General features: G+C 48.1%; 2 protein-coding genes across 2 annotated transcripts; one reads left to right on the top strand and one right to left on the bottom strand.

Annotated features, from left to right (window-relative positions):
- The first annotated feature begins 15,940 nt into the window (after positions 1-15,940).
- LOC123093638 (probable serine acetyltransferase 2) lies at positions 15,941-21,394 on the top strand. The gene is made up of 10 exons (XM_044515644.1): positions 15,941-16,555; positions 17,561-17,758; positions 17,864-17,923; positions 18,003-18,098; positions 18,178-18,202; positions 18,776-18,870; positions 19,717-19,883; positions 20,600-20,673; positions 20,868-20,927; positions 21,014-21,394. Exons 1-10 carry the CDS (start codon positions 16,331-16,333, stop codon positions 21,028-21,030), a joined length of 1,017 nt encoding a protein of 338 aa, XP_044371579.1. The 5' UTR covers positions 15,941-16,330; the 3' UTR covers positions 21,031-21,394.
- A 45,655-nt stretch (positions 21,395-67,049) lies between these two features.
- On the bottom strand, positions 67,050-68,864 carry LOC123089432 (butanoate--CoA ligase AAE1-like). The gene is made up of 2 exons (XM_044511115.1): positions 68,658-68,864; positions 67,050-68,519 (listed from the first exon to the last, which is right to left on the bottom strand). The coding sequence occupies exons 1-2, from the start codon at positions 68,862-68,864 to the stop codon at positions 67,050-67,052; spliced, it is 1,677 nt and encodes a 558-aa protein (XP_044367050.1).
- Positions 68,865-72,089: the final 3,225 nt, after the last annotated feature.

The following is a 72,089-nucleotide window of genomic DNA, read 5'->3' as shown; positions in this document are numbered from 1 at the left end:
AGACCCGGAAGCAAAAGTGATTGTTTCTAGAAATGGGTCCTTTCTCGAGGAAAAGTTTCTCTTGAAAGAATTGAGTGGGAGGATGGTGGAGACTTGATGAGGTTATTGAACCGTCACTTCAACTAGTGTGTAGCAGGGCACATGAAGTTGTTCCTGTGGCGCCTACGCCAATTGGAGTGGAAGCTGATGATATTGATCATGAAACTTCGGATCAAGTCACTATCAAAACTCGTAGGTTGACAAGGATACGTACTACTTCAGAGTGGTACGTAATCCTATCTTGGAGGTCATGTTGCTAAACAACAATGAACCTACGAGCTATGGAGAAGCGATGGTGGGCCCGGATTCCGATGAATGGCTCGAGGCCATAAAATCCGAGAGAGGATCCATGTATGAAAACAAAGTATGGACTTTGGAAGAACCACTTGATGGTCGTAAGGCTATTGGGTGCAGATGGATTTTAAAAGGAAGACGGACAATGATGGTAAGTATCACCATTAAGAAAGCTCGACTTGTCGTTAAAATATTTTCCGACAAGTTCAAGGAGTTGACTACGATGAGACTTTCTCACTCGTAGCGATGCTAAGAGCCTGTTGGAATTATATTAGCAATTACTGCATTATTTATGAAATCTTGCATATAGGATGTCAAAACATTGTTTCCTCGATGATTTTCTTGAGGAAAGGTTGTATGTGATACAACCAGAAGGTTTTGACAATCCTGAAAGATGCTAACAAGTATGCAAAGCTCCAGCAATCCTTCAAAGGACTGGAGTAAGCATCTCAGAGTTGGAATATACGCTTTGATGAGATGATCAAAGATTTTGGGTTTATAAAAGTTTATGAGAAACTTGTATTTCCAAAGAAGTGAGTGGGAGCACTATAGAATTTTTCATGAGTATATGTTGTTGACATATTGTTGATCAGAAATGATGTAGAATTTCTGGAAAGCATATAGGGTTATTTGAAAAGTGTTTTCCAATGGAAAACCTAGATTAAGCTGCTTGAACATTAAGCATCAAGATCTATAAGGATAGATCAAGATCGCTTGATAGTACTTTCAAACAAATACACACCGTGACAAGATTTTGATGGAGTTCAAAATAGATCGGCAAAGAAGGAGTTCTTGGCTGTGTTATGAGGTGTGAGTATTGAGTAAGACTCAAGACCTGACCACGGCAGAAGAGAGAGAAATGATGAAGGTCGTCCCCTATGCTTTGGACGTAGGCTCTACAGTATACTATGTTGTGTACCGCACCTGAAGTGTGCCTTGCCATGAGTCAATCAAGGGGTACAAGAGTGATCCGGGAATGGATCACATGACAGCGGTCAAACTTATCCTTAGTAATTAATTGACTAAGGAATTTTCTCGATTATGGAGGTGGTAAAAGAGTTTGTCGTAAAGGGTTACGCCGATGCAAACTTTGATACTAATCTGGATGACTCTGCGTAGTAAACCGGATTCGTATAGTAGAGCACTTATTTGGAATAGGTCCAAATAGCGCGTGGTAACTGCATCTAGAAGATGACATAGAGATTTGTAAAGCACACACGGATCTGAAAGGTTCAGACCCATTGACTAATAACCTCTCTCACAAGCGAGATATGATCAAACCCCATGGGTGTTGGATTCATTATAATCACATAGTGATGTGAACTAGATTATTGACTCTAGTGAAAGTGGGAGACTGTTGGAAATATGCCCTAGAGGCAATAATAAAATGGTTATTATTATATTTCCTTGTTCATGATAATTGTATATTGTTCATGCTATAATTGTATTAATTGGAAGCTGTAATACATGTGTGAATACATAGACCACAACATGTCCCTAGTGAGCCTCTAGTTGACTAGCTCGTTGATCAATAGATGGTTATGGTTTCCTGACCATGGACATTGGATGTCATTGATAACGGGATCACATCATTAGGAGAATGATGTGATGGACAAGACCCAATCCTGAGCATAGCACAAGATCGTGTAGTTCGTTTGCTAAAGCTTTTCTAATGTCAAGTATCATTTCTTTAGACCACGAGATTGTGCAACTCCCGGATATCGTAGGAATGCTTTGGGTGTACCAAACATCACAACGTAACTGGGTGGCTATAAAGGTGCACTACAGGTATCTCCGAAAGTGTCTGTTGGGTTGGCATGAATCAAGACTGGGATTTGTCACTCCGTATGACGGAGAGGTATCTCTGGGCCCACTCGGTAATGCATCATCATAATGAGCTCAATGTGACTAAGTAGTTAGTCACGGGATCATGCATTATGGAACGAGTAAAGAGACTTGCCGGTAACGAGATTGAACAAGGTATAGGGATACCGCCGATCGAATCTCGGGCAAGTAACATACCAATGGACAAAGGGAATTGTATACGGGATTGATTGAATCCTTGACATCGTGGTTCATCCGATGAGATCATCGTGGAACATGTGGGAGCCAACATGGGTATCCAGATCCCGCTGTTGGTTATTGGCCAGAGAACGTCTCGGTCATGTCTGCATGGTTCCCGAACCCGTAGGGTCTACACACTTAAGGTTCGGTGATGCTAGAGTTGTTATGGGAAATAGTATGTGGTTACCGAAGGTAGTTCGGAGTCCTGGATCTGATCTCGGACATCACGAGGAGTTCCGAAATGGTCCGACGGTGAAGATCGATATATTGGACGAAGGGTATTGGAGTCCAGAAGTGTTCCGGGGGTACCAGGCTATGGCCAGCATGACCGAAAGGTGTTTCGGGAGCCCCAACAAGTGTTGGAGGGCCTCATGGCCAAAGGGGGAGGGGCAAACCAGCCCACTAAGGGGTGGTGCGCCCCCACACCCTTTCACACGTTATTTGGGGAGGTGGGGCGCCTCCACCTGGCTTGGGAGGCAATCCCCCACTTGCTTGGCTTGGGGGGCAAGTCTCCCTAGGATTTTCCCTAGGGAGATCCAATCTGCTTGGCCGCCGCCCCCTAGGAGAAACCCTAGGGCGCCTCCCCCTCTCCCCTTTCCCCTATATATAGTGGAGGGGTGGGAGGGCAGCCGCACCTCTTCCCTAGCGCAGCCCTCTCCCTCCTCCAACACCTCCTCCTCCATAGAGTTTAGCGAAGCTCTGCCGAAGAACCACGAGCTCCATCGCCACCACGCCGTCGTGCTGATGGAGTTCTCCCTCAACTTCTCCTCTCCCCTTGCTGGATCAAGAAGGAGGAGACGTCCCCGGGCTGTACGTGTGTTGAACGCAGAGGCGCCGTCCATTCGGCGTTTAGATCGGAATCGACCGCGATCTGAATCGCTGCGTATACGACTCCACCAACCGCGTTCTTGTAATACTTCCGCATCGCGATCTTCAAGGGTATGAAGATACACTCATCCTCTCCCTCTCTTGTTGCTAGAATCTCCATAGATTAATCTTGGTGATGCGTAGAAAATTTTGAATTATTGCTACGTTCCCCAACAAATTCGGCCCTAGATACTGCATCTAGAAGAGCTTATCCATAGTATTCCCCCATTCGGCTCAGTAAAATTGGGCGGCATCAGATATGCTACGCGGCAGCTCCGCAAATACCCCTGTATACATCAAAACTCAAGTTATCAGTTTTGATTTTCTCATCTCCGATACTCGCTTTGTACAGAAAAGCCTCACCAGCCGCAATCTTCCTTACCTCCTAGATTTCCTTCAGGGAACCTTGTGTTTCCCCCTGGGCATCACTTGCGGCTCGGCGAGCCTGGGAGAGTTCGGATTCTTTCCCTGCTAAACTCTGCTCCAAGGTCTCGCATTTCCGCACGACCTCTTGAAGCTCTCGCTCAGCCTCAATAACTCTAGCCTCGTGTTTCTCACGAAGAGCCTGCTCTGCGGCTACTTTCTTCTCGGCTTTAGCCACAGCCCTCCTGAGAGCCTCAATTTCAGCCATCGCTCCTAGAGCACATTATAAAAATATTTCCATCATGTACACTTATTCATTTGTGCTACATAAACAAGGTTTCTACATACCTTGATTATTCTCCAGCTGTCTCTTCACTTGGCCAAGTTCTCCTTCGGCCCGCTCCAGACTATACCTCAGTCCGGATACTTCCGCAGCTTGAGAGGTGGCAGTCGCTACAAATGCCTGCTAGTTAAAAAGAGTGATAAATGTCATCAAATGAGTCTCCTGCGAAACATGAATTTGATCCTCTGTCCGGTTCTTTCTTTCTCCGAACAGTGTCTCAGGGGCTACTATCTATACCATGACACTCTCCCAAAAACTCATAAAACATACCTCAAAGCCTCTTATGAGGCTGATACAGGATTCATTTAGCCCACCCTCAGTGGATTGAATCTTCTCAATCACCGCACCCATGAGGGCACGGTGTTCATCAACGATGGAGGCACCCTTCAGCGCCGCTAATAAAGTATCCGGCACCTCTGGTTGGACGGAGGTAGCCGGTGGAGCAGGCATACCTCCTCCAGTTTACGGAGGTTGTTTTTCTGACTCGAGGACCGTATGGGTCTCTAGAATCATGTCCGGCTTGGGTCCGGATTCAAGATGACCCCTGCCGTCGACACCAACGGGAGCTTTCTCTCCCATGTGACCGGGCCCCAAAGTATGGCCTCCTGGTGCCGCCTTTGCGACCTTCTCCTCTCCTTCATGGCCTGGGTCCTTTTGGGACGAAACCTCGGTTTCAGTCCTACGTTTGGAGAAAGGAGGCCTCCGGGGGTGTCCCTCTCCCCATAGCGTCCGATCCCAGCAGATCTTCTGACGAGGATTGTTCGGCGCAGGGCTTCACCGGACTGAAAAATAAAAGCATGGATCAAATTAGAATGTGATGCCATGACAAAGTTCGGACGCATCAGTGTGTTCGGATTTTATACTTACGAGTTCACCAGGGGCTCGGCCCGGGGATCCCACTCCGGGCTGCTATCGGTGGCGCCGGTGGACTCCTCTTGAAGAGGAGTTTTTCCCCTCTTAGGCGAATTGGCCTCCAAGGAGTTGGAGGCCGTTCTTTTCTTCTTTCCCCTTCCGGGAGATTCGTCCTCCTCCTCCCCGTCCTCTTTAGAGGAAGAATGGGCATTGGAGTCTTCGGATTTTGTGTCCGGGGTACCACGGTGACGGAGGCTGCCCCTGGTCTTCTTGGCCTCCTTTTCGGTCTTCTTCTTCGGCGCCTTATATGGCGTCGGGACCAGCATCTTCATCAGAAGTGAGCCGGCCGGTTCTTCTGGCTGAGGGGCTGGACAGTAGATCCGCCCCGCCTTCTTCGCCCAGCCCTAGGAAAATGATAGGAAATACGTTAAGTATTTTCCTGAGGATGTACGGATAGAACACATGAGTTGTCAAACATTTAGTTGCTTACCAAACTTGCAGGGCGGGACAGTTGGTGCCCACGGTCCTCGGCGGAGTCCAGCCACGGTTTGCCGGACTTGAAAAGCACCTTCCAAATGTCCTTGTGCGTAGAGCCAAAAAGCTCTAGCAGGGTCTGGTGCTTGGCCGGGTCGAACTCCCATAGATTGCAAGCTCGATGTTGACATGGTAGAATCCGGCGAACCAACATCACCTGGACTACATTGACGAGCTTGATGCTCTTGTCTTCCATGTCTTGAATGCGCGTCTGGAGCTCTGATAGCTCGTCAGACGAAGCCCAGTTCAGGCCCTTCTTGTGCCAGGACGTAAGTCGCAGGGGGGCACTGGATATGAACTCCGGAACGGCGGTCCACTCCTTGCCATGCGGCTCGGTGATGTAGAACCACTGCTACTGCCACTCCTTGACGAAATCATTGAAAGTCCAGACCGGCCATGTGACGTTGGGCATCTTGCTCACCATGGCACCTCCGCATTCGGCATGCTCGCTGGTCACTACCTTGGGCTTTACATTAAAAACCTTTAGCCATAAGCCGAAGTGCGGCGGGACGCGGAGAAAGGCCTCGCACACGACTATGAATGTAGAGATGTTGAGGAAGGAATTTGGGGATAGATCATGGAAATCAATCCCGTAGTATTACATGATGCCGCGAACAAATGGGTGAAGGGGAAACCCTAGCCCGCGGACAAAGTGAGGGAGAAATACCACCCTCTCTTGGGGTTCCAGGGTGGGGACGATTTGTCCCGTTGTCGAAAGACGGTGGCTAATTCTCTTGGCCAGATACCCGCCCCCCGAAGCTTTTTGATATCCTTCTCCCGGACGGTAGAGGCCATCCACTTGCCTCTAGCTCCAGATCCGGACATCTTCGGGAAAGCCTTTTTGGGCGGAGAAGAGGAGCGCTTGGGCACTAGGGCTCGAGCGGAAAGGAATGGATGAGTAGAGAAGAGCGTGGGTGAAAGGGACGATTCTTATCCCCTTATAAAGGCAGCAAACATCCTGCGCCTCCCCACTTGCCCGTTAAAATCGCTTATTCCCCAAATGCCACGTTTGATGGCATGGTCGGGTTACCCATGTCTGTATTGATGAGGATCCCGTGATAAAGGGACACAATCTCTGCTTCGATAAGACGTGCAGATAAAACCGCTTCACGATGTGTGCGATGGCTGGTTGTGAAAAACGGTTTTCATAATGACCGGACCGTGGCGTGATGTTGTAAAAAGCTGTCAGCAGATTAGATTTGTGGAATATTATACTCTCTACGATGGCATGTGGAATTTATTTTGCAGAGCTGGACATGATTCTTGTGTTCTAATTCTTCTATGGAGTATTCAGAGAAGGAACCCGCCTTGCAATGCCGAAGACAATTTGCATGTCAGACTCATCATCATTGAAGTCTGGTTCAGGGGCTACTGAGGGAGTCCTGGATTAAGGGGTCCTCGGACAACCAGACTATATACTTTGGCCGGACTGTTGGACTATGAAGATACAAGATTGAAGACTTCGTCCCGTCTCCGGATGGGACTCTCCTTTGCGTGGAAGGCAAGCTTGGATATTCGGATATGTATATCTCCTTCTCTGTAACTGACTCTGTGTAACCCTAGCCCCCTCCAGTGTCTATATAAACTGGAGGGGTTAGTCCGTAGGACAAAAAACAACAATCAGAATCATAGGCTAGCTTAGGGTTTAGCCTCTATGATCTCGTGGTAGATCAACTCTTGTAATACTCATATCATCAAGATCAATCAAGCAGGAAGTAGGGTATTACCTCCATCGAGAGGGCCCAAACCTGGGTAAAACATCGTGTCCCCTACCTCTTGTTACCATTAGCCGTAGACGCACAGTTCGGGACCCCCTACCCGAGAAATGCCGGTTTTGACACCATCCTTCTTATCCGCCAAACACTTGGGGCAGTTCCGCTTCCAGTGACCAGTCCCTTTGCAGTAGAAGCACTCAGTTTCAGGCTTAGGTCCAGACTTGGGCTTCTTCACTTGAGCATCAACTTGCTTGCCGTTCTTCTTGAAGTTACCCTTCTTCCCTTTGCCCTTTTTCTTGAAACTAGTGGTCTTTGTCAATCATCAACACTTGATGCTCTTTCTTGATTTCTACCTTCGTCGATTTCAGCATCACGAAGAGCTCGGGAATCATTTTCGTCATCCCTTGCATACTATAGTTCATCACGAAGTTCTACTAACTTGGTGATGGTGACTAGAGAACTCTGTCAATCACTATCTTATCTAGAAGATTAACTCCCACTTGATTCAAGCGATTGTAGTACCCAGACAATCTGAGCACATGCTCACTGCTTGAGCTATTCTTCTCCATCTTTTAGCTATAGAACTTGTTGGAGACTTCATATCTCTCAACTCGGGTATTTGCTTGAAATATTAACTTCAATTCCTGAAACATCTCATATGGTCCATGACGTTCGAAACGTCTTTGAAGTCTCGATTCTAAGCCGTAAAGCAGGGTGCACTAAACTATCAAGTAGTCATCATATTGAGCTAGCCAAACGTTCATAACGTCTGCGTTTGCTCCTGCAATAGGTCTGTCACCTAGAGGTGCATCAAGGACATAATTATTCTGTGTAGCAATGAGGATAAACCTCAGATCACGGACCCAGACCGCATCATTGCTACTATCATCTTTCAACTTAGTTTTCTCTAGGAACATATCAAAATAAAAATAGGGAAGCAACAACGCGAGCTATTGATCTACAACATAATTTGCAAAATACTATCAGGACTAAGTTCATGATAAATTAAAGTTCAATTAATCATATTACTTAAGAACTCCCACTTAGATAGACATCCCTCTAATCATCTAAGTGATCACGTGATCCAAATCAACTAAACCATAACCGATCATCACGTGAAATGGAGTAGTTTTCAATGGTGAACATCACTATGTTGATCATATCTACTATATGATTCACGCTCGACCTTTTGGTCTCAGTGTTCCGAGGCCATATCTGCATATGCTAGGCTCGTCAAGTTTAACCTGAGTATTCTGCGGGTGCAAAACTGGCTTGCACTCATTGTAGATGGACGTAGAGCTTATCACACCCGATCATCACGTGGTGTCTGGGCAGGACGAACTTTGGCAATGGTGCATACTCAGGGAGAACACTTTTATCTTGAAATTTAGTGAGATATCATCTTATAATGCTACCGTCAATCAAAGCAAGATAATATGCATAAAAGATAAACATCACATGCAATCAATATAAGTGATATGATATGGCCATCGTCATCTTGTGCTTGTGATCTCCATCTCCGAAGCACCGTCATGATCACCATTGTCACCGGCGCAACACCTTGATCTCCATCATAGCATCATTGTCGTCTCGCCGACTATTGCTTCTACGACTATCGCTACCGCTTAGTGATAAAGTAAAGCAATTATAGGGCGATTGCATTGCATACAATAAAGCGACAACCATATGGCTCCTGAGAGTTACCGATAACTCGGTTACAAAACATGATCATCTCATACAATAAAATATAGCATCATGCCTTGACCATATCACATCACAACATGCCCGACAAAAACAAGTTAGACGTCCTCTACTTTGTTGTTGCAAGTTTTACGTGGCTGCTACGGGCTGAGCAAGAACCGTTCTTACCTACGCATCAAAACCACAATGATAGTTCGTCAAGTTAGTGTTGTTTTAACCTTCTCAAGGACCAGGCGTAGTCACACTCGGTTCAACTAAAGTTGGAGAAACTGACACCCGCTAGTCACCTGTGTGCAAAGCACGGCGGTAAAACCAGTCTCGCGTAAGCGTACGCGTAATGTCGATTCGGGCCGCTTCATCCAACAATACCGCCGAACCAAAGTATGACATGCTGGTAAGCAGTATGACTTGTATCGCCCACAACTCACTTGTGTTCTACTCGTGCATATAACATCTACGCATAAAACCTGGCTCGGATGCCATTGTTGGGGAACGTAGTAATTTCAAAAAAATCCTACGCACATGCAAGATCACGGTGATGCATAGCAACGAGAGGGGAGAGTGTTGTCCATGTACCCTCGTAGACCGAAAGCGGAAGCGTTAGCACAACGCGGTTGATGTAGTCGTACGTCTTCACGATCCGACCGATCAAGTACCGAACGTGTGGCACCTCCGAGTTCAGCACACGTTCAGCTCGATGACGTCCCTCGAACTCTGATCCAGCCGAGCTTTGAGGGAGAGTTCCGTCAGCACGACGGCGTGGTGACGATGATGATGTTCTACCGACGCAGGGCTTCGCCTAAGCACCGCTATGATATTATCGAGGTAGATTATGGTGGAGGGGGCACCGCACACGGCTAAGAGATCCAAGGGATCAATTGTTGTGTCTATGGGGTCCCGCCCTCCTCCGTATATAAAGGGGGGAGGAGGAGAGGTCGAACCAAGGGGAGAGGTGCGCCCTAGGGTGGGCAATCCTAAGTAGGTTTGTCCCCCCCCTTTCCTATTCCAAGAAGGAGAAGGGGGAAGGAGGAGGTGGAGAGAAGGAAGAAGAGGGGGGGGGGGGGCGCCGCCCCCTTCCCTTGTCCAATTTGGACTGGGGCAAGGGGGGCCGCGCGCCACCTCCTGGCTGCCCTCTCTTGTCAGGACCCCGACTCAATGCCACACCGATCTATCATGTAACACCTCATATCACTTTGCAGCCTCACGCACGGTATTCCCACGGGTGTCGCCTTACCAGGCCCGGGACCGTTTGCGCCTTTTGGCACAAGTATATGATAGTGTTGCTAGAACCCATATGACAAGGAGCCCGGGCTAACATGGCTAGTCGTGAACCCAAAGTGGCACTAACTTACAGGGACAGGCATACATGACCCAGCAACGAACGTGTCGGTCATTAGCGAGTGAATCTGGGCTGTAGCAACTGGGCTAGCAGGACTCCGGTAAACCGGGCTATAGCAGGCTAACAGGACTCCGGTAGACACCGCATGACATTTCCCCGAAGGGACAGACACAGGAACGAAGAAGGACACATGCCGGCCAGCCTAAGTGTTCTGGAGCAGTAGCAAGCTACCAAGGCTCAGTGGAAGCACTAGGAGACATTTCCCCGTAAGAGAGGCTACCAAGGATAAACAACTAGATAGTCAGATCCCACACATACCAAGCATTTCAATAACATACACACAATATGCTCGATATGTGCAAATACAACATGGCATCACAGCATGATTCTACAACTCAAGTATTTATTCATTAGGCTCCAAGGAGCGAGATATTACAAACATGGGTCTCATGACCCAACATTCAGAGCATACAAGTCAAAGCACAAGCGGAAGCTTAACATGTCTGAGTACAGACATCTACAAATGAAAAGGGCTGAGAAGCCTAACTATCTACAAGATCCTGTCGAGGGCACAAGATCGTAGTTGAGGTAACAAGCTAAACGTCGAAGTCCACGCGGAACTACTAGTGAGACGGAAGTCTCTCTGCAAAAACATAAAATAGGCAAACATGAGTACAAATGTACCCAGCAAGACTTACATCAGAACTAACTACATATGCATCATTATCAACAAAGGGGGTGGTGGAGTTTATCTGCAGCAAGCCAGCTTTGACCCGTTGGCTATCCTGAACTACGACTGCAAGTAACTCTTTTGAGGTGGCGCACACGAGTCCGCATATTCACCATATCAATACACCACGATGGATCCGCTCCCGTCTCCCTACGAGAGCGACATCCATAACACTCACGCTTATCTTGCGTATTTTAGAGTATCCACTTTCACTTGTCTATGAACTGTATAGGCAACCCAGAGGTCCTTTACCGCGGACACGGCTATTCGAATAGATGATGCTAACCCTGCAGGGGTGTACTTCTTCACACACGCTCTCACCACTTATCGCCATTTACATGACATGTACTCGGCAACCTTCAAGTGGAAGCCCAACGAGGGTGTCGGCCACGGCCTACCTAAACACTCAAGTCTCTAGTCCAGGTTATCGCCTATTCAGGTTCCATCCGCAGGGAGTCCGACCGAGGTTTCCACATACGGCCCCGAACGATGTGTACAGGGTTCCGCAACACCAAACGGGCGCCCGGCATACCCGGCCACGTGCCTATCGCATCACAGCCCACCCCTCAGGCCAGCGTTGCGCACGGCCTCCAGCATACTACAAACACGAGAAACTACTTGCAACTCCTGGACAGAGGACAAGGGTGGTTAAGAAGCCGAGAGGGGCACTTAAGCATTCCAATGTGTGGTCGTAACTGTTCATGGATCACAAACACAGAACTCCGTTCCTGAGGACGGTTTCAATGAGACAACCCACCATGTACTCCTACATGGCCTCTCACCGCTACCTTTACCAAATCGTGTTCATACACTTAGCTCACACACAGTAGGACATGTTCATCACCGTTCCAATTCATCCCCGATGAATCAGACCTAACACAACTCTAAGCACAGCAGGCATGACAAACAAGCATGAATGAGTAGGCACAATAGGGCTCAAGCAACTCCTACTCATGCTAGTGGGTTTCATCTATTTACTGTGGCAATGACATGTCATGCAGAGGAAAAAGGGTTCAACTACCGCAACAAGTAACAGATGAATCGTTGTTGTCCTAATGCAATAAAAGAGAGCAGGAGCGAGAGAGTGGGATTGTAGCAGAATGAACAAGGGGTTTTTGCTTGCCTGGCACTTCTGAAGATATTATAGTTCTTCATCAGTGTCATTGATCACATCGACGAAACATACATCTACTGAGGGGGAACAACCACCGACAAACAAGAGAGAACACAATCAATGCAGTGCAACAATATGATGCATGAATGTGACATGGCAAGATGCTATGGATTGAGTTAATGCAGCTAAAACCAAAAGGGTTTGAGCTATTTTGAACCCAAGGGTCAAGTTCAAACTCAAACTATGAATTTATTAAGTGCATTATCATGTTTTGATATAAACAGCAGGTTTAAGTTGCTTAAACATGCATGAAACCAGTGCAGATGGATAGATTGGATTTTTCTGATCATTTTTCATATATAAATTATTTCATTTGGAGTTACAGATAATTTTCTATGAATTTTAGAAGTTTAGGGCATTTTCTGGAATTTTCTGAATTGAATTAAATCCAGAAAATACTTATTGCGTCAGCATGACATCACCCTGACGTCAGCAGGTCAACTGGGTGCCTCCAGGTCAAACCTGAACAGTAGGCCCACTGGTCAGTGACATCTCTCTTCTCCACCAAAGCCCATAAGGCCCAATAGCTTCCCGGGGGGGGGGTCCGGTAACCCCCAGTACTCTAGTATATGCCCGAAACCTCCCGGAACCATTCTGGTGTCCAAACATAGTCATCCAATATATTGATCTTTACGTCTCGACCATTTCGAGACTCCTCGTCATGTCTGTCATCACATCCGGGACTCCGAACTACCTTCGGTACATCAAAACACATAAACTCATAATATAACCGTCATCGAACTTTAAGCGTGCGGACCCTACGGGTTCGAGAACTATGTAGACATAACCGATACATGTCTCCGGTCAATAACCAATAGCGGAACCTGGATGCTCATATTGGCTCCCACATATTCTATGAAGATCTTTATCGGTCAAACAGCAGAACAACATACGTTGTTCCCTTTGTCATCGGTATGTTACTTGCCCGAGATTCGATCGTCGATATCTCAATACCTAGTTCAATCTCGTTACCGGCAAGTCTCTTTACTCGTTACGTAATACATCATCCCGCAACTAACTCATTAGTTACAATGCTTGCAAGGCTTATAGTGATGTGCATTACCGAGTGGGCCCAGAGATACCTCTCCGACAATCGGAGTGACAAATCCTAATCTCGAAATATGCCAACCCAACAAGTACCTTCGGAGACACCTGTAGAGCACCTTTATAATCACCCAGTTACGTCGTGACGTTTGGTAGCACACAAAGTGTTCCTCCGGTAAACGGGAGTTGCATAATCTCATAGTTATAGGAACATGTATAAGTCATGAAGAAAGCAATAGCAACATACTAAATGATCAAGTGCTAAGCTAACGGAATGGGTCAAGTCAATCACATCATTCTCCTAATGATGTGATCCCGTTAATCAAATGACAACTCTTTGTCTATGGCTAGGAAACATAACCATCCTTGATCAACAAGCTAGGCAAGTAGAGGCATACTAGTGATACTCTGTTTGTCTATGTATTCACACATGTATCACGTTTCCGGTTAATACAATTCTAGCATGAATAATAAACATTTATCATGATATAAGGAAATAAATAATAACTTTATTATTGCCTCTAGGGCATATTTCCTTCACTATGCTCTCCCAAATCACCCCTCGAAGGCTAGGGAAGTCGTGGGAACAAACGGGGATGAAATCCATAAAGAATCCCGTCATGAGAGGCAACTTTCGGTGCTGTCTGGACTCCATATGGGTGCCCAAACGACCAGCAGCAGTCGCATGAAACATCATCTTTTGGCCTGACCTCTTCTGGTAAAACAATCGTCATTTCTTCATACGAATTTGGAATCTGACGTTCTTGGGCTCGATTGATTTGTATGAACGACATTGATCCATTTCTAGTTTTAGATCTTGATTTGGAGAACTTTAAAAATTGACTTTTTCCACCTTCGAAATGGCTAAGTCTAGGGTCCTGGGTGTCCATCATTTGAAATCCTTTCATCGTGCAAAGTGCTGGGGAAGTACATATCACCTACATGACACACAACGACAAAGAAAACTAATAAACACTAACAAAGAATAAATATTATGCAATGCTCGCGGTGAAAAGAGTAAAAACTAGAAATCATGCATATGGACATATAATTGACCCAATGGGACATGATATAACTTGATACATAGCGATAATGTGCAACAAATGATCTCTAAAGATGCGTAAAATATGGAGCCATCACTAGGACACCCTTGATGTCCGGAATCCTCCCAGAAATCCGACTGTCTATGTCCAAAAACCATGTTGAAATGCTCGTTGTGCTCGTTGGATGTCCGATACTTTGCCGGATATCCGTGGGCCTAAGATTGGCCAGATGTCCGGGCCCTGCATTGACCATGTTTTTTTGTGTTTGTGTGCACACTTGACAGCCGTTGGATGTCCGGCCGCCGTCCAGAGGTCCAGCCCGTCACAACCACTTAGTAAAAACCGGCTAGTTTTCGAGGCTTGCTATATATACCCCTTTACTAATCCGATAGAGGGTTGACCACTTCGTCCAAAAGAACCCCATAACACCTAAGTGCCCCCTCTCACTTCTCCTACACTAAATCTTAGATCCCGGAGAGATTCGTAAGAGTTCTTGAGAGATTTTTCAATCAAGTGATAGATCCACTCCCTCTCCTCTTGTGACCAAAGGAGTTCATGATTTGAGCAAGTCTTGAGCATTTTCCCTTGATCTTGTTACTCTTGGAGGTTGGAGACTCCTAGGTAGTAGGAGTGCTCTGATGAGGAATCAACTTGTGATTTGCCCCTGGAAAGTTTGTGAAGGTTTGGAGGCCGCCTCAAGGTCTACCAATAGTGGTTCAGAAACGCCTTCGTGGTGTTGTATCAAAGGGAGAATAGGGTGAGCCTTCGTGTCATTGGTGTACCTTCGTGGTAACATCCACCTCTCTAACGGTGACTAGCTCCCCTCCAAGGAAGTGAACATCGGGATACATCCTTGTCTTCGTGTCGTCGGTTATCTCTGACCCTAGCCACTACTTGTGGTTTAATTTGGTCTCTTGATCTTGCATTCACTATATATTCTTGTCCTCATTATATTGGGTTGCCTAGTTCGCTCCAAGGAAAGTTTCGATTTAATTGAGTTTTTGTAAGATTTGATTTGATCTTATTGAGTTGACGCAAGATATTGTTTTGGTAAGATTTGATTGAGTTGGTGCAGTATATTATTTTGGTAAGATTTGATTGAGTTAATGCATTGCTTGGTTTTCATCAAGATAAGAAGAAAAGTATCGATTTAGTTTAGATTATTCCAAACCAAGAAGGCTGAAGAGGGAAAACCAACTTACAAGGGGCGGAGTGAAGACCCCTTCGCTCCCGCCTCCTGTGACCAAGGCTCTTAGCTAGGCCTACCTCTCGTCGGCACTTGCGCTGATCCGCCTCGTCTCGTATGATTCATTTTCTTAAGATGTAATAAGGTTCTCCTCGCCTATTACCTTTCCCGGCGGTGCTACTAGCGTCGTTGGAGGACGTGCGAAGGTGTGTCTCCGGCGGGTCTCGTGAGATCCGGTCGGAGTTTATCTTCAGTGGACTCGCTTGGATCCGGTCGTCATTCACCTACATAAGTGTGTCTGCAGGTTGGATCCTTCCGATCTACGATCCTCTTCATCATCGGCGGTTGTTGTTCTGTTGTGCTGGTCTCGTGATGCCTACTACAACAATGTTTGCCCGGCTCTGATGAGGGTGGGGTGATGACGACGGCGCGCCTTGCTGTACTCGTAGTCGCCGACCTGGATGTAATTTTTACTCCCGGTGTTATTTGTACTCATGAATAGATCGAAAGTTTGAAGATTTGAAAATAGAATGAAACGCCTCCGAGCTGCAATGCAACGGGCAGGCCCGAGCAGGAGAGAGGCGCCGCGGGCGTTGCACAAGGCCACCGTTGGTTGTGCGGCGCGTTGCGCATCCACGGTCCCACACAGCAGTCGTGGCCGCCGTTCCGGCACGGGTCCGGGCGGGCGGGCCCCGTGATCGTGATCCCATCCTCTCCTCCCCCACGCGCCGCAAAATTCCCAGGAGAGGACGGACCCCGACCAAAAGCGCAAGCCTCCAAACGCTCGCCCCGCCGCGCCGCGCCACACCACACCGCCCAGCCACCCACGCCCGGCCCCTCACCACCACCGTCCCTTGCTGCCGGTCCCGCCTCGCCGCTCCCCTCTGCTCCCAACCGCTCCTTTCCTTCCTTCCTTTTGCCGCTCGCCCCACACCCCCGCGCCTCCCCGCCCCGCTCCGGCGCCGGACCGCCGCGGCGCCGGCGGCCAAAACCTAGATACGTCTCCCGCCGGGAGCCCCGGCGCTCGCGTCCGTCCGTATCCATGTCGTCGTGCGAGTGCCTCGTGGTCGAGAAGGTGTCGGAGGACCACGCCGGCGGCGGCGGCGAGGCGGCGGGGGAGCGGCGGGGCGGCGGCCGGGCCCCGCGCTCCGAGGCCATGTTCCCCATCTACGTCATGGGGAGCTCGCGGGCGCGGGCCGTGCTCCTCGACCCCTCCGCCGCCGGGGACCCCATATGGGAGGCCGTCAAGGCCGAGGCCAGGTCCGAGGTGAGCGCCGTCCATGGCATCCCGCCGCTCCATCGCAGATTCGCTTATATACGTTTCGCCGTTTTTTTTATTCGATCGCTGTATTTTTGCTCCGGTTGCACCTTTGTGGTGAATTTGGGGCTGGAGTGAGGAGGAAAAGCTGCGTTTTTTGGGCGGTGGTTTCCTGATCTCGTGACCTTTCTCGTGTTTGCTGAGGTTCAGTTGACTGAATTTTGGTTTCAGACGGCAAAGAATCCAGCAGCTGGATTCTCTTCTTTCAAGTCACTTCTAGCTTTTTTTTCTAGCCTTCGAATTTAATGATCAAAATACTGCAACTGGACTTAAATTTTATCTCCTCTTCTGCGTCATTAGCTATTTCTAGAGTTCCAATTTAATGAACAACTGCAACTGGATTCTCTTTCTCTCTTGAGCTACCTTTCTCTAGCGTTCGAATTTGCTTGCACGTATATATGTCTGCTCTGTGTCTGAGTGACTGATTGAAGTTCAGTTCGATAGTGGTGTATTACACATATGGTCTTGATAATTTTATTGTTTAAATATAGTTAGTTGATGTGGTAAAAGTGCTTGGACTTATTGTTCTTCTGAACTAGATATTGTGTAATAGTAGTAGTAGTTGATAGTTCAGTTCACCTAAAGTAATTTATGGAGGCAAAAGTGCAATCAATTCAAACTATGCGGATTGCGGTGTGAGCTAGAAGCCTCAGTGCGTTTCTATGTTGTCACTGCTTCAGAGGTCAACTCTGGAAAAGGAAAACATTTCAGGCAACTCACATCTGATGATGCTGAAATCTGACTGTCTTGTAAAGGTGTGTGAAGTGCCAATGCCAATAAGATGCAGGAACCGAAAACGTTTTGACTCACGTCCGACATCCGAGCTTTATTGTCGCGAAGCTATGCTTTCGAGTGTCATTGACTCTTATACTCTTCTTGTCTTATTGCAAAACTTTGCATCATGTTTACTGTTAGTTTTACGTGATGACTGACGGCAGTATCCGCATTTCGCAGGCAGAGAAGGAGCCTATTTTAAGTAGCTTCTTATATGCGAGCGTATTATCTCACGACTGTCTGGAGCGGGCGTTGAGCTTTGTCCTTGCAAACAGGCTTGAAGATCCAACCTTGCTTGCGACTCAGCTAATCGACATTTTCAATGATGTCATGATGAATGACGTAGATATACGCCGTTCCATTCGCCTTGATGCTCAGGTGAGTGCATCATTGTCCTATTGAGGTGTCGTGTTCTGTGTGTGCATGTTAATTTGTTCCGTATCACACTATCGTTGCATTAATGGTCTCCTTGTCTAAATTTAGGCCTTCAAAGGAAGAGATCCTTCCTGTGCACAATATAGCTGGGCCCTATTATACCTAAAGGTGACTACAAATTCATGCTATCATATCGTTCATATCTGGAAAAGGTAACAAGACTCATGTTGCTTGCAAACTGCTACAGGGTTACCATTCCTTGCAGTCCTACAGGATAGCTCATGTATTATGGAATCAAGGGCGTAAGGTTCTGGCGTTGGCGCTGCAAAGCCGTATCAGTGAGGTGAACCTTGATTTCTTAAGAAGCAGTTTTTTAGCATACATTTATGTTGGAGTAACATGTGCTATCCTTCTCTTTTCAGGTTTTTGCAGTGGATATACACCCAGGTATATCATTGGTGTATCATATATCTGTACGAAATTGTCTTATGTTTCCTGCTGATGTGTTTAATAATGGGGTTGCTCTTTAGCTATATGATGTTTGGCTTTTCCACTCAAAAAATAGCTACTTCATGTTTACCTTCTTCTATTACCTTCGCGGAAATGCGTTTTGTTGCCTTTACTAGTGCATATGGTGTCTGTTGCTTGGGAATATGTATGTATGTTATGTTATCCTAGTAAATATCTTAACCTGAACCAAGGTTTGTCTTTGTAATTGTGTTCATTTTTTGGGAGCATAGAAGCATTGCTCATGTTTTAATCATTTTCTAAAGCTTGCTTATGTATGAGTCTGCAATTATTTATCAATTTATGAATTTATAAGCATCAAATCCTTAAATATATCCTCATGCTCGGATGATATTTGGGGGCTGGGGCCTGTCTCCCCTGAAAATTAATACAGGTTTTGCTTTTGAGTTTTGAAAAGTAAAACTGTCATCTTAAGTGGTGTCTTTGTTATATCGTGGTATGATATGGCATTTTAGTCTGTTCTCTTAACATTCTTTAATGCTAAATCTGCAGCTGCCAAAATTGGAGAAGGAATATTGTTGGATCATGGAACAGGTCTAGTCATTGGTGAAACTGCTGTTGTTGGCAACTGGGTTTCATTAATGCAGGTGACATGCATCACCCTGTTCTTGCTATTTCTGATTTTAACATGAATCATTACTTTTCAATATAATTTTGAATTCCATCCACAATTTAACTTCTTTTTCTTCTTGCCTGGCTGTTAGCTCTGTCACATATCTTGTTTGCTATAGTTTTAAATTGTCCTTGTGCAAATAATTGAATATTTCTTTCATTTGCTTTTATTATACTAAATAAATGGATAATATGATTCAGGTAACGAAATATCTACACGCACATCATTTTCAATTCTTTTGTTGAATATTTTGTTTTTGTACAACTATGAATCATTCAATTCACATCAGGTGAATATCTTACGATGTGTTTCGTTGGGCTGAAAAATCCCACTTCGATTGCAATGCTTCAGGAAACAGTAGCAGCCGTTTTGTTCAGCCATTCTGTTTTTGTTACGATGCTATCGTATACAACACTTCACATCCCCAAAAACGTCCGATCCCGACCACATACGGAACCCCCTCTGTTCCGTATTCGTTCGCGCCCCAGACCAAACAAACACATATTCAGGAGAATTGATACCCAAGCGGAACCAAACGCTAGACTTGACGAAATATTTCAATTTTTGCTGTATGAGATAATATAAGAGAAGGTAGCAAAACATAAGGGGTGCTTGTTTCACGCTTTCTTACCATTCATGCTTATTTTCAGTTTTGTAAAATCTATTATGACGAATGTAGTCCTCCCTTGGTTTGAACTAAATATATACCCTAAGTATGGCGTTCCTATGTGTGTTCCCGTGATGTTTCCTGTTTGGTCAAAATTTAATTATAGAAGGTTCCTAATTGTTCACCAGCTTACCAGGTAGGCCTTTGCTACAGGGTGTTACGCTTGGAGGTACTGGAAAGGAACACGGAGATAGACACCCCAAGATCGGTCAGGGTGCTCTTCTTGGAGCTGGTGCTACTATCCTTGGCAACATAACTGTTGGCGAAGGTGCCATGATTGCCGCTGGTTCCCTTGTTTTAAAGCATGTACCGCCTCACAGGTTAGAAAGAAGTTACTTAATTAAATTCTTAAATAATGATGCTGCAATGCCAAATTTTGTTAGTAATGAGCATCAGTAGATATGATATATATTTTCGTTCTTGCAATGCAATTTCTTTAGAAAGACAGCAAACAAGAAGAATACATGATCTGAATACTGTTGCTTAGTGTAGAATACTGCATTTGCTTTACTAATTGAGCTACTGAATGCTACACCTTGAATATTTCCAACAAATGCGGCATTATAAGTATTTGTAGTTTTTAAAGGAGCGCCCTTTAGGATACTGTTTTTTCATGGTCATCCGGTTTCCCTTCAAGTAGGATAACGAGGTCTAATTATGCTTATCATTAGTAAATAGTCGATTTTATTCCCTTTCCAACTTGAATATATTCACTTGTAGCCTGGTGGGCCTGACAAGGGTCTATAATATTCTCTGAGTTAAAGAAGTTCACTAGTGGTTTTAAAGTAGGAAGGAATATATGCATTATTTTTTTAATGCATAGGCTGAAGCTTAAAGCCTGCGACCCAGTACACGTCTAGATATACTAATGATGGCTCAGTCTGTTTTGTGAACATTTAGTTTCTTAACATTTGCCTCCATTGTTATTGTTTGTTAAGTTTTCCTTTCCCTATGTCTTTCATAAGTAGTCTTGCACCGTGATTATTATCTGCTTTATGTTGATCATTGTTTTGACACTTTGTTTTGTGTTTAAAAGTATGGCGGTAGGAAATCCTGCGAAGGTAGTTGGCTATACAGAGAAAGAAGATCCTTCGTTAACTATGAAGCATGGTAAGTGTGTGCATAGTTGTTGCTTGTATTTTCAAATGAGTTCAATGAATGGGTGGCCAGGAGTAACTAGCCAGCCAAATGATGTAGCAGTGTAAAGATTCAATCCCTGTCCGTGGTGCCAGCCGGTAGAACCATCGGCGCTCGTTCCTCGTGCATACATTTTTATTCCTTATTCTGTTCTTTTTTCAATGCAGATGCAAGGAGAGATTATTTCGAGCATGTTGCCAGCAGTTTTCCTGATGGTAGATCCAACGGTGAGTTTTACCGATATTATCTGTAACAAGTGTACACTTCAGTTATGCATTTCTTTTACAGCAACATACCCGTGTATTCTTCACAGGAAGTGTCGTGAAGTAAAAAAAGAAACTTGGATGTGAGTGGCAACACAAGAAGCAATGAATTTTGGGACATCTCTACATCTTGGAGCACGTGCGACGACGCACGAGTGGTGCTTCCCCCTGCCCAGCAACCCTCTTGTGAGACTATGCAGTTGGGCCTGCCAAGGGTCTCCGGAAGCTCCCCAGATGTATTTATCATGTGCCCTTAAACTGATGCAATAATGTGAAGATGTTTTCTGTAAAAACTGGAAGGGATGGTACAGATATAATTTGTAGAGATCTCCAGCGGCAAGCTGTAGATACCTCAGATCAGTGCGTGTGACCACAACTATGTGAGCCGGCTACACTTTTCTGGATGAGCATCAAAAGAAAGTAGTTATGCGTGGCCTGGTTGTCCCTGCATTTAAATTTCTATTTTGCGATATGTTGGCGTACTTAAATCAGATCCCCAGGTAAACAGGCCGAGTCAAGCCAATTTGTTTTCCTTCAATAGAGGCAAAATATTCGTCTCTGATTAAGCAAAAGATAGTTGCCCGGTTAATTAATGGAAAGCTGGATGAGAACTCTCACAAGTACTCCCTCCATCTCATAATGTAAGACGTTTCTTGACACGTTTTTTGACACTAGTATAGTCCCATAATATAAGACGTTTTTTGACACTAGTATAGTCTCAAAAAGCGTCTTATATTATGTGATGGAGGGAGTAGATTACACGCGGACTACTCATAAAGTATAAAGCCCCATGACTGAAAGGAAACATTCTCAACCCGCAACTATCGACCACAAGCCTCCACACTTGTACTCCTTCCGTTTTTAAATATATAAGCCTACAAAGATTCCAATACGTATTACATACAAAGCAAAATGAGTGAATCTACGTTTAAAATTTATCTATATACATTCGTATGCAGCCGGGCTTATATTTATAAACGGAGGGAGTACATCTTAAAGTAAACCCCAACAAGGGTACCTCGGTTGAAGAGAACGGACATTATTAAATTCACAATGACAAGCCAAACCATAGGGATGATCCAAGAAACCGAGGACTATCCATTAAGCAAAGAAGCTGAGGACTATCCATTAAACAACCACAAACGCCTACACAATGACGCCACACTTCTGGCTCCTGAAAGACCTCAACCTTCTTGATTTTGCCCCCTTTCTCGTCAGTAGGCAAGCAATCGACTTGACAAATACTCCTACAAGACCTGCCACCTTTAAAGCCGGATGAACAAGTCACAAAGCTCTTTCGTGAATAGATCCTCAGAATTTTGTGCCAACTCACCTACCTCGATAATCTTGTCACACACAAACACCGCCTGCCAAATGGTCATAGACGAGTGAGTGAGAACTACATCTAAACCACCATGGTCCACAAAGGTGAGTAACCGTCTGGGCTCCAACGGTGGTGGTGAGGGTGACGTGGGCACCGCAGAGGCCCCTAGCGAGCCCATCTCACTTGGAAGCACCATCGATAAAGGCAAATGGGCTCCCTATATAGCTTTTGCATCTCAGGTATAATCGGTAGTATTGGAGCCACAACATCAGCGATGACTTCACTCCTAGAAGTGGTTGGCAACACAGGCGGGTCTAGCACGAGGAAAGAAACCTTCATAGATGGTTGCCTCCACCCCTCTGTAAAACCAACTAGAAGCCCGGGCATTGTCGGAGTAAATGACCACGGGTAGCCTTATCTGCTCCCCATGGCGTTTCAACACATCGCGGCCGGTTGCGCCCCTCAAGCACTCAAGACAAAGGGCCGCCTTCTTGTGGCCGGCTGGTCCAAGCGGCCGGCTGCAGGAAGGCGGCAAGGCCCAAAGAGCGGCCCCAGTGTGGGCCGACTCCTAGTAGGCGGCCACCAGAGTGGTCGACTCCTAGCAGGCGGCCCACCCTTGCGCCCTCAAAGTTTGCACCCACATAATGGTGATGAGACGGGGCATGGCTACAGTGCAGCCTGCCACCCCTGAATCCCGAAATGGGCGCGGCCACAGTGCAACATACCGGGCGGCCATCCCTAGCCCGGCGCGGCACTGTTGCCACGCTGACCATGACATCATCCTAGGCAGAGCTGCCATACTCCCACGACGAGCTGTCGGTACGGTCCGTAGGCAGCGGGCCCTACTTATCAATGAGATACCAGAAGGCGGCATGCCCAGACCAGTCGACGCAGGGGGAGGGCCGGCTGCCGGAGCCGGCCCTCCCCTTCCCTACAAGTTTGTGCGCCATTAACCAGATAAGATGGGGTGTGGCAACAATGAACGCCCACAAGGCGGCAGCACTATAGCCACGCTCTCCCCGACCAAGCCATCGTCATCAGGGGCAAGGCTATAGTAATGAGCAGCCGACAGGGCCCACAAGCGGTGGGCCCAACCTGTCAGCCGAGAGCCTGGCAGCTGGCGGGACCCACCAGGTGGTGGGCCCCAGCGGCCGGCGGAGAAGCCGGCGGCCGCAGACACTGATGGCTTGGGCCTAGCCCAGCTAGATTACCATTATACCCCTGGGGGGTAGGCCTATATAAACCCTCCAGGGCACCCATGCAAAGGGTTTAGCCTCTTAGACCACCACACATCCACGTAGAGAGAGGGGTCGAGCTAGCCTTGCCCTTCTTCCTCCTCTAGCCGAATAGCTCAAGGAGCAAGCTTGTGGCCCTTGTTGATTGAGTGATCATGCGGAGACCCCGCAGAGCAGGACTAGGGGTGTTATCTCCTAGGAGAGCCCCGAACCTGGGTAAGATGCGTCAAGCGTGCATGTTTACGCCTTATCCCGTTTCCAGGCACCGGCGATGTCTTACTAGCTCCCCCAATGATTAGCCATCCTTTGGCATATGTCGCACCAACCACCCAACATTTGGTGCCCACCGTGGGGCTAGGTGCACCGTCATGCGAAGACCTGCTTTGGACAGGAACCCTGTTCCTTCCTGGCGAGCGCAGGCAGCCCGACACGCACATTGGCGTTTGTGCCGACACGCTGCATGGCGTGGAAGCCGTGCGCGGCGAGCTGCCTCGCTGATCTCATCGGTGAGATCTGCCTCTTCGACGAGCCCGCGCAAGGCGTGGATGCAGCCAGCTCCGAGAGCTGCCTCATCGACCTCCTTGGCAACCTTCACATCGCCAGCGAGCCCACCTCCGACTTGGAGTCGATCGGCTCCACCGACCCGATGCTTGTCGACTCCGACACGGCATCCCTCGACGCCTTCCCCACCAACGTGGTGGTCATCGATGACCCGCTCCCTCATGACGACAGCGGCGGCAGCACCGTCACTGAGGTGCTCGTCATCAGCCATGACGGAGCGTCCGGCGCGGACGCCCCGGACCCGTTGCAGGCGACGATGCGAGACCTGTCCACACCCATCGTAGGTGACGCCGACGCCGAGACGCTAGAAGCCCACCGCCTTGCGCTCATGAAGAGCGGCAAGAAGCTAGCCACCATGAGACGTCTCATAGAGGCCTACCAGCGCGAGGTCGATCGTGCCGTCTGTGGCACGCCGACTGCTGGCGGGCCTAGCCAAGTGGGTGTCTTCAAGCAATGCGGCGCGACCATCGCCAGCATGTTGGGGCCCGACCGCCCGATCTACGCCACTCCCATCGAGAACCTGCGTGCTGCCTAGGCGGTAGCAGACGAGCTAGAAGGCCTGGACGGTGACGAGCGTCGCTGCGTGACGAAGCACGTCCAGCAGCTCATCGACGCGGCTGCCGTGCAGCAAGAAGCCGGTGCACGTACCGAGAATCCTCCCTCCACAGAGAGCATGGTGCGACCACCCGGACACCGACTGCAGGCGACGCCCGCGGCCGATGAGACAGTGAGCCGGCGGCTAGCCGCAGTCGGACAGGCTTCTCCATTGAGCGCAACCAAGATGGCCGCCCACGAGCTGTGGAACGGAGGGACGACTGTCCGCCTCCCCCTCCACCGTGCAGGGAGAGGTATGCCTCCCCGCCGCCTGTTGAGCACCCGACGCTCAGTGGCCTGGTGGGCCACCGCGAAGGAGTCAGAGAAAACGATGCCCGCCATTGGATCGACCGCCTGGCATGATCCCTGGCACTAGAAGAAGAAGATGCGATTGATCAGCCTTGTTTTGGCCCCCGCATCCAGGACGAGCCCTTCCCCAAGGGGTTCTCGCTCCCAAGAGATACGCCCAAGTACAACGACTCCGTGAAGCCGGAAGACTGGTTGGTCGACTACACCACCGCGGTCAACATAGCAAACGACAACAAGCGTGTTGCCGTGAAGTACGTCCCCCTCATGCTCCAGGGCACAACGCGCACTTGGCTGAACAACCTCAAGCCCTATAGCGTCAATAGCTGGGTGGACTTCACTGAAGTCTTCGTTCGCAACTTCACCAACACTTATGATGACCCATAAGTGTAGGGGATCTATCGTAGTCCTTTCGATAAGTAAGAGTGTCGAACCCAACGAGGAGCAGAAGGAAATGATAAGCGGTTTTTGTAAGGTTTTCTCTACAAGCACTGAAATTGTAGGTAATAGATAGTTTTGTGATAAGATAAATTGTAACGAGTAATAAGCAATAAAAGTAAATAAGGTGCAGCAAGGTGGCCCAATCCTTTTTGTAGCAAAGGACAAGCCTGGATAATTTCTTATAATGAGAAAAACACTCCCGAGGACACATGGGAATTATCGTCAAGCTAGTTTCATCACGCTCATATGATTCGCGTTCGGTACTTTGATAATTTGATATGTGGGTGGACCGGTGCTTGGGTACTGCCCTTACTTGGACAAGCATCCCACTTATGATTAACCCCTATTGCAAGCATCCGCAACTACAAAAGAAGTATTAAGGTAAACCTAACCACATCATTAAAAATATGGATCCAAATCAGCCCCTTACGAAGCAGCGCATAAACTAGGGTTTAAGCTTCTGTCACTCTAGCAACCCATCATCTACTTATTACTTCCCAATGCCTTCCTCTAGGCCCAAATAATGGTGAAGTGTCATGTAGTCGACGTTCACATAACACCACTAGAGGAAAGACAACATACATCTCATCAAAATATCGAACGAATACCAAATTCACATGACTACTAATAGCAAGACTTCACCCATTTCCTCAGGAACAAACGTAACTACTCAGAAAGCATATTCATGTTCATAATCAGAGGTGTAATAATATGCATTAAGGATCTGAACATATGATCTTCCACCAAGTAAACCAATAAGCATCAACTACAAGGAGTAATCAACACTACTAGCAACCCACATGTACCAATTTGTGGTTTTGGATACAAGATTGGATACAAGATTGGATACAAGAGATGAACTAGGGTTTGAGAGGAGATGGTGCTGGTGAAGATGTTGATGGAGATTGACCCTCTCCCGATGGGAGGATCGTTGGTGATGACGATGGTGATGATTTCCCCCTCCTGGAGGGAAGTTTCCCCGGCAGAACAGCTCTGCCGGAGCTCTAGATTGGTTCCGCCAAGGTTCCGCCTCGTGGCGGCGGAGTTTCGTCCCGTAAGCTTGCCCATGATTTTTTCCAGGGTAAAAGCCTTCATATAGCAGAAGATGGACACCGGAGGGCCACCAGGGGCCCCAGGAGACAGGGGGCGCGCCCAGTAGGGGTGGGCGCGTCCCCCACCCTCCTGGCCAGGGTGTGGGCCCCCTGAGGTGTTTCTTTCGCTCAATAATTCTTATAAATTCCAAAAATAAGTTTCGTGGAGTTTCGGGTCTTTTGAGCAGTGTAGAATAGGCTTCCAATGTTTGCCCCTTTTCCAGCCAGAATTCCAGCTGCCGGCATTCCCCCTCTTCATGGTAAACCTTATAAAATAAGAGAGAATAGCCATAAGTATTGATATATAATGTGTAATAATATCCCATAATGCAATAAATATTGATATAAAAGCATGATGCAAAATGGACGTATCAACTCCCCAAGCTTAGACTTCGCTTGTCCTCAAGCGGAAGCCGAAAATCAAAAAAATATGTCCACATGTTTAGAGATAGAGGTGTCGATAAAAATAAAATACGGACATGAGGGCATCATGATCATTCTTATAACAACAACATATATAGATTTTGTCATATGAATTCTTACGCTCAAGTAACAATCAATTCACAATGTCAAGTATGGTTCAGAAACTTCATTGAAGGCTAACAAACTATAATCTCAGTCATTGAAGCAATTGCAATTTATCGTAACATCACAAAGAGTCAAGAATAGAGCTTTTCAGCAAGTCCACATACTCAACTATCATATAGTCTTCTACAATTGCTAACACTCACGCAATACTTGTGGTTATAGAGTTTCAACCGGACACTGAGAAAGATAGGGGCTTATTGTGTTGCCTCCCAACATATTCACCTTTAGGTGATGTCAACAATAATAGTCCATGCTAACGAACATCCAATTGGATATATATATCATGATCTTTCAAACACGAGGGGCTTGCCAAAGGATAAAATGAAAAAGGGAAAGGTGAAGATCACCTTGACTCAAGCATAAAGTAAAAACATAAAGTAAAATATAGGCCCTTCGCAGAGGGAAGCATAGGTTGTCATGCGCTTTTAGGGTTGGATACACAAAATCTTAGTACGAAAGGACGTCAGTTTATATTGCCACTTGTGTATGGACCTTTATTATGCAGTCCGTCGCTTTTATTGCTTCCATAACAAGATCATATAAAGCTTATTTTCTCCGCACTAATAAGTCATGCATATTTAGAGAGAAATTTTTATTGCTTGCACCGATGACAACTTACTTGAAGGATCTTACTCAATCCATAGGTAGATATGGTGGACTCTCATGACAAAACTGGGTTTAAGGATATTTGGAAGCACAAGTAGTATCTCTACTTGGTGCTAGGAATTTGGCTAGCATGAGGGGGAAATGCAAGCTCAACATGTTTGGAAGGTCAGTGACAATATACTTTAACTGAGATGTGAGGAAACATAAACCATTACGTTGTATTCCTTGTCCAACGTCGAGTCTTTTAGCATGTCATACTTAATGAGTGCTCACAATCATAAAAGATGTCCAAGATAGTATATTTTTATGTGAAACCTCTCTTTCCTTATTACTTCCTATTAATTGCAACGATGACCAAAACTACGTTTATCAACTCTCAACAACTTCTATGCCTCATACTTTCTATGTGTGAAGTCATTACTATCCATAAGATCAATATGAACTCTTTTATTATTTTTTATTATTTTTATTCTTTCTATTTTCCTCAAGATCATAGCAAGATAGCAAAGCCCTTGACTCAACACTAATCTTTATTATAGATAGCTTATGGACTCGATTACATAAAGATATCACAAAGCAAAACTTAAAACTACTTGATATCAAAACTTCAATCTACTAGATCAAGATACTACTAAAAAGGTCGAACTAAATAAAACGATAAAGATAGGAGTGTGATGGTGATACGATACCTGGGCACCGCCCCCAAGCTTGGCAGTTGCCAAGGGGAGTGCCCATACCCATGTGATTATGTCCTCGGAGGTGATGGAGGTGGTGATGATGATGGTGGATAATCGCACATCGAGCGTAAAAGCTCCTCCAACTTGCGGATAATGCCCTTGAGTCCGGCGATATGATCCTTCAACAAAATATTCTCCTGTGTGAGATACTTATTCTGTATGCGAGCTAACTCAATCATCTTGAAAGCTTCAATCTCAGTTGGAGTAAATAGGTTAGGTAAGGGTTGAGGGATGTCTTCTTCTTTCACTGCCGGGGCTTGAACCTCCATGGCCTTCTTGATCCCTTCATCCTTGTTGATCTCTTCCGGTTCTTCTCTTTTCAGCTCTATCTTCAATAGCCAAGCATCCTTGTCTTCATTGTTGAAGGAGGGTGATGCCATGGTGCTCTAGGTCTGTAACAGAAAATAGCTCGAAACGAAAATAGAGAATATTTGCATGATACGGTGGTCAAAACTTTCGGGAGATTATATAATGAATTTTTACCGACCAAAATACATAACGTGCAAGAAAACGGAGTCCGGGAGGCACACGAGGTGTCCACGAGACAGGGGGCGCGCCCAGTAGGGGTGGGCGCTCCCTCCACTCTCGTGGAGGCCTCGTGTCCTTCCCGGACTACTTCTTTCTTCCTAAAATTCTTAAATATTCCAAAACTGATAAAAATTGCCTTTAGAATTGTTTTGGAATTGGTTTACTTACCGTACCACATACCTATTCCTTTTCGGAGTCTGGAACATTCTGGAAAGTGTCCCTTATGTATTCCTCCGGGGTTACGGTTTCAATAATATTAGTCTCAACATTGATAGGATTACCTGAAATATAATGTTTAATTCTTTGACCGTTCACCACCCTCGGACTTGTGCCTTCGAAGTTGTTGATTTTTATGGCACCAAAAGGATAGACCTCCTCGATAACGTAAGGACCTTCCCATTTAGAGAGAAGTTTTCCTGCAAAAATCTTAAACGAGAGTTGAATAATAACACATAATCACCTACATTAAACTCACGCTTTTGTATCCTTTTGTCATGCCAGCGTTTGACTTTTTCTTTGAATAGCTTAGCATTCTCATAGGCTTGGGTTCTCCATTCATCAAGTGAGCTAATATCAAACAACCTCTTCTCACCGGCAAGTTTGAAGTCATAGTTGAGCTCTTTGATATCCCGATATGCTTTATGTTCAAGTTCTAGAGGTAAATGACAAGCTTTTCCATAAACCATCTTATACGGAGACATACCCATAGGATTTTTGTATGCAGTTCTATAGGCCCATAATGCATCATCAAGTTTCTTGGACCAATTCTTTCTAGATCTATTCACAGTCTTTTGCAAAATTAATTTGAGTTCTCTATTGCTCAACTCTACTTGACCACTAGACTGTGGGTGATAAGGAGATGCGATTCTATGATTAACATCGTACTTAGCAAGCATCTTACGGAAAGCACCATGAATAAAATGTGAACCACCATCAGTCATAAGATATCTAGGGACTCCAAACCTCAGAAAAATAACTTCTTTAAGCATTTTAATAGAAGTGTTATGATCAGCACTACTAGTTGGAATAGCTTCTACCCACTTAGTAATGTAATCAATAGCAACTAAAATATGTGTGTAACCATTAGAGGCAGGAAAAGGTCCCATATAATCAAAGCCCCAAACATCAAACGGTTCAATAACAAGAGAATAATTCATAGGCATTTCTTGACGTCTACTAATATTACCAATTCTTTGACATTCATCACAAGACAAAACAACTTACGAGCATCTTTGAAGAGAGTAGGCCAATAAAAACCGGATTGCAATACCTTATGTGCAGTTCTGTCTCCAGCGTGGTGTCCTCCATATGATCAGGGTGACACTTGCATAGGATATGTTCCTGTTCATGCTCAGGTACACAACGTCTAATAACACCATCTACTCCTTTATAAAGGTGTGGGTCATCCCAGAAGTAATGTCTTAAATCATAAAAGAACTTTTTCTTTTGTTGGTATGTGAAACTAGGTGGTATAAATTTAGCAACAATGTAATTAGCATAATCAGCATACCAAGGAGCAGTACGAGAAGCATTAATGACCGCTAATTGTTCATTAGGAAAGCTATCATCAATAGGCAGTGGGTCATCAAGAACATTCTCTAACCTAGACAAGTTGTCTGCAACGGGGTTCTCAGCTCCCTTTCTATCAATAATATGCAAATCAAATTCTTGGAGCAAGAGAACCCATCTAATTAGTCTAGGCTTATCATCTTTCTTTTCCATAAGATATTTAATAGCACCATGATCGGTGTGAATAGTAACTTTGGAATCAACAATATAAGGTCTAAACTTATCACATGCAAACACAAATGCTAAGAATTCTTTTTCAGTAGTAGCATAATTTCTCTGGGCAGCATCAAGAGTCTTACTAGCATACTGGATAACATTCAATTTCTTATCAACTCTTTGCCCTAGAACAACACCTACAACCTAATCACTAGCATCACACATAATTTCAAAAGGTAAATTCCAATTAGGTGGCTGAACAATAGGTGCAGTGATCAAAGCTTTCTTAAGTATTTCAAATGCTTCTACACAATCATCATCAAAGACAAAAGGAATATCTTTTTGCAATAAATTAGTCAGAGGCCTAGAGATTTTAGAAAAGTCCTTAATGAACCTCCTATAAAAACCGGCATGACCAAGGAAACTTCTTATACCTTTTATGTCCTTGGGACATGGCATCTTTTCAATAGCATCAACTTTAGCTTTATCAACTTCAATACCTCTCTCAGAGATGTTGTGCCCCAAGAAAATGCCTTCATTAACCATAAAGTGGCACTTTTCCCAATTCAAGATGAGACTAGTGTCTTCGCATCTCTGCAAAACTCGATCAAGGTTGCTCAAGCAATCATCAAAAGAGTATCCATAAACGGAGAAGTCATCCATGAATACCTCACAAATCTTTTCACAAAAGTCAGAGAATATAGCTATCATACATCTTTGAAAGGTAGCGGGTGCATTACATAAACCAAAAGGCGTACGTCTATAAGCAAAAGTACCGAAAGGGCAAGTAAAAGTAGTTTTTGATTGATCTTCTGCTGACACAGGTATTTGGGAGAAACTAGAATAACCATCTAGAAAGCAGAAATGTGTATGTTTGGATAGTCTTTCTAGCATTTGATCAATAAAAGGTAAAGGGTAATGATCTTTCTTAGTAGCTTTATTTAATTTACAGAAATAAATTACCATCCTATAACCTGTAACAATTCTTTGCGGAATCAATTCACCTTTATCATTAGGAACAACAGTAATACCTCCCTTTTTAGGGACACAATGGACAGGGCTTACCCATTGTCGGTGTCAAAACCGGCGGATCTCGGGTAGGGGGTCCCGATCTGTGCGTCTTAGGCTGATGTTAAGAGGAAGCAAGGGACACAATGTTTACCCTGGTTCGGGCCCTCTCGATGGAGGTAAAACCCTACTTCCTGCTTGATTAATATTGAAGATATGAGTAGTACAAGAGTAGATCTACCACGAGATCGTAGAGGCTAAACCCTAGGAGATAGCCTATGATGGTATGATTGTAATTGTGATCGGGCTTCTAAGAACCATCCTCTCCGGTTTATATAGACACCAGAGAGAGCTAGGGTTTACATGGAGTCGGTTACAAGGAAGGAAACATAATATCCGGATTGCCAAGAATGTCTTCCACGCAAAGGAGAATCCCATCCGGACACGGGCCGAAGTCTTGAGTCTTGTATCTTCATGCTTCAATAGTCCGGACGATATATATAGTCCGGCTGTCCGGATACCCCTAATCCAGGACTCCCTCAGTAGCCCCTGAACCAGGCTTCAATGACGTTGAGTCCGGCGCGCAGTCTTGTCTTCGACATTGCAAGGCGGGTTCCATCTCCGAATACTCCAATGTACCTATCACGACGAACAGTGTCCGGCATCTCATCAATGTTGTACTCCTTGGCTTCACTGCCTCAATAATGACCATTTCCACGTGTCGAGCGAATGCGAGGAGTCGAGGCATCTTTGCATTTGCCACCCCCAATCCTTCGGGCCAACCGTCTATTTGAAGAGACGGGGATTCCCAGATCCAAACCCCACTCCCCCTTGAGCAAGCATCCACCAGAGCGCCCCAGAAAAACCATTCCAACATGGCCGATCGTCGCAGCTCTTCTGCTCGCTCCCCTTGCCCCAAGCCAGGGGACTGGGGAGAGTATTCAGTTTCTCATAGCCGTTTGATAAAGTTACAAACCCAAGGGCTTCTCCCACCGGCGTTCGCGGTCCCCGTCCGAGCCGGAATAGCCACCTATAACGGCAGAGAACAAGCGGAGAAATCCCCTAATCCGTCTCCAGAGGAGCGAATATGCCTCATTCCGCATCTGTTAAGGGGCATCGGGTTCCCTATTCATCCATTCCTTCATGGGCTCCTGGAGTTCTACGGCCTCCAGTTGCACAACCTTACCCCAGCCTCCGTACTACATATAGCAGGGTACGTCGCTCTTTGTGAGCTATTTCTAGGCTGCGAGGCTCATTTTGGTTTGTGGAAGAAGCTGCTCTGCCTTGTCCCTCGTAACCAGGGAGAGTCCTTATGTCAAGTGGGCGGGGCCGACGTATGGCGTATCACTGAGACCGGATACCTATCCGGCACTCCCAAGAAGGCACCAGAGAACTGGGCCTTAGAGTGGTTTTATATTGACGACGTCCCCCTTCCGGATCCAGTCCGGACAGGACTCCCCAAGTTCAGTAATGCCCCGCTAAGGGCACGTCTAAGCTGGCGCCCCCGAGGCCCCCAAGAAGAGGATACTAGGGAAGTACATTTCCTGATGAGCAGGATAAAGTTAATGGCCAAATCTGGGCTGACGATAGTCGAGGTCATGGAAATATGCATACTGCGGGGAGTGCAGCCGCTTCAATATCGGGGCAATCCCATGTGGCATTTCAATGGGACAGACGATGCCACCCGTTGTGGCCGTAAGGGTCCGAACTCCGCCACCGCTCTGGCAAGGATACTGTCCGACCTATACAAAGGAGAAGAGGAAGACTTCCTCCATATCAAACCGCGGGACGGATTCTCCATGTACAATCCCCCGAACTGGGTAGGTCATCATTTATTTTCTCGCTTCACTTATCGTAGCGTTCTTTATTAAGGTTACCTGCCTTGATATTTCCGAGCAGGACCTGAGGAGGGCCATAGAAGGAATCTCCAGCCCTTCCCCGCAACCAGAGGACCCCGAAAGGGCCCTGGATCCAGGACTTGAAGAAGACCCGGATGCGGCCGTGGAGCTTGTCGACGGGATATTTTATCGGGCGAGCCGTGACGGCGCCTCAGTGGCTATTACTGCCGATTATCCCGGACTACTACCTTCATCGTGTGTAAGACAAGCCGAAGACTCGATACTCCGAAGAGGACTCTTTCCTGATGCCACGCCTTAGCCCTGAAGTGTCATGTTTTCGCAGAGGCGATGTTCGGAGCACAGGGCCGAGCCCCTAGGGACCCGTCAGCCACAGGCGTCCGGATTGGGCAGGCTCAAGAGGAAGGCGGTTAGGGCCGACACGCCTCTACAGAGGTAAGGAAACAACCTGTCATGTAATCATTGTTATTTGAAGTATAAAAGCGCCCTTTACACCCTGGCAGGAAGAGGAGTATCTGGACTATATCCAGGGATCCTGCCAACCACGCCTCCACCAGTCGGGCTCCAGAACCGACTTCGAGAGAGGAGGCGGACGTAGGGCCGATGCCGCATAGTCCTTCGACAGAGGACGCAGATATGCTCTCTGCCACGAATTCCGAAGTAGAGAGCGCCATGAATCACCGGCGTCGACGGGCCGTACTTTGCAGCAACATCTTTTCCGAAGAGGCATTTAATGCTTTCAGTTCGGGAGACGCCTACATCCGGGCTGCTCAAGGTGGGCTTGCCCGGGCGACGGACCAGTATACCAAAGATATACGAGTAAGAAAGTTTGATAAGCATGTATAGCAGTAGCCCCTGAGACTTGAAACGGTTGGAACAACAGTTTTAAGTATCAATTTATGCGCAGGTTCTTGTAGATAAGAATGAGCAATTGTCTCGGGAGATAGAGGAGTGCAAGACCCAACTGAGGGCCACAGTTGCCAAGCTAGAGGAAACCCAGAAGGCCTCATATGGTAACATTTATCTCTATTGTACAAAAATGTACCAGTTAGCAACTGGCTGGTATGACAAATTTAACAGAAAATTCTGTAGATAACCCCGGAGTAAATTCGGAGGGCGGGAGGGATGACGAGTTGCATCTCCAGAGGCAACTAAAGGTCAGCGAGCGCATTCTTACGCAAGTTAAGCAGGATAAGAATATTCTCCAAGATGCCAATGTTCGGTTGGACGTGGAATTGAAAGACGTCCGCGCGCAGCTGGCGGACTCCGTGAAGGAGAACAAAAGGCTTCGCCACGACATTTATGGTAAGTGCCTAGACAAACTGTAGCATAGTTCGGCGAGGAATCATATTGAAAGTGTTTTGCTTGTAGGAATGCTGATGGGTCGCCCTGAGGAGGAGATGCCCGCATCTGCAGGCGATTTACTGCAAGACCTCTCACAGCTGCACGAGTGAGCTCGGCAGGTGATGCAGGGCGTTGCGCAGGCCTTGTGGCCATCAAGCTTCCTGCCGAATGGCAAGGGGGAGCTTGTGGACATGCTTCAAGGAGCACGGCAGCGCTTCCGGCTGTGGAAGATGTCAGCCTGTCAGCAGGGTGCAAGGGAAGCATGGGCTATGGTGAAGACGCGCTACACCAAGCTGGACCCGAACCATATGGCCGAAGTCGGCCCGGCAGGGCCAAATGGGCAAGAAATTCCCGTGAGTCTGGTATATGACCAGGTGGCGTTAGCCGCAAAGTATTCTCAACAGGATTGTAAGCTAGATAACCTGTTGCATGGTATAGAGGAGGAATATAGTCAGTCCAAGTGACTGTGTAATTCAATGGACATAAGTAGCCCCTAGCCAGATTAAAATCATTTGTCATGGTGGACCTTTTCGCTTCAGCCCCCGGATCCTACAATCTGGGGTGTGTCCAAATACCCGCTCGGTTATACAAAACCGGAGTATGCGTGGAGACCAGGCGTAGGGGTCATAAGTGCTTGAACAGACAAGTACCCAACTAGTTATGTTATATTACATGGATAGTAAGAAACATCTTCCAGGAGAATAGTTACGTTAGGGGTTCCTTTCCCTGGGTAGGCATGCGACAAGGCACATGTCCGAACTGCGAACCAAGGCGGAGGATACAAAACTTCTGGGGATTTATGTTATGATAAATGAAGACATCTTTTGTTCACCGACCGAATATTCTCTTAAGGAAACTAGCTTTCGGCTTCACCCAGTCTGAGGTACACATCCGGCTCAACCGGCAGTAACAATCACAGAGGTGCTCCCCTTATGCCCTAGCCAAATTAACGGACGTAGGGCATAAACACAGGAGACAGGCAACCCAGCTTGGCCACATCTTAAGTCATATCGATGCATATAATGGTGAAGAAAAGGCACACATGGAAAACACATGTGTGATGGGCAAAAAGCCTTTTAGAGTAAGTTATGTTTAGCTTCCGTACAGGAAGCCCCCAGGTATTGCTTACACACATAGTGCGGCCGGAATAATCCGGAAGTCCGTACTGTATTAAATACTTTGTGTGAAGAGTAAAAGATCGAGAAAGGAAGAGGGAGGGAGCATAATTAAAAAGGAGGGGGTAAGGAGACGAACATCGAGTTCGGCGCTAGGCGTAGAATCTCCGGAGTCTGGCCGCGTTCCATGGGTTCGGCTCGAGTCTGTTATCGGCCGCATTGCGTAAGTGGTACGGTCCTCCGGTGAGAAATTTGTCGATGACGAAGGGACCTTCCCACTTGGGTTTGAGCTTGTCCTTCTTCTTCTTCGGTAAGCATAGAACGAGTTCGCCAATATTAGAAGTTTTGGCCCGCACTTCTCTGCTTTGGTATCATCGAGCCTGTTGCTGATAGAATGCGGAACAGGCCTTCGCGGCGTCGCGCTCCTCCTCCAGGGCGTCCAAGTTATCCTACCGATCTAACTCGGCTTCCTTCTCTTCGCACATGCGTACGCGTGGCAAATCATGTATTATGTTGCAGGGTAGTACTACTTCCGCGCCATACACCATAAAAAATGGTGTATATCCGGTGGTGCGATTCGGCATGGTCCGCAGCCCCCAGAGCACGGAGTCGAGCTCCTCGACCCAATGAGTGTCCCACTCTGTCAAGGATCGCACTAGTCTGGGTTTGATGCCGCTCATGGTGAGACCGTTTGCCTGTTCGACCTGGCCATTTGTTTGAGGATGGTAGACGGAAGCATAGTCGAGCTTAATGACCATTTTGCTGCACCAAGCTTTCACTTCATCAGCTGTGAAATTTGAGCCATTATCGATGATGATGCTGTGGGGGACACCATATCAGTGTACGACCCCGGATATAAAGTCTATTACTGGTCCGGATTCGGCCGTTTTCACTGGTTTGGCTTCTATCCATTTGGTGAACTTGTCTACCATGACCAATAAGTATTTTTTCTTGTGGCTTCCCCCTTTAAGGGGGCCAACCATATCCAGCCCCCAGACCGTGAAGGGCCAAGTTATGGGGATTGTTTGGAGAGCGGTAGGGGGCATATGACTCTGATTGGCAAAGAGCTGGCAACCGACGCAGTGTTGGACAAGGTCCTGAGCGTCTGCTCGGGCCGTCGGCCAATAGAAACCTGTACGGAAGGCCTTGCTGACTAGTGCTCGAGCCGCAGCGTGGTGCCCGCCCAGTCCGGCATGGATTTCAGCCAAGAGCTGCCGCCCTTCCTCTTCGGAGATGCACCTTTGGAGCACTCCGGCCGCACTTTTCTTATAGAGTTCCCCTTCCTGGACTTTGTAAGCTTTAGAACGCCGGATGATGCAGCGTGCTTCATTTTGATCTTCGGGGAGCTCCTGCCTATTTAGGTAGGCCAAGAAAGGCTCAGTCCACGGGGTGATGACATCCATTATTTCATGGGCTGACGATGTTATTTCGGGGGTAGAGCCTCCGATTATGGCTGGTAGTTTGGAATCCGGGGATGTATTCAGATCCGTGCTGGTATTGCCGGACTCCCCTTCCCATACCACGGATGGCTTGAACAGCCTTTCCAGGAATATGCTAGGTGGGACAGGGTCGCGTTTAGCGCTGATGCGGGCAAGGACATCTGCCGCTTGATTGTTTTCTCGAGCCACATGGTGGAATTCAAGCCCCTCGAACCGAGCTGACATTTTAAGGACGACATTATGGTAGGCCACCATTTTTGGATCCTTGGCATCAAAGTCCCCGTTTATTTGTGATATAGCAAGGTTTGAATCCCCGCGTACCTCTAGGAATTGAATGCCCATAGAGATTGCCATCCGAAGACCGTGCAACAGAGCCTCATATTCGGCTGCATTGTTGGAGTCTGTGTATAATATTTGGAGGACGTATTGGACCGTGTCTCCGCTGGGAGACGTCAGGACTACACCTGCTCCCAATCCGGCCAGCATTTTAGAGCCGTCGAAGTGCATGATCCAGTTAGAGTGCGCGCCGTACTCTTTAGGGAGTTCGGCTTCCGTCCATTCGGCGACGAAGTCAGCTAATACTTGCGACTTGATAGCCCGCCGAGGCTTGTATATTATGTCGAACAGAAGGAGCTCGATGGCCCATTTAGCAATCCGACCCGTGGCATCGCGGTTATTTATTATATCGTTTAGTGGTACTCTGGAGGCCACCGTAATCGAACACTCTTGAAAGTAGTGTCATAGCTTTCGGGATGCCATGAAGACCGCGTATGCTATTTTTTGATAGTGTGGGTATCAGGATTTGCATGGGGTGAGGACCATGTATACGTAATAAACCGGCTTCTGTAGCGGGAATTTGTATCCGTCAACCTCTCGTTCGACGACGAGTACTGCGCTTACAACTTGATGTGTTGTAGCTATGTACATCAGCATAGATTCGCCGATATTTGGCGCTGTTAGGACTGGATTATTGGCCAATAAGGTCTTTATTTCATCGAATTCGGCCGCGGCTGCATCTGTCCACACAAAGTGTTTGGTGCACCGAAGAAGGCGGTAAAGAGGCAATGCCTTTTCTCCTAACCTGGAGATAAAGTGACTCAAAGCAGCCACGCATCCAGCTAGTTTCTGGATGTGTTTGAGGTCTGTTGGTAGAGCCAACTACGACAAAGCTCGGATTTTTGTCGGATTAGCTTCAATTCCTCTATTGGAAACGATGAAGCCCAGCAGTTTTCCAGAGGGGATGCCAAAAACGCATTTCTCTGGATTCAGCTTGATGTCGTATGTTCGGAGTTTGTCGAACGTAAGTCTCAAGTTATCTATTAGGGTTTCGACATGTCTTGTTTTTATGACTACGTCGTCCATGTATGCCTCCATTGTTTTGCCGATTTGCTTTTCCAGGCATGTTTGAATCTTGCGTTGGTAGGTTGCGTCGGCATTCTTAAGCCCGAAAGGCATAGTGTTGAAGCAGAAAGGGCCATATGCCATTATGAAAGCTGTTGCAGCTTGGTCGGACTCTGCCATGTTTATTTGATAGTATCCAGAGTATGCGTCGAGGAAACACAGTGAGTCATGTCCTGCTGTGGTGTCGATGATTTGATCGATGCAAGGGAGGGGAAAGGGATCCTTGGGGCAAGCCTTGTTGAGGTCTTTGAAGTCGACGCACAGGCGCCAGGATTTGTCCTTCTTTGGTACCATTACCAAGTTCGCCAGCCAATCCGGATGTTTGATCTCTGATGAATCCGGCCTCAAGTAGCTTGGCTAGTTCCTCCCCCATGGCTTGCCGTTTGGGCTTTGAAAATCGCCTTAGGGTCTGTTTAACAGGTTTGTATCCCTTTAGTATGTTAAGGCTGTGTTCGGCCAATTCGCGTGGGATGCCCGGCATGTCCGATGGGTGCCAGGCAAAAATGTCCCAATTCTCGCGTAGGAAGTCTCGCAGTGCGGCGTCCATAGCAGGGCTCAACTGTGTCCCGATGGAAGCTATCTTCATGGGGTCCGTTGGGTGGACTTGGAATTTGACTATCTCATCTGCGGGTTTAAATGAGGTGGACTTGGGTCGCTTGTCGAGTATCACGTCGTCCCTGTCCACGGTGGCGCGCAGTGTTGTTAATTCTTCTGCTGCTAGGGCTTCGGACAAGGCTTCCAAGGCTAGTGCTGCGGTTTTGTTTTCGGCGCGAAGTGCGATGTCCGGATCACTAGCTAGAGTGATGATTCCATTGGGTCTGGGCATTTTAAGCTTCATGTACCCATAATGGGGTATAGCTTGAAAGCTTGCAAATGCGTCCCGCCCTAGAAGGGCGTGGTATCCGCTGCTGAAAGGAGCCACTTGGAATGTGATTTCTTTGGACCTGTAATTCTCTAGGGTGCCGAATACCACATCAAGTGTGATTTTCCCCGCACATCGTGCTTCCCGACTAGGGATAATTCCCCTGAAGGTTGTGCCGCTTTGTTCAATGCAGCTTTTGTCGATTTCCATCTTCTTAAGTGTTTCTTCATAGATTAAGTTTAATCCGCTTCCGCCGTCCATGAGTACTTTAGTGAGCCGAAAGCCGTCCACTATTGGGTTACGGACCAGAGCGGCTGGTACCCGGACGGACTGGAATTGGGGTTCGTCACTGGCATTGAAAGTTATAGCAGTGTCGTTCTATGGATTTATTTTTGCCACATGGAAGATTTCTGCGGAGCTTTGATGAGCTCGCTTGCGCCTATTGTTTGAGGCGAAAGTCTCAAAGACTGTCAGTACCGTATTGTGTTCCTTGGCGGGATGTTGTTCTGCTTTATGGCTTTCAAGGAGATCCTCGCCACTTTTTGCTACCTGCCGGAGTATCCAACATGCCCTAAGGCTGTGGGTTGGTGTTGTGTCCGGCGTACTATGGAGCTTACATGGCCCATTGAGCCATTCTTCCAATACGGTTCCACGCCCTGGGGCGGATTTTGGTTTCTTGGGAATTGAATTGGTCGACTTACGAGAGTTCAGCCGTTTAGTTCGGACAAAGGTTCTGGTGAGGGCCGTACTATCCCAAAATTCTGTTTGGGTCTTCCAGGCGCTTTCCATCGCACAGTACTTCTGTACTATGGTTGCTAAGTATGCAAAGTGTACTACGTCACGATGACTTATGGCATTAAGGAGTCCTTTGTTCGTGCAGTTTTTGCAGAAAAGTGAGACTACGTCCTCCTTGTGGCAGTCCTCGACCTTGTTAAGCGCAAGGAGGAATCTGGCCCAATAACGGTGTACCGTCTCCAGGGGCTCTTGCCTGATGAGGGAGAGACGGTTTAAGTCCGAGCGAGCGTCGCTGGCTGAATCCGGATTTTGATCCGATCTAACACCCGGGGGCACGGAAGGTTCCGAGCCCGACAGTTCGGGATCCGGAATATCAACCAATCTCTTCGGCCCGATGCCCGATTCTAAGTTCGGGACCCGGTTCATGTCTTCCTTTGAGTAGGTGTTCGGCTTACTGAGTTCGGTGATCCAGACATAATTCGTCCTCAAAGTTGGGGGACGACCCGTGTGTGGTTCCTCTACTACTGCTATTTCATGGGTGACCAACGAGGATCTAATGTCCCTTTGGTTGGGTCTAAGCCCAATCTGGTCATAGTCCGTAGCGACTCCCAAAGCGGCGATGCGATCCAAGAGCTCATTAAGAGAGGAGAGCTCTATCGGATCCATCTGTTCGGCAAGCTCCGAATTGATACGAAGGTTATGCGTGATGACCCGAGAGGCCATCGTTGGCGCGACAGCCGATGGGGCGGCCATAATGAAGCCACCAAGTCGGAGAGTTTGGCCTACAGCCAGCACTCCCCTAGTGGTGATGTCGTCCTTGACAACGAGACGAGCCATTGAGCCTTGCAGCGACGACACAGAGGAACTCTCAATGAAAGCACCAATGTCGGTGTCAAAATCGGCGGATCTCGGGTAGGGGGTCCCGATCTATGCGTCTTAGGCTGATGGTAACAGGAAGCAAGGGACACAATGTTTACCCAGGTTCAGGCCCTCTCAATGGAGGTAAAACCCTACTTCCTGCTTGATTAATATTGAAGATATGAGTAGTACAAGAGTAGGTCTACCACGAGATCATAGAGGCTAAACCCTAGGAGCTAGCCTATGATGGTATGATTGTAATTGTGATCGGGCTTCTAAGGACCATCCTCTCCGGTTTATATAGACACTGGAAAGAGCTAGGGTTTACATGGAGTCGGTTACAAGGAAGGAAAGATAATATCCGGATCGCCAAGCTTGTCTTCGACGCAAAGGAGAATCCCATCCGGACATGGGACAAAGTCTTGAGTCTTGTATCTTCACGCTTCAATAGTCCGGACGATGTATATAGTCTGGCTGTGCGGATACCCCCTAATTCATGACTCCCTCACCCATTCACTATCAGCAACTGGATAAATTATACCTGCCTCGAGGAGCTTTAGTATCTCCTTTCTTACCACTTCTTTCATCTTGGGATTCAATCGTCGTTGAGGATCTCTAACTGGTTTGGCACCTTCCTCCAAACTAATTTTGTGTTGACATAACATGGGACTAATGCCCTTGAGGTCATCCAGAGTATATCCAATAGCAGCACGGTGCTTCTTCAGAGTTTTCAATAATCTTTCCTCTTCCTGCTCTGAAAGGTTAGCACTAATAATAACAGGATATATTTTCTTTTCATCAAGATAAGCATACTTAAGATTATTAGGTAATGGTTTGAGTTCAAACACGGGATCACCCTTGGGTGGAGGGGGATCCCCTAGAATCTCAAATGGAAGTTTATGTTTCAGAATAGGTTCCTGTTTAAGGAATACTTCATCTATTTCCCTTCTTTCATTCATAAACATATCATTTTCATGGTCTAGCAAATATTGTTCTAACGGATCAGTAGTAGGCACGTCAATAGAAGCAAGACCAATTATTTCATCTTTGCTAGGTAATTCTTTATCACGGGGTTGTCTACGAAATTTAGCAAAATTAAACTCATGAGTCATATCATCCAAGCCAATCGTTACAACATCCTTTTCGCAATCAATCCTAGCTTTAACAGTGTTCAAGAAGGGTCTACCAAATATAATGGGACAAAAGTCATCTTGTGGAGAACTAAGAATAAGAAAATCAGCAGGGTATTTAACCTTCCCACACAAGACTTCAACATCCCTAACAACCCCGACTTGTGAAATAGTATCTCTATTAGCAAGCTTGATAGTAACATCAATACCTTCCAACTCAGCGGGTGCAATATCGTGCATAATCTCTTTATATAAGTCATAGGGTATTGCACTAGCACTAGCACCCATATCACATAAGCCATGATAACAATGATCTCCTATTTTAACAGAAATAACAGGCATACCTACAACGGGTCTATGTATCTTAGCATCTGGTTTTGTAAAATTAGCAGCTTCATCATAGAAATAAATAACATGCCCATCTAAATTATCATCCAAGAGATCTTTAACCATAGCAATACTAGGTTCAACTTTAATTTTCTCAGGAGGTGTATAAGTTCTAGTATTACTCTTATGAACAACAGTTGAAGTTGTAGCATGATCCTTTATCCTAACAGGAAAAGGTGGTTTCTCAACATAAGTAGTAGGAACAATAGGATCATTATAAGTGATAGTCTTTTCTTCAACTGTAATAGGTGCAACTACTTTTACTTCAATGGGAGGATTATATTAAACCACTTCTCCTTAGGGAGATCAACGTGAGTAGCAAAAGATTCACAGAAAGAAGCTACTATCTCAAAGTCAAGTCCATATTTAGCGCTAAATCCACGAAAAGCATCGGTATCCATAAAAGATTTAACACAATCAAACTTAGGTGTCATACCTAACTCCTTACCATCATCGGAACCCCAATCTTCAGAGTTGCGTTTAATTCTTTCCAATAAGTCCCATTTGAATTCAATAGTCTTCGGCATATAAGAACCAGCACAAGAAGTATCGAGCATGGTGCGATCATTGAGAGAAAGCCGAGCATAATTTTTTTGAATAATCATTTCTCTTGAGAGCTCATGATTGGGGCATGAATATAACATTGACTTAAGCCTCCCCAAGCTTGAGCGATGCTTTCTCCTTCGCGGGGCCAGAAATTACATATGTAATTACGATCACGATGAACAAAATGCATAAGATAGAACTTCTGGTGAAATTCCAACTTCAATCGTTTATAATTCCAGGATCCCGTATCATCACATAGCCTATACCATGTCAATGCATCTCCCTTCAAAGATAAAGGGAAGACCTTCCATTTGACAACATCATCGGGAATACCTGCAAGCTTAAATAATCCACAAACTTCATCCAGAAGGATAAGGTGTAAATCGGGATGCAATGTTCCATCTCCTGCAAATGGATTAGCTAGCAGTTTCTCTATCATACCCGAAGGAATTTCAAAGTGAACATTTTCAGTAGGTTCAGCAGGTTGAGGAGCAACTCTTTGCTCTACTGGTTGGGGCGAAGATGCCCCAAACAAGCCCCTCAAAGGATTAGTTTCCATAGTGACAAGTAACAGAAAATTTCAGCACACTATATAAATGTTTCCTTACCAAGTTCCACTCACCAAAAGTGCTACACTCCCCGGCAACGGCGCCAGAAAAGAGTCTTGATGACCCAAAAGTGTAGGGGATCTATCATAGTCCTTTCGATAAGTAAGAGTGTCGAACCCAACGAGGAGCAGAAGGAAATGATAAGCGGTTTTCAGTAAGGTTTTCTCTACAAGCACTGAAATTGTAGGTAATAGATAGTTTTGTGATAAGATAAATTGTAACGAGTAACAAGAAATAAAAGTAAATAAAGTGCAGCAAGGTGGCTCAATCCTTTTTGTAGAAAAGGACAAGCGTGTACAATTTCTTATAATGATAAAAATGCTCCCGAGGACACATGGGAAATATCATCAAGCTAGTTTCATCACGCTCATATGATTCGCGTTCGGTACTTTGATAATTTGATATGTGGGTGGACCGGTGCTTGGGTACTGCCCTTACTTGGACAAGCATCCCACTTATGATTAACCCCTATTGCAAGCATCCGCAACTACAAAAGAAGTATTAAGGTAAACCTAACCACAACATTAAACATATGGATCCAAATCAGCCCCTTACGAACCAACACATAAACTAGGGTTTAAGCTTCTGTCACTCTAGCAACCCATCATCTACTTATTACTTCCCAATGCCTTCCTCTAGGCCCAAATAATGGTGAAGTGTCATGTAGTCGACATTCACATAACACCACTAGAGGAAAGACAACATACATATCATCAAAATATCGAACGAATACCAAATTCACATGACTACTAATAGCAAGACTTCACCCATGTCCTCAGGAACAAACGTAACTACTCACAAAGCATATTCATGTTCATAATCAGAGGTGTAATAATATGCATTAAAGATCTGAACATATGATCTTCCACCAAGTAAACCAATAAGCATCAACTACAAGGAGTAATCAACACTACTAGCAACCCACATGTACCAATTTGTGGTTTTGGATACAAGATTGGATACAAGAGATGAACTAGGGTTTGAGAGGAGATGGTGCTGGTGAAGATGTTGATGGAGATTGACCCTCTTCCGATGGGAGGATCGTTGGTGATGACGATGGTGATGATTTCTCCCTCCCGGGGGGAAGTTTCCCCGGCAGAACAGCTCTGCCGGAGCTCTAGATTGGTTCCGCCAAGGTTCCGCCTTGTGGCGGCGTAGTTTCGTCCCGTAAGCTTGCCCACAATTTTTTCCAGGGTAAAAGCCTTCATATAGCGAAAGATGGACACTAGAGGGCCACCAGGGGCCCAGGAGACAGGGGGGCGCGCCCAGTAGGGGTGGGCGCACCCCCCACCCTCCTGGCCAGGGTGTGGGCCCCCTGAGGTGTTTCTTTCGCTCAATAATTCTTATAAATTCCAAAAATAAGTTTCGTGGAGTTTCAGGTCTTTTGGAGCAGTGCAGAATAGGCTTCCAATGTTTGCCCCTTTTCCAGCCAGAATTCCAGCTGCCGGCATTCCCCCTCTTCATGGTAAACCTTATAAAATAAGAGAGAATAGCCATAAGTATTGATATATAATGTGTAATAACAGCCCATAATGCAATAAATATTGATATAAAAGCATGATGCAAAATGGACATATCAACTTACAAGCGGGCACCCAAGCCTCGCTAGCTCTCTCTGTGTGTCCAAGGCCCCGCCGAGTCCAGTCGCGATTACCTGACTCGGTGGGCCGAGCTCCGCAACTCCTGCGAAGGGGTGCACGAGGTGCAAGCCATGGAGTACTTCACCGCCGGGTGCAGAGAAGGCACCCTACTCAAGCACCGACTCCTCTACAACGAGCCGGCTACACTCGACGAGCTGCTGATCATAGCAGACAAGTATGCCACTACCGATTCCTCTATGAAGTCGGAGCTTCAGGTGGACGCCTCTGTGAAGGTGCTCCCTTCGGCTCCCAGGACGCCGGCTGGCGACACCAGTCGGCGCTCGTAGCAGAACGACAACAAGTGCAAGGACCCAATGCCGGCTCCCACCAGCCGTCAGGTGGCGACAGTCGAAGATCAACAGCTAGAGGGGCGGCCTATGCCCAAGCGTCAGAAAGGCGTCAAGCTGGCCTGGTAGCCCGCCTTCTCCTATGAGCAAACCCTTGATGCACCCTGCAAGTTCCATAGCGGCGCGAAGCCATCCAATCACACCACCTGGAAGTGCCACTAGCTCACCCGAATCTCCAAAGGCGAGGGGTTGCTGCCTCCTCCGTCTGCTGGCCCGCCGCCTCCATATCCTTAGCAGCCGGCGGGCCGCCCAGCAGTTGGCGCCATCTAAGATGAGTTCCCTGAAGAGCATGAAGCCTATGTTGTCTTCACAAGTCAAGCTGATGACAGGCATAGCCGGCGCAGGCAACACCAAGAGGTCAATGCTATCGCCTCCAAGGTTCCAGAGTTCATGCACTGGTCTAAGAAGCTCATCAGCTGGAGCCGAGCTGGTCACCAGGAGGTGATGCCTTCTCCCGGTTCCTATGCCTTGGTGTTGGATGCCAGCTTTGCAACAGAGAGGTGGGCTACTCGTTTCTCCCGAGTCTTGACATATGGCGGTAGTAGCATCAACATCTTTTACCGCGATACCATGGAGAAGTTGAACATCAAGACGAAGCAGCTCCTGCCTAGCCGGACCATCTTCCATGGCATTGTGTCGGGTCTTTCCTACTCACCAATCGGCAAGATCAAGATAGATGTCCTCTTCGGAGACAAATATCACTTCCGCCACGAAGCAGTTTGGTTTGAAGTAGTGGACCTAGAGAGCCCCTATCATGCACTACTTGGTCGACCTGCTCTGGCCAAGTTCATGGTTGTGCCCCACTACACCTACCTCAAGATGAAGATGCCAAGTACCAAGGGCATCATCACCATAGTCAGAGACTACAAGAAGTCGGTGGCCTGTGCCGCAGCCAGCAGCCGGCTGGCCGAGTCTCTCGTGATCCCTGCAGAGAAGAAGCTCCTTGACCGGGTTGTGGCCATGGCCGGCAAGCAGCCGGACCTGTCCCCAGACCCCAAGGAGTTGGAAACCCAGGGCTCTTTCCAGCCGGCCAAAGAGACGAAGAAGATACCCTTGGACCCGGACCACCCAGAGAGGTTCGCCATTATGGGAACAAACCTTGACAGCGCATCCGACATGCCAGGTGTTCTGAAGGATTTCACAGAGCACAAGCTACATGTCAGAGCAGATGCAAAACCATTCAAGCAACCCCTCCGCCGACTGTCGGAAGAGAAGAGAAGAATTGTTGGTGAAGAGATAGCCCGGCTCCTAGCAGACGGCTTCATTATGGAAGTGTTCTTTCCAGAATGGCTAGCCAACCCAGTCCTTGTACTGAAGAAGAATAACAAGTGGCACATGTGTATTGATTACACCAGCCTCAACAAGGCTTACCCCAAAGATCCGTTTGCTTTGCCTCAGATTGATCAAGTGATAGACTCCATAGGCGGATGTGAGCTGTTGAGTTTTTTGGATGCCTACTCAGGTTACCATCAGATCAAGTTGGACCCGGCCCACCGCCTGAAGACCGCCTTCATCACACCATTCAGAGCCTTCTGACATTCGCCTTGAGAAATGCTGGTGCCACTTTTTAGCATTGCATGCAGAAGTGCCTCCTCAAGGAACTCGGCAGAAATGCCCACGTCTATGTAGACGATATTGTGGTGAAGACGGAGAAGCGCGGTACCTTTTTGGAAGATATCAAGGAAACATTTGACAACCTGCGCCATTTTCAAATCAAGCTCAACCCAGAAAAATGCGTCTTCGGGGTACCAGCCGGCCAGCTCCTTGGCTTCCTGGTCTCTGAACGCGACATTGAGTGCAACCCTATGAAGATCAAAGCCATTGAGAGGATGGAGATACCCACCCGACTGTGAGATGTCCAGAAGTTCACCGGGTGCTTGGCATCCCTCAGTCGTTTCATCAGTCGGCTGGGAGAGAAGGCTCTTACCCTATACCAACTCATGAAGAAAACCACTCACTTTGAGTGAAATGACCAGGCGGACGAGGCATTTCACCAGCTGAAAAAGATGTTGACCACGCTGCCTGTTCTAGATGCTCTGACCGACAAAGAGCCCATGCTCCTTTACATTGCCGCAACCAGCCGGGTGGTCAGCACAGTCATCGTGGTTTAGCGCCCAGAAGACGGCAAGGCCCAGCCGGTCCAGAGGCCTGTGTATTATTTGAGCGAGGTACTGTCAGCCTCAAAGCAGAACTACCCCCACTACCAGAAGATGTGCTACGACGTGTACTTCTCCGCCAAGAAGCTCAAGCCATACTTTCAAGAGCACCCCATCACGGTTGTTTGCACCGCCCCGCTTGCCGAGATCATAGGCAGTCAGGATGCATCAGGCCGGGTGGCCAAATGGGCCATCGAGCTAGTGTCATACACCATCTTCTACCAGCCCCGCACCACCATCAAGTCCCACCATCTTCTACGAATTGGCTCCACTCGGCAGGCCATACCAATCGGCGTCTCCCTTCAGCGCCTCCTCAAGCCGTCCATCAAGCCTTTACCGGAATCAGATTCCATCTTTGTGCCGGCTGCTCCCGAAACAGTCGGATCCGGCTTGGGGACTTCAGCAAGCGGCTTGGGGACTTCGGCAGGTGGATCGGGGACTCCTGCAGCCGCACCCGGCCCGAGGACTTCAGAACCCGGATCGGGGACTGCAGCAGCCGGCCCAGGGACTTCAACAACACAATAGGTAGTGGCTGATTCCAACCCACCACCTCCCAACCCAACCTCCCTAGTCAAAGTGGCCGTGCTGACAGTAGAAGAAGTCGCAGCTCCATCATGGGCGCAACCCATTCTCAACTTCCTAGTGAACAGAGAGCTGCCGACTGATGAGATCTTGGCCCGACAAGTTCTATGACGAGCAGGAGCCTACATGATAGTGAACAGAGAGCTCATCAGGCGCATTGTGACTTGAGTCTTCCAGCGTTGCGTAGAGCCGGAGAAAGGCATGTCGATCCTCAAAGATATCCATCAAGGTGAATGTGGCCACCATGTGGCCTCAAGATCACTTGTGGCCAATGCTTTCCGCCACGGTTTCTTCTGGCCGACTGCTTTAGAAGACGCCAAAGACTTGGTCAAACATTGCAAAGGGTGCCAAGTATTCAGCTCCAAGCAACACTTGCCGGCTTCTGCACTCAAGACCATCCCCCTCACCTGGCCCTTCGCCGTCTGAGGATGGATATGGTGGGTCCATTCAAGACAACGCTAGGCGGCATGAATCATTTGCTTGTTGACGTCAACAAATTCACCAAGTGGATTGAAGCAAAGCCAATCAAGAAGCTAAATGGGCTGACTGTTGTGACCTTCATCACAGATATCACCGTCGGGTGCGGCGTACCACACAACATCATCACCGAGAATGACATGAATTTTCCCAAAGGAGCATTGGCCCGTTTCTGCACAACGTGGGGCATCCGACTGGACTTAGCGTCCGTTGCCCATCCGCAGTCAAACGACCAAGTCGAGCGAGCAAATGGCCTCATCCTCTCCGGCATCAAGCCCCGACTGGTCGAGCCACTGGAGCGTTCGGTCGGCTGCTGGATCGACGAGCTATCGGCCGTCCTCCTGCGTACCACTCCAAACAAGTCAAACGACTTCACTCCTTTCTTCCTTGTGTATGGTGCCGAGGCTATCATCCCAACTGACATTGAGTTCGACTCACCTCACGTCACCATGTACACGGAGGCGGAGGCGAAGGAAGCATGAGAAGACAATGTTGATCTGCTGGAAGAGGGCCGACTATTAGCACTCAGTCGGTCCACCATCTACCAGCAGAGCCTGCGCCGCTACCACAGTCGGAAGGTCAAGCCAAGATCCTTCCAAGAGGGAGACCTTATGCTCGGGCTGATCCAGCGAACAGCCGGCTAGCACAAGCTCTCGGCCCCTTGGGAAGGCCCCTTGATCATCAGCAAGGCCCTGGGCAACGACTCCTACTATCCGATTGATGCACAGAAGCCCAGGGCGCGCAAGAGGGATGACTCCGACAACGAATCAGAGCGCCCATGGAATGCGAATCTACTTCGAAGATTTTACAGTTGATGTAGTAGGTACCACGCTATATTTTGTATTAAGTACAAGACATCGGGTCCCTCGAGGAGCACTCGGGGACTTCCCTCTTTTATCTATATGATAAGTTCTATGCCTATGAATCTGTTACTAAATTTTTTTCGCCTTGCACCGGGTTCGACCAGTCGGCCCGTGGGCTTGCCGCCTTGTATTATGTTAGTGCTACGTGTAGTCGGACAAGTAGTGTGCCAGCATCTAAGCCCTTTCTTGCTGCAAACCGCAGCTCGCAGAGCGGCTGTTCGGCTGGCAAGAGTCAAAGGCAGGAAACGGTGCCCACATGAAAAATGGCTAAGGACCAACGCACTTACATAACATAAGCCGGCTTCCCTCCTTGCCGACCGGTTGCTGAGCAGCCGGCCGACTGGCTTCTCACTTACCTTGCTACGTCCTAAAAAGCTGAAGTACTTGTCCTCCCAAACGGCTAAGCACTTGTCCCAGCCACAGTCCGCAGAGTGGCTGTCCGGCTGGCAAGACGGCAGCCAAGGGAGGGCGGCAAAGGAAAAAGCCAAAAAGGACCCAAAAGCAAGCAAAGTCGGAATCAACCACAAGCATAGCACATGCGAAATAATATTTACATAAACCAAGGCTTTCAAGCCAGAATTCAACAGAGTTTGAATACACCCCAGTGGGTGGAACTGCGTGAATTTAACAAGTATTGTTCAAAAGATTACTAGGCAGGAGAAAGCTAAAGATAAATTGGCCGCCTAGGCCAAGGGAGCAGCACGCGAGTCCGGCAGGTTGGTGGAGTCGGCAACGCCGGCTGGTGGAGTGGCCGGCTGGCGAGTCTCGGCCATGTCCTCCCCAGCAGTAGTCGGCGCGCTCGCACGCGGCTCGTTGCTTGAGGCACGTGATACGTCTCCAACGTATCTACTTTTCCAAACACTTTTGCCCTTGTTTTGGACTCTAACTTGCATGATTTGAATGAAACTAACCCGGACTGACGCTGTTTTCAGCAGAACTGCCATGGTGTTGTTTATTGTGCAGAAAACAAAAGTTCTCGGAATGACATGAAAATCGACGGAAATAACTTTTGGAAAATATAAAAAATACTGGCAAAAGATCAAGGCCATGGGGCCCGCACCCTGTCCACGAGGGTGGGGGGCGCGCCCCCTCCCCTAGGCGTGCCCCCTGTCTCGTGGGCCCCCTAATGCTCTGCCGACCTCAACTCCAACTCCATATATTCCGTTTCACGGAGAAAAAAAATCAGAGAGGAATTTTCATCACGTTTTATGACACGGAGCCGCCGCCAAGCCCTAATTTCTCTCGGGAGGGCTGATCTGGAGTCCGTTCGGGGCTCCGGAGAGAGGGATTCGTCGCCGTCGTCATCATCAACCATCCTCCATCACCAATTTCATGATGCTCACCACCGTGCATGAGTAATTCCATCGTAGGCTTGCTGGACGGTGATGGGTTGGATGAGATTTACCATGTAATCAAGTTAGTTTTGTTAGGGTTTGATCCCTAGTATCCACTATGTTCTGAGATTGATTTTGCTATGACTTTGCTATGTTTAATGCTTGTCACTAGGGCCCGAGTGCCATGATTTCAGATCTGAACCTATTATGTTTTCATGAATATATGTGAGTTCTTGATCCTATCTTGCAAGTCTATAGTCACCTATTATGTGTTATGATCCGACAAAACCGAAGTGACAATAATCGGGATACTTCTCGGTGATGACCGTAGTTTGAGGAGTTCATGTATTTACTATGTGTTAATGCTTTGGTCCAGTACTCTATTAAAAGGAGGCCTTAATATCCCTTAGTTTCCACTAGGACCCCGCTGCCACGGGAGGGTAGGACAAAAGATGTCATGCAAGTTCTTTTCCATAAGCACGTATGACTATATTCGGAATACATGCCTACATTACATTGATTGGAGCTAGCTCTGTGTCACCCTATGTTATAACTATTACATGAGGAATCGCATCCGACATAATTATCCATCACTGATCCAATGCCTATGAGCTTTTCACATATTGTGCTTCGCTTATTTACTTTTCCGTTGCTACTGTACAATCACTACAATACTGCTATCTTTACCTTTGCCACTGTTACCATTACTATCATACTATTTTGCTACTAAATACTTTGCTGCAGATACTAAGTTATCCAGGTGTGGTTGAATTGACAACTCAACTTCTAATACTTGATAATATTCTTTGGCTCCCCTTGTGTCGAATCAATAAATTTGGGTTGAATACTCTACCCTCAAAAGTTGTTGCGATCCCCTATACTTGTGGGTTATCAAGACTAATTTCTGGTGCCGTTGCCGGGAAGCATAGCTCTATTCTTTGAGTCACTTGGGATTTATATCTGTTGATCACTATGAAGAACTTGAAAGATGCAAGAACTAAGATTTTTCCCTCAACTACGAGGGGAGGTAAGGAACTGCCATCTAGCTCTGCACTAGATTCTCCTTCTGTTATGAGTAAGCTTGCGACACCTAAACCTGCCACTGCTATGAATTCTGATATGTCACATGTTACTGATGATGCCACTTCTGTTATGCATGATACTTATGATGAAACTACTTCTATGCTTGATACTACTGTGCCATTAGGTGAATATCTTGATGAACAACTTGCTAGGGTTAGAGAGAATGAAACTATTGAGAATGAAATTATTGATGATAGTGATGATGAAGGTTCTCCCCCTAATTATGAATTGCCTGTTGTTCCTGAGGGTTATGTTATGGATGAAGAAGCTGCTAGAGCTATTTTTTCTTGCAATGATAGATATGATCTTAAGAAGTTATTAGCTAAATGGAAGAAGCAATCCCTTAGTGCTAGAATGAAACATGACCCCGCTTTTGCTACTTCACCTATCTGTGTTACTGATAAGGATTATGAATTCTCTGTTGATCCCGAGATAATTACTTTGGCTGAATCTGATCCTTTTTATGTCTATGAATCTGAAACTGTTGTGGCACATCTTACCAAGTTGAATGATATAGCCACCCTGTTTACTAATGATGAGAAGTCTCGCTATTATTATATCCTTAAGATATTTCCGTTCTCATTAAAGGGTGATGCTAAAACTTGGTTTAATTCTCTTGATCCTTGTTGTGTGCGTAGTCCCCAGGATATGATTTATTATTTCTGTGCTAAATATTTCCCTGCTCATAAGAAACTAGCTGCCTTGCGGGAAATATATAATTTTGTGCAAATAAAAGAAGAGAGTCTCCCACAAGTTTGCGGGAGGCTTCTCCGATTACTTAATGCTTTGACTGATCATCCTCTTAAGAAAAATGAAATACTTGATATGTTTTATAATGGACTAACCGATGCTTCCAAGGACCACTTGGATAGTTGTGCTGGTTGTGTTTTCAGGGAAAGAACAATCGACCAAGCTGAATTGTTATTGAATAATATGTTGACAAATGAAAATAATTGGACTCTTCCTGAGCCAATTCCTGAACCAATTGAGCCAACTCCTGATCCCGTTCCTAAACCTACTCCGAAGAAGAGAGGTGTTCTATTTCTCAGTCCTGAAGATATGTAAGAGGCAAAGAAATCAATGAAAGAAAAAGGTATTAAAGCTGAAGATGTTAAGAATTTACCTTCTATTGAATAAATACACGGTCTTAATCTACCGCCTGTCAAAGAAACACATTGTCTTGATAACCCGACACAGGTAGTAAAGGTAAATTCTCTCTATAGATATGATAAAGTTGAAAATCCTTCTACTAAGTTTCATAGCCAGTGCTTACATGAATTTGATGACTTTATGGCTAGGTAGGAAAGTTTTAAAGCTTATGTTGCTAGAGAATTAAAGAATAATGCTTTCGAGATAGGACGCTTGAGTGATTATATGGCTAGAGTTAAAGGTGAACTTAAACTCATTAGCAAATATGCTTCTATGGTTACCACTCAAGCGGAGCAAGTACTTAGGGCTCAAAGTGATCTGCTCGATGAATTAAATGATAAACATGATTTTGCTGTTAGAGTGGCTACTAGAACTGGTAAAATGACTCAGGAACCTTTGTATCCTGAAGGCCACCCGAAGAGAATTGAGCAAGATTCTCAGAGAAATAATGTAGATGCACCTAGTCCTTCTAAAAAGAAGAAAAAGAAAAATGATAGGACTTTGCATGCTTCTAGTGAACCTGTTGTAGACACACCTGAGAATCCCAATGATATTTCTATTTCCGATGCTGAAACACAATCAGGTGATGAACATGAACCTAGTGATAATGTTAATAATGATGTTCATGTTGATGATCAACCTAGCAATAATAATGATGTAGAGATTGAACCTGCTGTTGATCTTGATAACCCACAATCAAAGAATCAACGTTATGACAAAAGAGATTTTGTTGCTAGGAAGCATGGTAGAGAAAGAGAACCATGGGTTCAAAAACCCATGCCTTTTCCTCCTAAACCATCCAAGACAAAGGATGATGAGGATTTTGAGCGCTTTGCTGAAATAATTAGACCTATCTTCTTATGTATGCGCTTAACTGATATGCTTAAATTAAATCATTATACTAAATATACAAAGGATATCATTACAAATAAAACAAAGATACCGGAAGCTGAAATTTCCACCATGCTTGCTAATTATACTTTTAAGGGTGGAATACCAAAGAAACTTGGAGATCCAAGGGTACCAACTATACCATGCTCCATTAAAAGAAATTATGTTAAAACTGCTTTATGTGATCTTGGAGCCGGTGTTAGTGTTATGCCTCTCTCTTTATATCGTAGACTTGAATTGAATAAGTTGACACCTACTGAAATATCCTTGCAAATGGCCGATAAATCAACTGCTATACATGTCGGTATTTGTGAGGATGTGCCTATTGTGGTTGCAAATGTCACTATCCTAACAGACTTTGTTATTCTTGATATTCCCGAGGACGATAGTATGTCGATTATCCTTGGTAGACCCTTTCTGAATACTGCAGGGCCTGTTATTGATTGCAACAAAGGAAATGTCACTTTTCATGTTAATGGTAATGAGCATATGGTACACTTTCTGAGGAAACAACCTCAAGTTCATAGTATCAATTCTGTTGGAAAGAGTCCAACTATCATTATTGGAGGTTTTGAATTTCCTCTTCCTACCGTCAAGAAAAAGTATGATATTCTTATTGTTGGGGATGTTCATATCCCCGTTGAGGTAACCTAGTGTTATTCGAAATTTCTCCGGTTCTGTGTTATTCGAAATGAGTTTGTTAACAAGACTTGATCAACCTTGTTAGAGGATTCATTTAGATGATCATGAGATGGATGAAACTAGAAAGCACAACCTTCTGTACCCTCTTTTTACTTTCTGTTATTGAGAATAAATAAAGCAAAATTAGTATTATCTCTTTGTTTTCTGAATTATCCATGCAATAAAAAATATCCCGAAAATAAAAGTGCTCCAAATGCCCTGCAAATTTAGTATGGTTTTTATGGAATATTTGAGGATTTTGGGCACTAAGAACATATCACGGGAGGCAAGCACCTGGCCACGAGGGTCCAGGGCGTGCCCCCTCTCCCTGGGCGCGCCCCCTATCTCGTGGGCCCATGGTGGGCCCCCTCCACTTATTCCTGCACCCGCACACTCCGTCTTCATCCCAAAAAAATCCCCATCCAGCTCAAGCACGAGTTCTAGATCATTTTGCTGCGATTTTCGATCTCCTTGCTCAAAGCTCCATTCACAAAACTGCTTTGGGAGATTGTTGTTTGGTATGTGACTCCTCCATTGGTCCAATTAGTTTTTGTTCTAGTGCTTTATTCATTGCAAATTTTTCCTGCATAGGTGACCCTGTTCTTGAGCTTGCATGTCAAATTTATGAGGTCCCAATTAATTCTAATGCATGATATAGGCTCTAGGCACTTATGGAGTAGTTGCTAACTTGCTATCAATCTTGTATAGTTTGATTCACTTTTATTTTGAAGTTACTAAAAATTTCAGAAATTTTTAGAAAATGATTAAGAGATTATTGAGGGGCTCTTCTAGTCAAAGCTCCAAGGATAAACAAGCTAAGGAGAAAGAAAAGGCCAAGTATAATCTTCCTCGCGTAGCGGAAGTACGGTCGTGTGAGTGGCCTTGTGATAATTTCTTGAGAGCAGCCGTGATTTGTGAAGACTTTTATTCTTTGGCTGAAAATGCGGGCCTCACTGACTTCCTCAACAACCGGATCCAACAGTATCTCTTACTTACCAATACTTTCATGCAAAACTTTTACTATTATCCTAAGAATTCACCTCCTTCAGTTTCTTTTCATTTATATGATGAGGCTAAGGAAATGTCATTACATAATTTTTGCGCGGTTTGTAGAATACCCTTTGAGGGCAGCTTAGATGAACCACATCGTAAATATGTGGATGGTTTTATTGATACTATTACCGTAAGGGAACCGAGAAAGGGTTCCAATGCGAGGATCACTAGCATACATTTTCCTGTTTTACGCTACTTTGCCATATTTGCTAGTCGATGCTTAATTGGTCGTGGAAATAGTGGAAACCTTAGTGTTCCTGATATAATTATTCTGTTCCATGCCTTATTCGGTGATAACACTTTTAGTATGGGTGCCGTTATTGCTAAACGGTTAAGCTTAAACCGTACAAAGGGCCCCATCTTTGGAGGTGTCTATGCTGCACGCCTTGTTGAACATTTTGAGATACCTATTAGGCATGATGAGAAAGAGAAGACACTGTTGCCTCTTACCTTTTTAGATTACAGGAGCATGGTAGTGCATGAGTTTATTGTTGCCAACGATGATAAGATGCTTCTGTATAACCTGAGATTTAATAAGAAACACAATGAGATTATTACCCTGCCTGCGCCTTCCTTGTTTGATTTAACTACATGTCAGTACCTCGTCTTGCCAAATGTTGTGTACGCACATCAAGGCCACACATCAGCTCCAGAGCCTGAGCCAGAACCACCACTGGACCCTTATTGTCCATCATCTTATCAGTGGGATCCGGAGGAGATCGCCAGTCAGTGGCAGTACAACGACGCTCCTCAGTACACCGGGGAGAGTAGCCGCTATCCTTGGCATTAGACCAACTTAGGCCAAAAGCCTAAGCTTGGGAGAGTACGTATTTCTCACCGACTTTACATTCATGTTCACACACTATTCTACTTGTCGGTGCTCATACTCTTTCATTGTATCATCCATGCTAGTTTAATTTCCTTTTTCTAGCTTTCTTCTTGTGTGTTTGATAAACCTTATGAAAAACCAAAAAAATTAGTTAGTTTAATTTCCATGCTTGTAGTAGTAATTAAAATGAAAACCCGAAAAGATTTCTCGTTCTTCTTTTACTTGTTGGGAGCTTTCCCGTGTAAATAGTTTTATTTATTTTCTTTCCTTTGGGGGTCAAGAGTAGAAGGCCATACTGAAAATGCTTAGTGGCTCTCATATGCATGATTGTTGATTTAATTTAGAGCTCATATTACTTTGTCTTCTCTCTTGAATTGAATGCTTGCAGATTCCAGCTTAGTCCAATGCACGTGCACTATTATTATTATACACACCGTTTGGTTGTGCAACTGAAAGGCAATAATGACGATATATGATGGACTGATTGAGATGAGAGAAGCTGGTATGAACTCAACCTCTCTTGTTTTTGTAAATATGATGAGTTCATCGTTCCTGATTCAACTTCTTATGAATAAACATGTTTGCAATGACATTTAGAGATTATAGTTGCTTATGCCATGCTTAATTAGCTAGGATCTTATAATGGTTTACCTTGCGTGCCAACATGCTATTAAAATGATTGTGATGTGGTATGATGGGATGGTATCCTCCTTCGAATGAACTGAGTGACTCGACTTGGCACCTGTTCACGCATGTAGTTGAAACAAAATCAACATAGCCATCACGATATTTATGTTCAGGGTGGATTATATCCTACTCATGCTCGCACCTGGTGTAAATTAATTTTAATGCATGTTCATGACTGTTGTCGCTCTCTCAGTTGGTCGCTTCCCAGTCTTTTGCTAGCCTTCACCTGTACTAAGCAGGAATACTGCTTGTGCATACAAATTCCTTAAACCCCAAAGTTATTCCATATGAGTCCACCATACCTTCCTATATGCGGTATCTACCTGCCATTCCAAGTAAATTTGTATGTGCCAAACTCCAAACCTTCAAATAAAATTATGTTTTGTATGCTCGAGCAGCTCATGTTTCAACTAGGGCTTTCTGTATCTTCCATGCTAGGTGGGTTATTCTCAAGAGGAGTGGACTCCGCTCCTCATTCACGAGAAAATGACTGGTAAGCGGGATGCCCAGTCCCATGATCAAAAATATCAAAGCAAATCAAAATAATTAAAACAAAACTCCCCCAGGGTTGTTGTTAGTTGGAGGCACTCGTTGTTTCAAGCAAGCCATGGATTGATGCTTGTTGGTGGTGGGGGAGTATAAACTTTACCATTCTGTTTGGGAACCGCCTATAATGTGTGTAGCATGGAAGATATCGAGATCTCATAGTTGTTGCATTGACAGTGATAGTATACCGCTCAAAATGTTATTCATCTCTATTTTAAAATTGAGCTCTGGCACCTCTACAAATCCCTGCTTCCCTCTGCGAAGGGCCTACCTATTTACTTTTATGTTGAGTCATCACCATCTTATTAAAAAGCACCCACTGGAGAGCACGTTGTCATTTGCATGCATTACTGTTAGTTTATATTGGGTATGACTTGACTGGATCTCTTTTACCAAGAATTACAATGTTTAGTCAGTCCTTGGTCTTTAAAGGTGCTCTGCATTTATGTTTTGTAGTCTCAGAAAGGGCTAGCGAGATACCATCTTGTTATATCATATTATGATTGTTTTGAGAAAGTGTTGTCATCCGAGTTTTATTATTATTGCTCGCTAGTTGATTATGCCATTGATATGAGTAAACATGAGATCTAAGTATTATTGTGAATATGGTTAGTTCATAATCTTTGTTGAAACCTTGAATGCTGGCTTTACATATTTACAACAACAAGAGCAAACAGAGTTTGTAAAAGTTTTTCTTTATCACTTTCAGTCTATCAACTGAATTGCTTGAGGACAAGCAAATGTTTAAGCTTGGGGGAGTTGATATGTCTCCAACATATCTACTTGTCCAAACACTTTTGCCCTTGTTTTGGACTCTAACTTGCATGATTTGAATGAAACAAACCCGGATTGATGCTGTTTTTAGCAGAACTACCATGGTGTTGTTTATTGTGCAGAAAACAAAAGTTCTCGGAATGACTTGAAAATCCACGGAGATAACCTTTGGAAAATATAAAAAATACTGGCAAAAGATCAAGGCCATGGGGACCACTCCCTATCCACGAGGGTGGGGGGCGCACGCCCTCCCCCTGGGTGCGCCCCCTGTCTCGTGTGCCCCCTGATGCTCCGCCGACCTCAACTCCAACTCCATATATTCTGTTTCATGGAGAAAAAAATCAGAGAGGAAGTTTCATCGCGTTTTACGACATGGAGCCGCCGCCAAGACCTAATCTCTCTCGGGAGGGCTGATCTGGAGTCCGTTCGGGGCTCCGGAGAGGGGGATTCTTCACCGTCATCATCATCAACCATCCTCCATCACCAATTTCATGATGCTCACCGCCGTGCGTGAGTAATTCCATCGTAGGCTTGCTGGACGGTGATGGGTTGGATGAGATTTACCATGTAATCAAGTTAGTTTTGTTAGGGTTTGATCCCTAGTATCCACTATGTTCTCAGATTGATGTTGCTATGACTTTGCTATGCTTAATGCTTGTCACTAGGGCCCGAGTGCCATGATTTCAGATCTGAACCTATTATGTTTTCATGAATATATGTGAGTTCTTGATCCTATCATGCAAGTCTATATTCACCTATTATGTGTTATGATCCGACAACCCCGAAGTGACAATAATCGGGATACTTCTCGGTGATGATCGTAATTTGAGGAGTTCATGTATTCACTATGTGTTAATGCTTTGGTCCGGTACTCTATTAAAAGGAGGCCTTAATATCCCTTAGTTTCCACTAGGACCCCGCTGCCACGGGAGGGTAGGACAAAAGATGGCATGCAAGTTCTTTTCCATAAGCACGTATGACTATATTCGGAATACATGCCTACATTACATTGATTGGAGCTAGTTCTGTGTCACCCTATGTTATAACTATTACATGAGGAATCGCATCCGACATCATTATCCATCACTGATCCAATGCCTATGAGCTTTTCACATATTATGCTTCGCTTATTTACTTTTCCGTTGCTACTGTTACAATCACTACAATACTGCTATCTTTACCTTTGCCACTGTTACCATTACTATCATACTATTTTGCTACTAAATACTTTGCTGCAGATACTAAGTTATCCAGGTGTGGTTGAATTGACAACTCAACTGCTAATACTTGAGAATATTCTTTGTCTCCCCTTGTGTCGAATCAATAAATTTGGGTTGAATACTCTACCCTCGAAAGCTGTTGTGATCCCCTATACTTGTGGGTTATCAGCATGGTCGAGTGGAGGCTGGTCGTCCGCTCCATCCTATGGCGCGGCATCTTCACCATCCTAGCTCTCCTCGTCTTCACCCTCGTCGCTGGAGGCAATCTCCTCCGCCGAGTCCTCACCATCTTCCGGGTTCAGCCCGAACAAGTCCGGCGGCAGCTCGGCACCCTCTTCGTTCAGCTCAGGCAAAGAGATGCTGGTGTCGATGTAGTCGGTGATCGCCGCGGCACGATGAATAAGGGCAGGCCTCACCGCCACTAGCTCCTCGTGGGCCTCCTATGGAACGTGGCCAACTGGGCTAGATCTAGCCCAGGGTACCACGCCCTGACGAACTCCAAGGCCCGCCTTGCGCCTGCCCGGGCCGAGGAGGCCTTTCACGCCTCGAAGCGGCCGACTGCTACATCCAGCCAGTCGGCAGTCCGACTGGGGGTACGCGAAGCCTGGACGCCTGGCCAGAGGGCGGGGACCACCTGGGCTCCGACACGCCGCAGCCAGCGGAGTATCCAGTGAGCAGGCTGGAGACGAACCTGGATGGCAAGAAGCTGCTCGTCGGGCGTCCGACGGGCGTTTGGCGCGATCTCCGCACCAGCTTGCCTTCGCTCTTCATGACTGGCTTCGATGGCTTGGCTGGCGATGACGGCGTAGCCAGGGAAGTACTCTGTGCAGGATGAAAAAAGAAAGAGATAAGAAGTCAGAAGCCAGATCGGATAATAGGCGGCAGACGAAGGAAAGAAGAGGAAAGCAACTCACCGTCGACCATGTTGTCGATCCGGCGGTAGCCGTCGTTCAGCGCCCTCTCCGCATCGGCCCAGTTTGCTGCCTGGGTCTTGTACTAGGCCTGGAGGGTGGCCTCACTGTGCTTCACCGCCTGAAGGGCCGCCTTGTGAAGCTCCTCCTGGTTAGCCAGCTTCTTGGCCAGGCAGTCGCGCTCCTGGGCCACCTTGGTGCACTCCTCCTCCTTGGTGCGCAGTGCGGTTTAGGCCTCACCCAACTGTTTCTGCAAGGCAGCGTTGGCCTCTGCAAAGACATCAAAGAAGAGTGATCAGTAAGCAAGAAAGAAACGAGAAGTCGCCAGAAGAGATCCGGCCCGACTGCTCAGCAGTCGGCCTGAATCTTGGGGACTACACCTAGCGGGTGCGCTGACACGCCCCCGCAAGAGAGAGAAGGCGGAGTGCTTACTTCGGCTCTCGGACAAGTCAGCCGTCTTCTGAGCCAGCTCTCGGACCTGGGAGTTGAAGGCGGCAACGAGGAGATTGTGATAATCCTGCAACAAAGGCAAACAGGAAAGAAAGCAAGTCAACACCCGAACCTACTTGAAAGTTCCAGGCCGCCTGCTCAGCAGCCGACCTAGAACTCGGGGACTACACCCAGTGGGTGCGCTGACGTGCCCCCATGGAAGAATACAAGAATCAAAGACAAAGAGGCATACCCGGATGGCCGTTCGCGACGCCAGGAACACCTGGTTGTAGTGATGGAGGGCGGGGGCCTGAGCCTGGAGCCGAGCCCAGACGTCCCGTGCTGCCGTGTTCAGCACGTCCGTCCCACCTCCAGGCGTCCACTCCGACGAGCTGATGCTGGAGGCCTCCACCTCCAAGGATGACGAGCTTGCGCCCCCAGCCTCCCGCGGTCGTGGCGCAGAAGTCGCCTTTGCCACACGCCGACGCACTGGAGAGCGGACTGCGGGGTCTGCCCCCGTCGCTAGTTCGCCACCGGCCGGTGGCATGGGGGTGCGTCAGACTGGCCGCCTTGATCTTTGACGGTCAACGCCGGCGACGACATGTCCGCCACCAGGCCGATGCCATCACCTCCCTCCCTCTCCATGACCGGTTGCTTGCCGCCGACTCCTTCAGGCGGCGCCGAGACCTCAGGCGCAGGTGGCATGGTGCGGAGGGGGATGACGAGCTATGGGGCTTGGCCGCGTGCAGCCTCTTCCGCCTGCGCCTTGGCCGTGGCATCGGCTTGCGCCTTGGCGGCCTCGTCGGCCTCATCGTGTGCTGCCTTGGCCACAGCCGCCTCCTGCCGCTCCACCTCCTCCCGCTCCTCGCGCGCTTCCTGCGCATTCCTCTCCGTTACAACCAGGAGCTCGGCGCGTGGGTCCACTCGGCGGGTGTTGGAAGAGCCCTCTACCGTCCTAACTACCGAGGCGGCGCCAGACCGCTCAAGAGAGAGCAGAGCCTTGATCAAGCGAAAACAAAAAAGAATTCAGAACGGCGCTTGCAAGAAAAGAAGAGGGGGCGTGGGAGAAGTCAGCACTTACGCATGCACCGTTGGGGGCTCCTTCATGGTCTTCCGAAAGCGGTTCGCCTTCGCCGCCGCCTCCTCCCGCTTGGTCGCCGCCGCCGAGCCTCTAGGCTTCTTCGGTCGGCTACCGTACTTCGACGGTGCGGCCCGACGCTTTTGTGCGCCGCCTGGGGCAGCCAGCACGGCTGATGAGCTCGCGCCTGCCTGGTTGGTGGCTGGCTGGCGGCACGACGCATTCCCCTCATCGTCGTCGTCCGGACAGTCGTCGAGGCCGCCTCCACCTCCGGAGCCGCCAGCTCCGCCACCATCGCCTATAGCGTCGTCGTCCTCAAGGGCGGCCACCCCCAAGTCGGGGTCGTCCACGTCACTCACCGCTCGGACGGGAACGTATTCGTGAGTCTTCCCCGCGGCGTCGGCTGCCGACTCGATGATAGAGTTCTGCTTCATGGCCGACTGGTCAGACGGCAGATGAGAACCCGTCAACTATAAAGAAAAAAGAAGAAGTGAAGACTTACCGCAGGCGGCTAATGCGCGTGCGAATACAACTCCTTGCGGAACTACCACTCCTTTGCCGGGAGCTTGCAGTTCGAGATGTGGTTCACCAGATGAGCCACCTCCGCGTGTAGCATCTCCTTGGTGCTCATCTGGCACGGGTCCCGGTTCCCGCTTATCTGGCAGATCATATGTGGCTGGCCTTGAAGGGGGATCACCCGGCGCGCCACGAAGGCGGTCAGCAGGTCCGCCCCCGTGAGGCCTTCCATCCTTGTCATCACCTTGAGCCGCTCGATGACGGCGGCGGAGACGACCGATGGCGTATTTGGTCGGTATGACCAATTGGAGCGGGGTTCAACCGGCGGTCCGGCTGCATAGGCCGGCAGGCTGACGAAGTCGGTCGGCGGATGGACGTTCTCTATGTAGAAGTACAACTGTTGCCAGAGCTTGACCGACCGTGTCAAGCTCATGGCCGGGAAGGGGTTGTCAGCAGCCGGCCTCTGCACCGCGACGAAGGCGCCGCATTGCGCCGCTACCCCCTTGGTGAAGGTGTCAAGCTTCATGTAGAAGAACTCGCTCCAGAGCTCGAGGGTGGGGAGGATCCCGAGGTAGCCTTTGCAGAGGCTGACGAAGGCGGACAACAGCACCACCGTGTTTGGCATGGCATGGTGCGGCTGGAGGCTGTAGAACTGGAGGAAAGAGCGGAGGAAGCCACTCGCCGGCAAGCCGAAGCCGCGTAGGCAGTGCGACCGGAAGATGACATGCTCGCCTTCCTCCGACGCTGGCAAGATCTCCCTCTCAGGCGCCAAGCGTACCTTCATGTAATCCTCGCCGGGCAACCGTCGCGTTTGGCGGAGGAAGGTGATGTGGTCCTCATGGGCGTTGGACCCATCCCACGCTCCGGAGCGCCTCATGGTGCTTGGATCTTGGCGGAGGTGAGGTGCGGCGGCGAGTGCACGGACCCGCGGCGGAGCAGCAGTGCTGCGGGCTGATCGGAAACGGCGACAACGAACTGCAGCGGCAGTAGAGATAGGAGGGAAGAATATGACGAAGGAGGAGGAGGGTTCGCGTGCGTCTGCCGCTCCCCTCCTCCCCCTACTTATAGCCCCAGGTGGCGAAGCCGAGGAGATGGAGGGTGGGGTGGGATTAACTACGCCCATGTCCCCACGACCCCGCGTTTATTGCGCCATAATGATACACATTAACCGCGCCCGGAGTGCCAACCGTCCGTCTCAGCCACAAAGGATCCGCGCTTGGGCCGAGGCGTGGTAGTGGCGGGCCCCAGCCTATGGCAATGTCCTGTCGTGCGCGTGGGATGGCAGGCTGGCCTAGCCGGCTGGCATCGCGTGGCGCATAGGCAGCGGGCGGCCAGCTCGGCGCCCGACGAGCACGCCACCTGGCTCCCGCCTTCATATTTCAAAATCATCAAGACGGCGAGCCTGCTCGTGGCCGACTCCTAGCTGTCGGCTCTTTAGGGTAGGAAGTTACTGAGGCCTCCCGCCTTTCAAAACCGTGATGCCCCACCAGCTTCGGGGACTACTGTCGGAGTAAACGACCACGGGTAGCCTTATCTGCTCCCCATGGTGTTTCAAAACATCGGGGCCGCCTGCGCCCCTCAAGTACTCAAGACAAAGGGCCGCCTTCTTGTGGCCGACTGGTCCAAGCGGCCGGCTGCAGGAAGGCGGCAAGGCCTAAAGAGCGGCCCCAGTGTGGGCCGACTCCTAGTAGGCGGCCATCAGAGTGGCCGACTCCTAGCACGCGGCCCACGCTTGCGCCCTTAAAGTTTGCACCCACATAATGGTGACGAGACGGGGTGTGGCTGCAGTGCAGCCTGCCACCCCCGAATCCCGGAATGGGCGCGACCACAGTGCAACGTACCGGGCGGCCATCCCTAGCCCGGTGCGGCATTGTTGCCACGCTGACCATGACATCATCCTAGGCAGAGCTGCCATACTCCCACGACGGGCTGTCGGTACAGTCCGCAGGCGGCGGGCCCTACTTATCAGTGAGATACCAGAAGGCGGCATGCCCAGACCAGTCGGCGCAGGGGGAGGCCGGCTCCCGACAGCCGGCCCTCCCCTTCCGTAGAAGTTTGTGCGCCATTAACCAGATAACATGGGGTGTGGCAACAGTGAACGCCCACAAGGCGGCGGCACTGTAGCCACGCTCTCCACGACCAAGCCATCGTCATCAGGGGCAATGCTATAGTAATGAGCAGCCGACAGGGCCCATAGGCGGTGGGCCCAACCTGTCGGCCGAGAGCCCTGCAGCCGATGGGACCCACCAGGCGACGGGCCCTAGCGGCCAACGGAGAAGCCGGCGGCCGCAGACACTGACAGCCTGGGCCTACGCCCAACCGGATTACCATTGTACCCCTGGGGGGTAGGCCTATATAAACCCCCAGGGCACCCATGCAAAGGGTTCAGCCTCTTAGACCACCACACACCCACATAGAGAGAGGGGTAGAGCTAGCCTTGCCCTTCTTTCTCCTCTAGCCAAACATCTCAAGGAGCAAGCTTGTAGCCCTTGTTGATTGATTGATCATGCAGAGACCCCGCAGAGCAGGACTAGGGGTGTTATCTCCTAGGAGAGCCCTAAACCTGGGTAAGATGCGTCAGCGTGCATGTTTACGCCTTATCCCGTTTCAGGCACCGGCGACGTCTTACTAGCTCCCACAATGATTAGCCATCCTTTGGCATATGTCGCACCAACCACCCGACAGGCATCAGAGACATAATCAACAGGACCTGGAGTTCACCGAGAGCAACCTCTACTCTCGCAAAAACACTCCAAAGGCACTATCGAAGCTTAGTGCGAAACACCTTAGCCTCCTTAGTGAGGACAAGCTGCAAGGCGCGTTAGTTGGGATAGTATCGTTGTTGGGTGCAGACGGTGGGCGGAGGTGGTGTACCGCTCGCCAAGTACAACCGTGCAGCGCGGCAATTTTTCTGCAATATTTTTCCAGTTTTGCTAAAGCACATCTAGATGTGCTCCAAGTATTACACATCTATTTAGTCCTTTGTCATTGATTTTACAGTAAGATTCGTGCAAGCATTTTTTTCTTTTTCTTTCTAGTTTGATGAGTCACTTAGATGTGCAATAAGGGAATGGCTAGACGTAAGTCGCCTGAAAAATGAATACGGGTCAGTCGATTTCGTTTCCGCCGGACGGAAAGTAAACGATGCAGATTGCTTCTTCTATCTCCAGACTTCTTCTTCTTCGACCCGCCAAACATACCACCGACCGAACCGCCGGACACCGCCGCCCGCGCCCGCACCGCTCCCGTGACCGCCTCGTTGCATTGCCCTCCCTTGAACCGCCCCCACAATGGGTCTTGCCGCCGCCCCGGCCATCCCTCTAGCCCCGCCCGTGTTCGGTTTTCTCTCCCGTGAAGCCCTACCACCGCCGTCCACCACCGCTCTCATCCTAAACCCTAAGACGATAGATAATGAGGTACCCCTCCGGCGAGCCCCTTCTCCTTCCTTCTCTCTGACAAGGCCCTTTCTTCTCCTTCCTTCATTCGAAATCGACTGACCAGAATAGCTAAAGTAAGTCGATTGACATTTAGCTATCGTGTACTCCCTCCATCCGAAAATACTTGTCATCATAATGAATAAAAGGGGATATATCTAGATGTATATTAGTTCTTGATACATACATTTTTATTCATTTTGATGACAAGTATTTTCGAGGGAGTATAAGTTCATCACAATTTAGAATTTGCTTCAACTCGATCGAGTAGAATGACTTCGGTTTTAGTCGACACGGTCGTACTGAAACGGGGTGCTAGTTTAGTTAACAACTGAATGTCTTCAATTTCAATCGACATGTCACATCATTTTCAAACAAATGTTACAGTTTGCTGTTGTTTCCTACTATCTTGGTAAGGCTGCCCATTGCCCGGGCCTTCTCTCGGAGAACAAACTTCTGCGTCTTCCCCGTCGAAGTCTTGGGCAGATCCTCAAACACCACCGTCTTGGGCGCCATGAAGTGCGGCAGCCTCTCCCGGCAGAAGCCGATGATCTCTGCATCCGTGGCAATAGCACCGTCCTTCAGCTTGACGAACGCGCATGGCGTCTCCCCCCAGTGGTCGTCGGGCCTCGCCACGACCGCCGCCTCCAGCACCGCCGGGTGGCTGAAGATCACCGACTCCACCTCGATGGAGCTGATGTTCTCGCCGCCCGATATGATGATGTCCTTGGCCCGGTCCTTGAGCTGGATGTACCCGTCCGGGTGCCGCACGGCAAGGTCGCCAGTGTGCAGCCACCCGCCGGCCATGGACTCCTTGGTGGCGGTGATGTCGTTGTAGTATCTGCTCATGACGGTGTTGCCGCGGAACATCACCTCGCCCACCGCCTCGCCGTCGCGCGACACGCTCTCCATGGTCGCCGGGTCCTTGACATCGACCTCCTCCATCGCGACGTGGTGGAACCCCTGCCGCGCCTTGAGCTGCGCGCGCTCCTCGGCCGGCAGCGCGTCCCACTCCGGCATCCACGCGCACACGATGGCCGGGCCGTACGTCTCCGTGAGGCCGTAGATGTGGTACACCCCGAAGCCGAGCTCCTCCATCCCGGCCAGGACGCGGGGCTGCGGCGGCGCGCTGCCCGTCATGACGCGCACCATCCCCGGCAGCGGCCTCCGGTCCGCGGCGGGCGCGTTGACGATCATGTTGAGCACCATGGGCGCGCCGCCCATGTGCGTCACCCCGTGGCGCACGATGCTATCGAAGATGACGCTGGCGGTGAAGTGGCGGAGGCAGACGTTGGTGCCGCCCTGCATGGCGACGCCCCACAGCAGGTGCCAGCCGTTGCAGTGGAACATGGGCACCGTCCACAGGTAGGTGGGCATCGGGGTGATGTCGTAGGCGTGGACGGTGCCGATGGTGTTGAGGTAGGCGCCCCGGTGGTTGTACACCACGCCCTTGGGCCGCGAAGTCGTGCCGGACGTGTAGTTGAGCGTGATCGGGTCCAGCTCGTCCGCCGGCCACCGGATGTCAAACTCAGACGGAGCGCTCTTTATCAGGCCCTCGTAGTCGTAGTTCGCTGCCCGGCCGGAGTCTTGGCCGGCGTCGTCCGAGATGGTTACGAGGACCGGAATGCTGGCGGCGCCGGGCTCTGAGTTGGTGAGGCGCTTGAGGGCGGCTGTCCCGACGTCGAGGAGGCTGGACTCGACGAGGAACACCTTGGCGCCGGAGTGCTTGAGCAGGGCGGACACCATGGGCGCGTCGTGGCGCGTGTTGAACGTGCAGAGGACGGCGCCGACCATGGGCACGGCGAAGTGCAGCTCGTACATCGCCGGCACGTTCGGGCTGAGCACAGCCACCTGCACATTCTGAATAGTGAAAAAACAGACAAGTTCTTACTATCATCACTCAGACTATTTTTCACTCTCCACGGACGGGCAGAGAGCAAGTAAAGCAAAAAGCAGAGGGAGCGTGACGGCAGTTCCATACATACTCACCACGTCACCGCGGGCGACGCCGAAACGTGCGGCGAGCGCGGCAGCCACGCGGACGCAGCGCTCCCGCACCTCCCTCCACGTGCGCCGCCGGGCCTCCCCGTACACCACCGCGGTGCGGTCGCTGTACACCGCCGCGGCGCGCTCGACGAAGCTGAGCGGCGTGAGCGGCGCGTAGTTGGCCGTGCACCGCACCGTGCCGGCGTCCATGTCCAGCCTCCTAGAGATCTTGAGCTGTACATAATAAATAACGTTGATCTGGACGGAGGCCGCACGAACAGACTTAAGTGCCTTTCGTGAAATTAAATGCGCGCCTAGAGATAGACAGTGGGGAATACTAGTGGACGGAGGCCGCACCAACACAGTTAATCTTGCGCCACCTCATCGATCTGCGGCAAGGCCTTGCCCTCTTGCCATCTGCACAGCTTGTTCTCGTCAGCATGCTGCCGTCATCTCTTCTTCTATATATGCAAGAGATAGTGATTCACGTGCGGGGTGCGCATGTGAGTTGGACTTGAGGCTTGGGCGACGGCGACCATGACGATTTGGTATGAGTACTGCTTCCTCTGGGCATAGATGAAGGGGAAAGGAAGGATACGAGGGATGGTTTGAGTTTAGTCTAACAAGCGAGAGCAGATCCAGGCGTCACCGGCCGGAGCACGACTTGGAAGTGCAGGTGGCACACCAATCCAATCCAATTCAATCCGTAAAAGTTGTAATCCAATTATGTTCAGTTTTGCCATTGATCGTCGGGCGCAGGTGGCACTGGAGCACTCGCAGTTGAATGAAGAGGCAACGGCTAGAGAAGCTCGCGACCAAAAGAAGAAGAAGAAGAGATAAGATAAGTTTAAACTCTTCCCCAGGTCTCCAAATTGAGTGATCTGGTCAAGTCAATCCAGTAGTTGTGGGACGAGGATAGGAGAGAAACATGAGCGTTTGCTTTGCTAGCTGGGCTGAAGACGTACGCATTGCATCATCGCCCGGTTCGTCACGCGGGGCGATGCATGTGGTGAGGCCTCTCTTCTTGGCCGCTGCTTCCTTGGGCGATGTGGTACGTACACCGGTACACGCGCGGACATACTAGGCGGCGGTGTTCAGGGGCGTCTTTGTTTGCCCGCATTAGGCCCAGCCTGGCCCGAGCGGGAAGAATTTGGCCCGTTTGGTTTCCTGCATTCACTATGCGGCCCGCATCGCACGAAACTTAAAGCACGTTCAGGCCAGGCCCAGGGGAAACGCACGATTCGGCAGTAGCTCGCGAGCCTGGCTCGGGCGAGGCAGGGGAGGGCGATGCGCTTCTCCCCTCGTGCGAGCAAGGGAGATGGCGCGAGCTCGCCCGCGTCGCCGAAAAATCGGCGGGAGGATTTCGGCTCACCTCCCGCCGCTCCACCCCCTATTTAGCTTCTCCCTCACCGCCCCAACTCCCGCCACCATTCTTCCTTCGTTCGCACTTTCCCGCCAACGCGCATCGGCACCGACGAGCAGGTAAGCGACGCACCTTCATCGGCCAGTGGTCCACGACGCCGGAGCTCCTTCACCGGCCGGCGTTCATCTTCCACCACCGCCCCCTCGTCCTCAAGTTGCAGACATGGCCTCTATGAGTTCAATCCCCCTTTCTTTCTGTTCCTTCTAGTTAGATCTGAGCTGCAGCTAGGGTTTGATCTAGATGCATGGTTGATTAGTGGTCTGATCTCTGAGCTGATATGGTTGGTTGCTATGCTGCGGTTGCAATCTGTGGTAGGGATAGATGTTCAAGCATGTGGTAGGCTAGATTAGTAGTAGAGTTTGAAGTTGAACCTTGTGCTTGTGTTGAATCATGCTTAGATCTGTGATTTGTAGCTATTGGTGGTCCATTTGTAGCATGGTGTTTGTTGTAGATGTATGTTTCTGCTCATAGATTGTCTGGTATGCTTAGTATAATAGTGATGAAGCATGTGATTGCTATGATAGTGATGAACCATGTACATGTATGCTCCTGCTTTCATGGATTGTCCGGTATGTTGTGTGCTATGCTCACTGTCAATGCGTGCTACGATTGTAGGACATGAACACGCAGACGCAAGATCTTAGTCAGGACATTGTCGTGTCCGACAACCAGTTTGCTCCATCGTTTGTCAAAGACTCACAGCCTATGTCCGAGATGCACCTGATTCATAGGTGTTCGAGTCTAATTCCCTCTATGTGCCAGTAGTGCTCGTTGAGCCAACTCCTGCTGCCGCTGCTGCTACTGCCGCTACAATCAAGCTAGTAGCAACAAAGGCAAAGAAGGATGGTAGGTCCAACAACATGAAGTGGCAGCCGTTCATGTCCACGTTCGTGGTGAGCAAGATGTGTGAGCTCATCTCTAGTGGAGTTAGGACTGACAAGGGCTTCAAGGAGGTGCACTTGAACACCGTTGCGAAGTAGATGTTCGAGTTCTGTGGGTAAGAGGTGTCTGCCACCCAGGTGTACAACCACCCGAGGAAGTGGAGAAGTCGATGGATCCAAGTGTCCAAGCTGAGAGACCTTAGCGGCGCCTCATGGGATAAGAATACTTGCTCCATAGTTCTGGAGGCAGAGCACTACGCCGGCCATGTCGCGGTTAGCTCACATCCCTCTTCCTTTTTATACTGTCCACCATTGCCTACTCCTAATCGCAACTAACAACACATGTGTTTCATTCTTAGGACCACCCAAGGGACGCTGAGTTCCTCAACACACCCATCCAGAACTACAACCAGATGCAACACATCTTCTCCTTCGGGCTGGCAACTCGGAAGCATGCCATGGGCTCGGGTGAGCCTCTTGGTTCTCCCATGCCAGACTTCCCTGGGACACCAAACATCAAGGTCCTTGATGGCCCTAACAAGCCCGCTGCGAAGCCCTTTGACAAGCCATTTGAACCCAACCATGATAGGAAGAGGAAGAGAGGAGGCCTGATGAAGGAGGAGATCAATGTATTTTGCAGCATGACTGAGGCGGTGAAGGAGGTGGCAACAACCATTAGGGAGTGCAAGCCCCTCGACGTCCACCCAGACCTGTATGGCGTTGTGAAAGGATCGATATAGTTGACTAGAGGGGGGGGGGGTGAATAGGCAACTAACAAATTTTTAGCTTTTCTTTACCAAATTCAACTTTGCATCAAAGTAGGTGGTCTAGATATGCAACTAGGTGAACAACCTATATGATGCAACAACAACAAGCACACAAGCAAGCAAGGGATAAAACACAAGTAAGCTAGCAAAAGTAAAGGGGTGAGATAACCAAGAGTGGAGCCGGTGGATACGAGGATGTGTTACCGAAGTTCCTTCCTTTTCAGGGGAAGTACGTCTCCGTTAGAGCGGTATGGAGGCACGATATTACAACAGACATGAGCTCTCTCATCAGAATCCAGTGATAGCACATAAGTGTTTACAGGGGCACCCCTATATTAGAATATCATCTACATTACAAAGATAA

Source organism: Triticum aestivum, chromosome 4B (genome assembly GCF_018294505.1).
Source record: "Triticum aestivum cultivar Chinese Spring chromosome 4B, IWGSC CS RefSeq v2.1, whole genome shotgun sequence".
Classification (NCBI taxonomy): Eukaryota; Viridiplantae; Streptophyta; class Magnoliopsida; order Poales; family Poaceae; genus Triticum; species Triticum aestivum.
The sequence above is the reverse complement of the archived record's forward strand: the minus strand, read 5'-3'. Positions and strand labels throughout refer to the sequence as shown.

Excerpts from the sequence above, each read along its gene's own strand:
- LOC123093638 (XM_044515644.1), top strand. The coding sequence starts at position 16,331 with ATGTCGTCGTGCGAGTGCCTCGTGGTCGAGAAGGTGTCGGAGGACCAC. Across the intron at positions 18,871-19,716 it reads ACTGGGTTTCATTAATGCAG|GGTGTTACGCTTGGAGGTAC; the intron begins GTGACATGCATC and ends CCTTTGCTACAG. Across the intron at positions 20,674-20,867 it reads TTCGTTAACTATGAAGCATG|ATGCAAGGAGAGATTATTTC; the intron begins GTAAGTGTGTGC and ends TTTTCAATGCAG.
- LOC123089432 (XM_044511115.1), bottom strand. The coding sequence starts at position 68,864 with ATGGACGCCGGCACGGTGCGGTGCACGGCCAACTACGCGCCGCTCACG. Across the intron at positions 68,520-68,657 it reads GCGTCGCCCGCGGTGACGTG|GTGGCTGTGCTCAGCCCGAA; the intron begins GTGAGTATGTAT and ends CAGAATGTGCAG.